The sequence below is a fragment of the Ammospiza nelsoni genome, chromosome 1 (assembly GCF_027579445.1).
Source record: "Ammospiza nelsoni isolate bAmmNel1 chromosome 1, bAmmNel1.pri, whole genome shotgun sequence".
Lineage (NCBI taxonomy): Eukaryota > Metazoa > Chordata > Aves > Passeriformes > Passerellidae > Ammospiza > Ammospiza nelsoni.
This window is the reverse complement of record NC_080633.1, coordinates 7,368,112-7,440,200: the sequence shown is the minus strand read 5'-3', so window position 1 is coordinate 7,440,200 and position 72,089 is coordinate 7,368,112. Positions and strand designations below refer to the sequence as shown.

The following is a 72,089-nucleotide window of genomic DNA, read 5'->3' as shown; positions in this document are numbered from 1 at the left end:
TGGTGATATTAAAATTACTGTTTTGAGGAGAAAAAGCAAGGCTGAAACAGCACATATCTTTGTCTAAGAGCTCCCTCTAGCTCATCAAATAGTGTTCAGTACCACAGAACCATCCCTTGCACCACAGAGCAATGCTGCACATATGCAAGTTGAATCTACAGAAAAGTATTGCAGTTTGGAGCACGCACAGCATGAAAATCCACTTCTCATCACTCCCATAGGATCAAGAACAACAATAAATACAACAGTAAGATATTAAAATCAGTTTCCCAAGACTTTCATTTTCCTTAATGTTAAATCCAACCGGGCTTTAGAAGAGTTTTTGCCCCTTCTGCAATTCTCTCAGGAGCTTACGAAAAAGCCAAAACAAAACAAAAAACCAAACAAACAAACAAAACAAAAAAAAAAAAAAGAAAGGAAAAAAACCCACAGCACTCAATATTATTTTGCCAATCTGTGTAATGCAGCTGATTTTGCTCTGCAGGTTCACCAGGAGGAAATAGGAGAACAGAAATTGCTCGATTTCCTTGAAACCCCTGCAGGCAGCACCTCTTGGAATGCACCTGGCAGCACCTGAGTTACTGTCCCTGGCTCCCCAACACCTCTGTGCCCAGCAGCAGCACCTCTGCACTGTCTGGTGAGCAGCGGCAGCCACCCCACCCTCCCCACTTTCTTCTCCCTGTCCCCAGGAAGGAATTTGGTGCCACAGAGGAGTCGCAGTGACTGCTGGAGAGGCACTGGAGGTGAAGGGGGAGATCAAAACAATTGATTTTCCAGAGGTAAAGAAGGTCACAGCCCTGGAGATCACAGGGATGGGGCCACACTCCCCACACCCAGCACTTGCAAAGGTTGGACCACACTGCTGCAAAGGCTGGAAGCTCATGCTGGGCTTTAATTCACCGCCAGGGGCCTCAGCACAGCTTGTGCAGAAAATAAAGTACAGCTGCCTTGCTCTGCTTTATTGAGCAACAGGGAAACTGGTTTCCCAGTCAGCTGCATCTGTCTGGGGTGATGTCTGAACAGAGAGCTGGGTCTGGATATCTGTCAGAGCTGGACAGAGCTGATAACAACTGGGAAGGGTCCAACAAAGGCAGCAGGAAGCCTCTTCCTCCTTCAGCATCATGGAGCACAGGCAGCACCCTGATGGCAGTGACTGGAGGTTCCCAATACCACAAATCCACATTTAGACAGAGCCAGGTATTCCAGTCTCTGCCAGTTTTCACCTTTTGTCAAGTTTCCTCAAACACTGATTCACAGAAATGATCATGGTTCTTCTCCTTGATTTATGAGCCTTGAATGAAGGACCGATAAAGAAAGAAAATGAAAGTAAGGCTTGGAGTAAAAGTCTTGAGACAGATCTGTTCCTGCCTCCTCCCAACCCTCCCCCCCATTAGCCTCAGTTCAGTATTCCTCTTCACTAAGCAATGTAATTAGAATCACCATAAAACTTTCATTTTTAGCTTTATACAACTTTCCCCTAGAAATAAGTCCTATCTGAACAGAAGAAAGTCAGAACAGGAAAAGCTGAATTTATTAACCATCCCAAGCTGGATCAATACACTTATTTTTAGTTAATAGCTCATCCTGTGTGTGAACATGCACAGTGCTTACACTCCAGCCTTGCCTCCAAACAAAATCCTGGTTAAATACCTACTCCCAGCCAAAGAGAGTACAGAACAGCAGTCAGACTTAGAGATTAACTGCAAAGAAGTTTCCTTCATCTAAACTTAATTAACGTGCATCCCTATCAGATTTTAGAAAATTGCTGAGAAATCATAAGCTCTGTGCAAAAAAAAAAAAAAAAAAAAAGTTTCTAGAAGTAGAAAGGTCTAGGGTTTCCTTTCTGGTAGAAAAAAGATAAAAAATTGTGTTCCTATATCATCTGTAATTGTCCAATAAATTGCAACTATCTGATTTTCTGTTAAAGGCCAAAAGGCAAGAATTCAAATGGAAATGTCTTCTATCACTGTGTTCTGTACATGAAGTAATGTATCAATGCAGTGAGGAAGTTAATTGGTTTCATGTTGCTTAGAGTGCACATGGAAAAAAAATTCAAAGAACCCAATTGCTATCTCTAATTAGAATTTCTGAGGAGCCACATCGTGGAGACAGATTGTCAGCTTCCTCAGGCATTTCCTACTCATGCCAGTCAAATTTATGCACTCCATTTCCAATTAGTACCCTAATTCCCTTTCCATAGCTAACAAACTAGGGCTGGCTGATAGTTTATTTTAATTCACACAGTCACAGAGATCTACCAGTGAGCATCTGGGCAACTGGGTAAACCCCTGTGTTGCAGTGAGGGACAAACACTGTTACATGGAGTATTTCTATTACAAAATTAAACCCATTACAATGGTCATCCAGGACAGTACTTTTAGAGGAGAAAAGAAGTAAGTAAAAATAGCAAAAATATTTTGAAAACAATATGGCTGGTGTAAGACATTCAAATAGATGAGAAGGCTTTCATGGTTTTACTCAGGGTCCTCACAAAATCTGGGCTGGTTCTGATTATTCAGTACAGTCTCCTTTGACTGCATCAAATCCACACAGGAGGCTCTCAAGTCAAGCACCCCAGAAGGGCAAAATCATCTATGGAAGATTTCCTACCCATTGCAGGTGGCTTGGACTAAATGACCTTTAAAAGTGCCAACCCAAACCAGTCAGGGATGCTACGGTCAGGTGTCCTTCCTGAGTACCCAACTATGAAAAAGTCAAGCAAGAAATTAGAAACTATCTAACACAAATTCACACTCACTGTTGTTTTTATTTCCTCCCACTCCTTCCCTGCACAGCCCAGCAAAGCAAATAGAAAACTCCTGCCACTCAGCAGCTTTCCCAAAGTTACCTGGTTTTATTGGAAGCCAGAGAGGATCCCAGAAGGGGCAGCACAATTCTGATGGTAATGGAGATCATTTTTGGGTCAGAAAAACCCTTGACCGGGGACCTGGATGCTGATGAGGTGTTAGGTGAGTGTGGCACAAGGTGACTGTAAGCACACCACAGCAGAGAGACTGTTCAACACAGGGGACAGTGTGTTCTGTCTGTGGCAAAACTGACACATTCCAGGGCAGGTGTAAATAAGAGCTGTTGGCTGGTAAATGCAGGCAGAACTAAAACATGTTGTTCTACAGATGTTCTGGGCTATTTCTCCCTGCTCATTTGGTGGTGCTCACTGCAAAATGTCTTGGCCTTGTGTCTTGGTTTGGAAAGACAGGTGTCTGCTAAGGAAGGCAGGAGCCTCCCCTGAAATGGCAAATGTAAACCTCCTCTCTCCAAACTGTTATAAATTTGAAATTAAGGGGGGCTCTGAGGCAAAAATATGGGAGCAGGAATAACAGTTCTTTATTGGGGAAGAAAATAAAAAGATAAAATAAACAATGCAGTACACTAGAACAACACTGACAGAGTCAGAACACAACCTGACACCCTGTGGGTCAGGGTGTTGGCAGCAGTGCCATTGGAATTGTGGCTGCAGCCCTCCTGCAGTGTCAGGGGTGGTTCTGTTGGAGCAGGGGTCCTGTAGAAAGGTGTATTCTTCCTCTGAAGATCCAGGGGCAGAGGCAGCTGCTGTTCCTCTGGGAAATCCAGTGGAGAAGCTGTGCTGGTGTTCCAGAATCTCCAGATTATATCCAGGTAGGAATGCTTGGCTCCTCCCTCTGGGCTCACATCTCCCAATGGGATGCTGTAGTTCTTATCAGTCATGCAGTGACATTCTATAGCTGTTACCAGCAGATGCCTCTGCTGGAAGGAGGATTGGGTGTGGAAGAGATAAGGAAATCTGCCCACTTAACAGAAGACAACTGCCATAAAGATAGCAAATTGAATACAATTTGCTTGGCAATCCAGGACATCTTGGGATGATGAATTTTTCTAAACACAGTTTTCTGGGAAAAAGCACAGCACACCACCCTGCTACCTCTAATCATTTGCTGGAGGTTTTTTTTACTAGGTGTGTTCTAACCAAAGACATAAATGTTAATTATAGAAAACAACAGCTCTGCGGTCATTCCTGTGGCTGGGAAAAGATGCAGTGGGCCATGTGCTCTGTAGCATTTCTATACATAGAGTAATAGTTATTGTACATGTAACCTAAATGGGATGTGAACTGTAGCTATGCATCAAACACTGGCTTGTGTTCCAGCTCTTCCTGATTGCACAGGCCAGAATCTGCTAATTAACACCTGCCAGGTTCAGGATTCTACAGAGGCAGAAAAGAACTGAGACCACTCTGTCCAGACAATCTGCAAGATCCCCTTGGATATTGGAATCCTCCTATCCCACCACTGCTCCTAAACCAGGCTCTTCTGAAGGTGACAGAATTACAAGATGAGGACCAAGCAACCCTCCCAGGCCCAGTTTAAATCACTACTGAACATTATGTTCTGCATTTGATCTCTAATAGGACAGGGAGCACTGGACAGTGACAGGAGGAATCATTACTGAGAGCTGGGGATCCTGCTCGGACTGATGAGCAACATATTTTGACTGTATAAGGGCATATAAAAATGGCAACATCTGTCCATCAGTTTCCCAATTACTGACATCTCCTGAAAGCTCTGCTCTTCTGATTCCCACTCACTTCTGTAATGGAGACAGAAAACCATGCCGAGGACTTGGGGCTGCCTCCACACTTCCATCGAGTGTCCCTGTTAAATTTCAGCCAAGATCACTGAGGTGCATGACAGCTTTTTTTTTACCATCTTCAAAAATCCCTGAAAAAGTGTACCTATTAATACCTGGACATTTCACTCTTCTGAGAAGTATTACTAAGGTATCCTTTCAAAATAAATTGTTACAACATATAGGGATTCCTAATTCAACTCAGGCACTGCTATAGCAGAATTAAGCACTATGATACATTTAATAGAAATGACCTTGGAGAAAAATGGTTGGCAATATACCAGAAGCACTTTACTTACACAAAAATCAGAGTAATGAAGGAAATTGCTGTTCAGTATCTATGACTTTTCATCTTGTAGGCTAACTGCAGTGGTGAAATTCCATTTGCTTATACAAATGTTAGGCGAGGAACAATAAATTTGCATCAGTTAAAACTTCATGTAATGAACTGGCCAAAAGCTTGGAATTTTTTTAAATTATCAAGTGTAATGTCAGGATCCTAACACTACAGTAGGATTTAAAACTGACCAGAAAGCAGGAGCCAACAGGTCAATGCAGACTGTTCATGATGGTAGTGGTGGATGGCTGTTGGGAAATTCTTCATACAAACTTTTTTTCATCAAGATTAGGAAAACCAAATGCTTTCACATTCTTATCCAAGTTAAGCACAACAACAAGTAAATCAGCTTTTTAAAAGCATTTGAACTTTTAGCAACTTCCCTAGAGAAAATTACAGTGCAATAAACAAACTTTCCCCATTGATCCCACAGAATAAATCAGTCTATCTTCTCCCACATTATGAACCTTCACAGCAGCTCAGGTTCTTGCTGAGGACCACCAGAAGTACTGCAGTGACCAGCAGGACACAAGGTAGTGCTGTGGTAAACTAGAATTCTCCAAAAGAAGATGAGCACAGAATTGGGCACAGCAGGACCTGTGGAGCAAAGGCATGAAACCAAAACAGCATCAGGTGCCATGGCCTTTAGATTAAATGTCAGTACAACCCTCCTCCCCATCCCTCTGTGCCTCACAACCCTTTGTGTTCATAAGTCAACTCAGTCCAGACTCATGCAGCCATTTGGAGTGAATTAACACTGATTTTGCCTCCCTGAGAAAGCCCTCACAGTTACACCTGACTGTTTATAACAGCCTGACTAACAGAATTATGCTGTGCTTCCAAGCAAGAGGATAAACTGAAATACCTTCCCCAGTACCAGTGAGGGACAGGACATCCTCTTTTCAGCCACTGTTGTTGCTCTTGTATTTTTGGGTTGGAGAAAACAAATTGCTTGATCCTGGCTGCTGCCTTCCCTGCAGTGCCTGCTTTCCATAGGTGGCTCCTTCCCAAACATCCCTTGCTGCCAGAACATTGTCAGGATCCTTCCCAAGGAGGTAAGAGACATTTGCCTCTGCATGCAGGCTGGTGTCTCACAAACTTTGCTCTAAAGCTGCCAACGAATAAACAAATAAATGATTATTCAGGAGCATTCACCTATGAAATATTGGTCTGCTTCAGCCACTGACATCCCATAGCCACTGTGGGACACCATTCAAAAGACACCATTAGAGCACATGGGAAATCCATGTGATGGATTTCCACATGTAAAAAATGGTGCCGTCCTGAAAAGAAACACTATAGTCCAAAAGGACCAATAGTTGAACTGCTTATGTTGACTCAGGAAAGGTCAGCCCAGACTGAGCTGCTGCATTTTCCCTGGTGTGTTCACAGGGAAAATTTTCCTGCAAAGAACCTAAAAGCCCTAAAGTGATGTGCCCAGCACTCCTAATCAATGCAGCAGAAAGACAGTGCAGGTAGCCCAGCAAATCACCTGTCTGTAAACAATTTAATTAGAAGGTTATTCTCAGAGTAATGTCCTAGGAAAGTGGCAGCCCAGAGCAAGAGAATATTGACAGCCCTGTGTATGAGCAGGGAAAATCTCTGGTGTGGGATTGGAGAGGTTACTTTGATACTTTACCACCACCACTGACCCTTTGTACTTCCTACAGCAAGTCATTTACTGTCCTCGGCTTTTGCTGCCCCACCTGAGGCCATCAAAGTTTAGTCACCTTGAACAATTCTTGACTTTAAAAATAAAACCCACATCTAAGAGGAGGGTGTCATTCCTGTGACACAGAATTTGTTCTCTGCCCTTTTTAACCTTACAGTTCATGATGTGGCTTGAAGAGCAGGTAGAATAACACAAATAATTGTAGGTAACAGCACCTGCCTTTTGCTTCTTTGGAGTCAATCCTAATGGGTTAATTTACCTTTACCAATCAAATCACATCTTTTTCATGAGGGACTTGGGGTGCACCTCAAAATGTTGAGGCAGTTGACACACAATGTCTGATGTCAAAGGCAATTGCTGTTGTTCACTGCAGAGGAGCAAACCTGGCTGAACAAACAGGACACTTGACAGTAATTTTCAATGTGCAAGACAAATAGCTGGATACTGTGCAGCTGAATGGCTGGAATGATAGATGGGCTCTGTATAATAACAGCCATCACACAGCACCTCAGAGCAGGGAACAGAAGCACCACATTCAGTTTTACAGCACCAATGAAAACACCACCAAGCTGGACTTGTCCAAATGTCCTGAACAGCAATGCTGGACTGACCACTGAGATGCTTCAGACTGGCTAAAAGGGATTATTTGAACTTCTGGCCAATGGATTGGGAACTCTTTATATGTGTGACCTTTATATGAAGGTAATGCTTGTGATTTCCAAGTTCTTTATTTCTCCTCCTGCCACACCAACAGCAGAGATCACACAGGGACTTTTAGCCCACACCACAGGAACCACAGCACAGCTTTTATACCAGAACCCTTGGCACCACATCACCCTTGTGGAAGGACAAGAGAAGGACCACTGAGCAATGGTCATTCAAAGCCCTGCCAATACTTGTCAGTTCCTCATCAATACCACAGCTAACCAGAGATGTCCAAAGGAGCAGGCCAGCTGTTCAAAAAGCTCCATGCAGCAAAGCCATGGTGTGGCTGTCTCAGGTCTAGGAATCCCCATCAAGATTATCATAAAAACAAAAGATCAGGTTCAAGGTAACAGTATCCCTTTGGCACCTCCTATGTTAACATCCATTCAGCAAATACTGATGGAAAAGGCTCCACTGCCTGCCCTCCTTCCTCCCAAGGAGTGGTCAGGATCCAGTCTCAATCTCCTTTCAGTGTGCTCACAGTTTAACCTACTGCTCTCCTCCTCCTCATGTGTCTGCTTCTTCTTAGAAGCTCTTATCCAAGGTTTGGAAAAGGTTAAAGCAATCCTAACTTATATGACAGGAATGCATAAAGCTATTTAGGAGTTTGTTTTTTGCTTTAAGTGAAAAGAAATGCAGACCCAGAAACAGGAATTACAGTCACTGATGAACTAACAGTTGCCTTTAGGATAAGAAGGCTGAATCCCTGTGTCTGAACTCCCTATTATTGAACTCCAAAGCTATAATAAATGCCTTATTTGATGTCCCCAGCCCTCGACAAATCACAGTATAGCAAGTCATTGCTGCCCTGTTTGTTAGAAGGAAGAGATGCTGACAGCTCAGTGAAGATAAGAAGCAAAATAACATTAAAAACAGATTCATGAAACAAAAATATGGAAGGACCCAAGAATAGCTACAGTCCAGGAGTAAAATGATTTCAAAGACATCAAAAGAAGATCTTTAAACATAAGCAGCACTGTCACAAACAACAACAATGTGAAATGAACCTTCTCAGCTCTGACGCTACACATCAACCCCACACCTTTGAAAAGATGCAATATTCACACACACACAAATTCCATGGGGCAGCTAAAGTACAGCATCACAAAGTACCACTGAATAATGGAGAAAGATGCATGGAAAGAATAAACACAGTTTATCTGATCGTGATGGTTACACTCAATTTAGTGCTACCACCAGCTGGTAATTGGTAAATGGATGTCTGAATCAACTCAAAATTCAGGGCAGCATGAAAACATTACCAGAAATTTCATTAGGAAATGCAGTTTCTTTCCCTGCTTCTAGGAGTAAACAGCTTTTCTCAGCCTCTCAGGTTTTAGTCCTGATCTGACCCTCTCAGGACTCAGAAAAAGCCTGCTGTTTCTGAAGGAGAGTGACCACATATCAGAGACTGGATATACCAGCAGAAGATTTAAGCCCAAGCTTGTGACACAGATTTGAGTTGAAGAAAACTCTTCTCACTCAGTTCCAGCTGCATGTCTTGACCTCACTGCATGGGAAGAACCAGGCAGTGCCATGGAGTCGTTGCTCTGACCTATTTCAGACCTGTGTGAATTGCACTCAGCAGCCAACACTTCCCTCCTTGGATCACAAAGAGAACCAAAACTGATGAGCTCAGGTTCAGGTACCTGAGTATCATAAAGTGGAACAGATGAACTCTGTCCTAAAACACAGCACATCATCTCAGGATTATAACCCTGTTTTCTCAGCACAAAACAGTGAGTTACCTGAATAGCCACTAAGGAATCAGGAATATCAAATGTGATGAATACCTTCCTCACAGAAGAGCTGACATCTTCAGGAGGAAAAGTGGTAAATTTTTCAAAATGCCCCTTGCTTCCAGGAGGATCTGCTCACATCTAGCTCCACTCTGCTGCTTTTCACAGAGCTGAAAAACCCAAAAGAATGGTCAACAAGGCCAAGAATCTGAGAGCTCTAGAGGAAAAATGCTCATGTGGAGCAGCTGTGCCAGGCTGCCATATGTTTGCCTTCCTAGTCAGCACTCACCATTCCCATGATGGTATCAGAGATCATCTGGATTGGAGAAAATTAGTATCTGTTGTTAATTACCACCGTGGAGGCCTGGTAGAGTGCTGAGTGCGTCTCGGGCAGTACACAATATGGTCAAAACATGAGATTTACTCAAGCTCACAAAACCAAAATAGCACTTTGAGCAAACTTTTGAGAGGATTCAAATGAAATGAAAACTTATTTTAAAAAAGGAGAAAAAAAAAGAAATCTAGAAAGCACTTGCCTGTAGTCCAAAAGGAAAGGAAAATCCCAACCAGAGCCAATCACAGCAGAAGTGCAGTTTAATCATAATTTGATGTGCAATACTTTTATTAGCACCATTTGGAAAAGAACTATTTCAGTTCAGGGACTGAAATGCTTTATTTTCCTCACAAAAAATAATGCCTGTTATTAAAAAGTGTTTTATCAAAACTGGTTTTTGGACTAACCTACTCTGGCTCAGCAGTTCATCATGAATCCATCCTTTAAACAAACAAAAATAAATCAAAACAAAAAACCCAAACCAAATCCAAATGACCCAACCAACCAAAAATAAACAACAAAAATATCAGTACCTAATTTTGGGTGTCTGGTTAGAGTGACAGCTACCTTCAGAAGCTACAGACCATCCCTCAGATGGGGGAGAAATCCTGAACAAGGAACTCCAACCTCCCTGGTCAGAAATAACTGAATTGTCTCAGAGAGCTGCTGCTCTGCCTGATGATTTCTGGTGGTGGCTGGAACAGGTAAAAAGTGCTTGCAAAGAGGCAGCAACTCTTCCATACAATTTATTATTCAAGTGTAAAAGTTTGATGTACCTATTTGAACAATTAAAGTGTGCTCTCTGGAGCAAAATTTTCTTTTTGCCTCTGAAAACACAATGCCTCATGAATCACTAAGTGCTACAGCCAGGACCCAAACACGCATTTAATTGCAAGTTGCTTGTTGCTCTGTACACATCCAGGAGCAAGAAATAGTTTTATTATTACAATAGACACAATTAAAGAAAGATAAAATCAGGAACCTCACACAAAACTCACTGGGCTTCTGCTCACAGCTGGAAGCCTAATATGTTTAAGGGTGGCTGATCCTTAATACAATTTTTATAAGATTTTTAGTGCTGCTATAAAAGCCTGTGGCACAAATCATGATTGGAACAAGCAAACCTTCCCTTCAGAAGGAACTGAGCTGGCTGTGCTGCAGTTTACTTCATTTCATGTTTCAGGTGTTTAAATCTTTGCAGTTTAACTGATGGTTGTCCTGAGCTGTTCCCCAGTTACATTCAGCACCAGGAGAGGAAAGGGGAATTCATTTCACTGTTACCTTCAGTTATTAAGACTTTGGAGTACTCATGACCCAGGGTCTCTAACTCACTGTATGGATTTCAATTACTATTCTGTGAAAGATTTGCTTTCTTTGGCTCTGTGAGCATACAGCCTAACCTGTGAAAAAGCAGGCAGTGCTTTGTTGTAGTAATAAGCAGACAGGACTCAGTTTCTTCATGCAGAAAAGCCAATCTTTAATGTTACAGCCCATTTTTATGCAATTTTCAAGACCTTGTGTAAAACTCTGATTCATAATTTTCTCGCCACTCAATTCATTGGTTAGAAAATGCTTGTTATGTCCATGCTAATATTCCCTCTTTCTCCAGGTGTTTACAGATTTTCTTTGTGGATTCTCATAGGACAGACTCCTTGTTTTTGCAGGTGCAAACAGTTCTCTTACCAGAATAGGTTGTTGTCCTAACTGCTTCTCATACCTCTGATTCTTTCTTATAGGAACTTACAGGCTAGCTGGTAATTCAGCAGAGCAAGGCCTGGTTTTGTAAGGCCTTTCTTTTATAAGATATTACCTGGATGCAACAATGATTTGAAAAGAATGACACCACTAAACTTGTCACCTGCTGATATTAACTGTAATGGTGTTTGCAGGGGTCTTAGGAAGAGGGAAGAGGCGAGAATGTTTCAGAAGGTTTGATTTATTATTTTATGATATATATGATATTAAAACTATACTAAAAGAATAGAAGAAAGGATTTCATCAGAAGGCTAGCTAAGAATAGCAAAAGCAAGAATGAATAACAAAGGCTTGTGGCCAGGACAGAGTCCAAGCCAGCTGACTGCAATTGGCCATTAATTAAAAACAACCACATGAGACCAATCTCAGATGCACCTGTTGCATTCCACAGCAGCAGATAACCATTGTTTTCATTTTGTTCCTGAGGCTTCTCAGGACAGAAAAAACCTAAGGAAAGGATTTTTCAGAAAATATTATGACTACAATTAACAGTTGATTTTTCACTGCTCTTCTGCTGCTACACAAACCACAATGGCAACTGCATCTAGCATTGTTATTTAACTCTGCTTTGCTATTTCATTAGTTGGATCCATTTGAGGAGGCACAGGTTCAAAAGACTGCATCATGCCAAATACTGAGGACTGTATTCCCTGTTCTCAAAAATTACTATTTGTAGCAGAGTTGCCCAAAAAGTCTTCTCCTTTCCACTGAAAAGTCACATTTTGTCACAGCTAATCTTTTTCATTAATCATTTAATCAAATCATCCACGCCAACTTCTTAGGATCAAGGCAGAAGAAAACTTTGGCAGAGGGAAGAGGGAAAATACCATACAGACACAAAAGGACAAAGGAGAATTTTTACTACAGTTTCAAAGCAGTTTCTGCTCGAAGAGAAAGACAGAAGAGCTTTAATGTTCATGCCATCCACACAGCAGGCTGGCTCCAGCTGCCAGGCCTTATTTGTAGCAATACTCCAAAACAAATTGTTCAATTGATAGTTCTGTAAAGCCATCCAGAGAAACGTGGAAGTCAGGGAGGATGGTTCTTCCTTTCTCACATGTTCCCATCAGGAGGAAAAACTCTCAAAGACAAATTAAATGCTAGATACATCTCTGTAATGACAGCTTTACTGAGGTTACACGATGGTAACTCATGCAAAACAGTGAAATGAAAAGACAAAGGAAAAAATCCTGTTAACCATGAAAAACTGCAAAAACTACAAAAAATCAGGAGTATAAGCTGACCTGTATTGTTACACATGTACAACTTAAATGTTTAAATCCTATTCTGACATTAAGAACTATCATGTCTTAAAACTGTAATGTCTTAAAAAGTATTATTTTGTTTGAAAATAAACCAAAGAGTCTTTTTTCACCACTGTTATCTGACAGTCCAAGGTTCACATTTCTTCAGCAACTACAGTAAAAGCACTCTCCTAAACCATAAATCAGATTCATGTAAAAACCAGCATGACAAAGATATGGGGTCTTAGGAAAATAAAACATCCTGTTTGAAATATTTAGCACCACTCTGCTACTCAAAAGACACGGGCTTGATTTATGCTGGCAAATTAAACACTGCCAAGGAACACTCCCAGGTGCTGGAGTGCCATCAACTACACCATTAAATTGCAATCATGATCCACAGCACCATTTTGGCCGTGGCAAACTGTCAGTAAGCCAAGAAATGGCAGAGCACAGCTCAGGAATCACCACAATGCAGAGAGCAGCCCAGATGTGGTCACTTCATTGGCACAGCCAGGGAGCTGAGGAAGAAGAGGCTGTGTCATCCAAGTGGGACTCAGTGCCACAGAAAGGCTCTGAGCATGTTTAGTTCACAAACATTGCTTCAACCACTCAGAACTGACATGGGAAGCAAGATGATGCACTTCAAAATTAATCTAAGGTTTGATGCTACACTTTAGGAAAGTCAGGCAAGTTCACAAAGTTAAATGGCATTTAGTTAATGTGCTGTAATTTGGCAAAAAGCAGCCTTAGCTTTCCAAACAACAGCTCAGCACTCTTCTGCTACTCCAAAGACAGTCCTTGGTTACATTCTCACCTATTTCAAATAGCACCAGCACTGGTCTATCTTCATTACAACTAAACAACTGCAGTTCTTCAGAGAAGTCTTGATTGCAGAGGTTCTTGGAGCACGTTATTTACAGATATACAGAATATTTCCAGATATACAGATATATCTTCATTAAAACTAAACAACTGCAGTTTTTCAGAGGAGTGTTGATCGCAGAGGTTCCTGGAGTACATTATTTCCAGATATACAGAAATAAAATGTTTATATCCCACTACTTGTGAAATATGTAACAATATATCATGAAATCTCCATTTTCCATTCCACAGCAAGGGGAATCCACAGCTTTTTGCTGAGGTGTGAAGGCAGAGTGCAAAAGAGAAGTGAGTTTAACAGTGCAGGGCTGGCTACTGAAGCTTGTCTGCTTTCACTTCCTTAATACTTCAATTTCAGGGTTGTCTACTCTGACCAGTCCCTGCACAATAAACTCAGGCTTAGGGAAGGAAACAAGCAAAACATAACACAAAACATTCTCCTGGACTGTATCCTTTAATAACATTCCCCAGGAGAGGTCAGCAGCTCCTTAAAGCCAGTGAGTTGTGAACAGTATATCCATGAACTGCATGTTACAGGAAAACAGCCTGTAATCCCCCCATTAATCCTTGGCACCAGGGCACACACAGTGTAATTACAGACTGCAGCAGAATCATTTGAAAACTTTATTCCACAGGGCCATAATTAGATCCTGGCTGTAATCCTTTAATTGCCAATATCATCTAATGCATTGCAGACATAGCACACAACCACACGAGCAAATGGGCTGAGAAGTTGTGCAAGAGCAAAAGCAACAGCAGAGCCAGGGATGCAGGCTGTTAACCAAGGAACAATTCATAAACACCACAATACACAACCTAGAAACACCAGGATTTCTACTCTCACTCTGCAGATTTGTTGCATCAGTAGTTGGTGTCCAAGAGCACCTGACTAGAAACACAACTATTGAAAAAAATCTGTGATAAATTGCCACTTATGTGACTCAACCACCAAGAAAAGGGCAGAAATAGATTTCTAGCAATTCTTTGGAAGAAGTTATGAGGAGTTACACTGCAGTAGATGCTGACTCAGTCCAAAAGGGAGTGAAACCACAACAGACCACACATTCTCACTGTCAGTTCTGTGCTCCTCTGTAGGCCAGGGAGGTGCCCACCACCTCAGCAACACATCTTTGTGTTTTAACTAATTCTTATGGCAACCAACCCAAGTACACCCTGCACCCTGCTGCAGAGTATCAGCAGCAATAGAATTACAAGCAATACAGGTTTACATTAAAAATATATTTCTCCTTCCTACCACCTGTCAAAGCCAGTGAACAACTTTCCTTTTGTAAAAGTGGCTGCAACTCCTGTCATTACCCCACAGGGTGCTGGAAAAAAACAATAGCACAGCAAACTGCTGAAAAATTACTTGAGAGGAACACAGCCTCCCAGTTAAACCATTCTGCTCCTTTATTTACTGATAGAACACACATAACAGCACCACTTCTTTAAAAGAATCACAAACTCAAGATATATGGAGGCAATAATTCTCATAAATACCCTCTATTTACTGACTTTTCAAATCCACATCCACTCACTTTGTTTCCTATGCAGAGAAACACCTCCCCTGACTGGCAGCTCTATCACTTCCTTGCCTGGATTAAACTGGAAGATAAATTGAAAGTGAGGGGGGAAATTCCTTAATGATTTTCCATATACTCATTAATAACACAAGATACCATGGTTGTTGGGAAATGTAAAGTCTCTAATTTTAGAATAGTCTAAGCAACTGGGGAGATGTAACAGGTTCCTGGAATCAGAAGTAAAGCAGCACCCACCCTCAAACTAGGCCTAAGTGAGAAACAATTACTACTAATAAAACTTTATTATATTCACTAGCTGAACTCAAGAGGATTTAAAGGGAAATAGCACTAGAAAAGCAGGAGAGGTGAGAAGTTTGTTTATTTACAGGTAACCATATGAACTCCATGCCTCTCCACAGTATGAAACGCTTTTATTGCAATATATTTGTAAAACATTAATCTCATTTAAACCCCTAAGAGTTACTGAATTCTCCTCCTTCTTCCCAATTTTACTCAATGGAAAGTTGAAAAATAATCCAAATGTCCTGATTTTGCTTGACCTGTATCTCAGCAATAGCTGAAGGCAGCAGATGGGTTCTCAGGCTCCTCCAGAGCCTTTCACGTGCCCAGCAGGAGAGAGCTGCAAGGCACAAATGCTGCTTCTACAAGCACTGACTGCCTAGAGGGGACAAAACCTCCTTCCTGAACAATGTGACAAGTGCTGGCACAGCTGAGAAAGCTGCTGGGAGCTCTGTGCTCTGGCAGCTCTGTGTCCCCAGGCACAGGGGAACAGCTGTGCCAGCTCACCCTTACCTTGCACCAGGTTTATGCTGGCAAATTAAACACTGCTGCAGCTCACAGGAGTTCATCTTCCTAAAAACAGGCAGGAAGTGTAACAGGTTGGCACAGGGAGAGCCAAGCTGTGAACACACAAGCAGGACCATACAAGTAGTCCGTTTAAACAACATCAAGGTAAAAATTCTCAGGTTGTTTGGAAGCCACAGCAGTAGAGCAGCATCCTTAAGCATTTTTCTTGGGTGTAGTGCAGGGAAGTGCAGCAGCCCCTCCTCAGCTCACTCAGCCACACTGCCTCAGTCTGCTCCACCAACAGTGCCCGGAGACCAAAATCAGGGTGGACTGGTTTTTTTTTTTCTCAAACTTTGAGCCTTTAAGAATTAAAATCATATCATAGAATTTTATTAACTGCAAAAAAAGCACTGCCAAAGGATGAATGAACCAACTGCTTTTAGATACATACATGCTACGATGAGATGATTCGTCCTCAGAATGTAATTATACTACTTTTGAAGCCCAAGTGACTATGTCAGACATCTGCATCTAAGGATTTGTCACTTATGTCACAGCACACACACTGGTGCTGAGGTATTGTCTAAGAGGCATACCTTAGGAAAAGGTCAGGAAAAAGCACACAGGAATGAAGCCACTTGCCTGAAGTGGTGCAGCATGGGCAAGACTGACATGGCAAGCGGCTCTAATAAATGGAAAATAATACAGAATAGTATCAATATATATACAGGATCAATAATGCCAAAGAGAAATCTTTTCCACTGACTTCGGATCAGGCCCTGGATATTGACAGAGGAATCATCAGAGGTGAAACAGCAAGAACAGAAGTGACCACAAAAGCAAGACATGAATACATACCCTTTTGATTCTTTCTTCCATCACATAGGTTTAGCCTGCAGAAAAGAAACCTAAGAAGCTGGAAAGTTACAAACACTCCCCTTCACTACTTTTTCTTTACCTTTTGTAAAATGCTTTTGCTGGAGACCAGTGTATCAAAGTGAGGAGAGTGGCTATTTCACAGTTTTACCTGAGCTTCCATCTTCTGTAACTATCTGAAGGTACCACACAGAACTTCTTAATATCAAGCAACACATTTTCCAATTAGGCTGGAGGCTGCATATCTCTGCTCAGTATCCCTGGTGGTTTTTAATAAGGTTTTTGCTTGTTCCATCTCCAACACGTGTTTGACACAACAGCAATTTTTCCAGATGAGAGAAAACCCAGCAATCATAAAGAATGAATTATTTACAGAAAGATCAGTACTCCAATATATGTCAAGACTTCACTAATTGTAGTTAATTGAAAATACCACACTGAACATATGCACAGTGCTCTTCAGGTTCATAAAAGCTTCAAGTGTTTTTAAATACTACTGAAAAAGAAAGGGAAAGGCTCAGAAGATTGATAGCAGAAAACAACACCTTCCAGTTCTAGAGCACTGACTCAAATCAAATCCAAGTTAATCCAAGGTAGAACACATCATCTGCTAACTGGCTGAGGGGAGGCAGGTAATCAGAAATCTTCAACAAAGCCAAAAGCCTCAATTACAGCTCTCCAGATCAGTCTGAACTTCTTGTGGCAGTTTGGCTTACCTGAGCTCTGCCTCCATGCAGGCTCTCCACCCAAGCCATGCTGATCTACATCTTTGAAGAGCTTCTAAAAACACTTTCAGGGCATGCTACAAACCAATTAAAAAACCCAAAAAACCAAACAAACCAGAGGACCCAACCTCACAAGACTCATTTAGAAAGCAGCAGCAAAACTCAAGACCAATTTAGATCTCAGGTTCATTGTTCTATTCATAAACTTGCAGTTTCCACAAGCATAGTGGAGCACTCTAACAGATCATTGTGTTCAGGGAAACAGGGGTGGGGTGAAGTTGCCTGCAAGGTTAACACTTCAAATGACCTCACAGAAGTGTCCTGTGATCACCAGGGTCAAAGCAGGATCACAAACCCTTCAACAACAGCTGTAAGAGCAGCAAACCTTTACTCTCACCGAGCTCCAGAAATGTATTATGTTTACAGAGAGCACTCCTTAGGAAACCATGCTAGTGTGTAAGTGCCTGGAACTGGACTAGGAACCTGCTGGCCCTTCTTGTTTATCAGTCTTGGGTTCAATTCCTTCCTCTGTCCAAAATAATTCAAAGCCAAAGTGCTCCCTCTTAGGTTAGCACACAACATACAAGATGAGGGATCATTTTCAGTGTCACTATGGCAATTCATTAACTATTTGCAACAAATCCATAAAATGTACCTGAAAAGGCTGAGCTCAAATTATCCCAACAGCAGGAAGAGAGGGGCTAATAACTCACTTTTGCATTGGTCCCCTGACTAATCTCACCTTGGATTTTTTTTCAGCCCAATGACTGTTATAGACTCACAGGGTCTGTAGTGTAGCAGGTAGTTCAGCCTTCCAAAAACTTGAAGAACAGGGAAATTCAGCTTCAGATCACTTAAACATCCTGAACATTCTTACTATCTATATATTTTTCATGAAGAGCAAACATGAGCACATCTCCTGGTTTGTTTTCAATGTAAGTCTTGCTCACTTTCTGAAAGCTTTTTTTTCCCCAAGACAAAATGGGTTCCCATGTGTTGTGTCAGAAGCTTTTATCAAAAATTACCTGCCTCCTGCAAATTTCAAGATGCCTTAATGCTTGGCTAGAGCTGTTGGCAAGCCACATGTAACTTCCCAGGCTACTTACCCAGCATTCCTTATTTTGTAGCACCATGTGAGTGTGCTGGTGCCTCAGCAGCCACTTTCTCAGTGCACAAAATGTGTAACTCTTCCTCTGAAGCCTGACTTCAGCCATGCTGTGCTCATGGCTCCGGATTCTGCTGTACAGGCCAAAATCCTAAGTAGGCAGCGGTGCACTGACAAACTTGAAATGCAGATTTAAACACAGACAAACTGATGTGACACTGGAGCAAGCTGAAACAGTACACATTGCAATAGAATATCCATGTCTTTCTTAGTGAGAGGATGGAGCAAATTATGCTTCACTGTTCTTCCCCTGAGTGCTGGGCTTTAAGTTCAAAAGCATTCAGAAGCAGCTTTGAGTCCTGCAGTCTCATTTTGCCTAATTTCTAACTTATGCTGAAGAAATAATTGCTTGGCCTAAATCCCTCCATGCATGCTAAAATCAAATTGATTTGTCTTACAAAATTCTTATTGGGCTACACAAACTGTATGAAACCTCTGCTGACAGATAGGATAAATATCAGCAAGGACAGGGCAAGCAGGATTTTCTACTCTAATAGATTTAAACCACAGAAGAACAAAAGCTTTGTCCCTAACACAAGAACAAGTACCCATAACAGAATAGTTAAGCCCAGGAACAGCTTGCCCAGGTGTTCAGGAACCTCCATTCACAGAAACTTGAGTGGCCTTGAGCAAACAGAGAGGATTTTGAAGTGAGCCCTGCACTAAACAATTCTGGAGCAGAAATCTCCAGAGGTCCCTCTACATTCAGGGTATGTGATCCCACACAGATGACACACAAATGCAAAGCCAACCCCATGAGATGAAGTGGGGGAGTAAATCAGGACTACCACAAACATTCATAAAGATGTTAACAGCTTTTATTTCACTGGTGCAAGGCCCATGTGTCACCCACCACTCACCAACAGCAAAACAAAACATCATCTCCTAAAAAACAGTTTCAGAAAATTCAAAACAAAGGAACAGTGGCTATAATAAACTTCATACAATACTGTAAATCACTTTGCATCATCCAAACATGAACAGATCCATTTCTATCATACATGGCTTTTTTTTTTCCCAAAAAAATATACCAGCACTGATCCAATACATGCCTCACACCTGGAAATGCAGAACACCATTCCAATGACATTGACAGCTGTTCATGCTTAGAACTAGTCATCAATTCACCCTACCAATATCATAAAATACAAAATGGTATGAAAACCTACATTTACAAAGTACTGTCCCAAATCCTGCAATCTATTCCACTTGGGTAGGTACCTGTATCCATTCCAGCTCCCCTAAAGGCAATGTGGTATTTAGTGCTCCATTGCTAAAGGATTGATTGCAAACTCAGGGCACAGGTGGGAAAGGTTTAGATCTTTCCACAAGCAGTAAAACACTGCCTTATTCTTCAAGATTCAGTTTCAGTAGTATTTGCACAACCTCCTAAACCAAGACTTACCTATTTTCAATTACCTCACATTTAGGAAGAAAGAAGGAAAGGCTCTGAGTAGTCAGCAGAGAAATGGCTGGTACTGAAATGACTTGGGGCTGTAAGCTGTGCTTTAGTGCACAATGGTGATCCAAATGCCTCAGAGTTAACCACATCTTGTTTCAGTATTTACAGTATCTGCTGCCTTCCTCTGCACTGCAAGAGCTTCTTCACCAGCACAGTATCAGAGATCTTATTTCCACTGGATGAGCATTATGACATGACTCCAAAAACGGGATTATGACGACAAATACTAGGGCCATACTCTTCATAGTCCTTCTTGGTGTGACATACTTGGAAAAACTCTGGCTATAAAAATACAAAAAGGATCCCCCCAAAAGCATAAGAATGTAAGCAGAAAAAACCAACAAATAAATAGCATCTTGCTATTTCTTTAGATTGCAGCTTTACGACATTGTATTACATTTTGAAATATAATAAAATGAGAAATATTAGGATATGAATACAACTAATCAAGAAAAGTTAGGTCATAAGACTGCTTTTAAACACAACAGTAAGAAATCCCACTTGGCAGACAGTAATTGCTCCCATTTTCCTGTATTTGCTTCTCTCTTGCAATTCTTCTCTCAATTTAAGACCATTGATTTGGATTCTATATTCCTGAAGTCCTAACTAATCTCTAGTGCTGATTTAAAGAATAAAGAAAGGCATTATTTTGGAACTATCATATCAAAGCTACTTAAGAATTATGTCAACTCCTGATATCCTTACTTGAGCTAAGCTCCCATTTGCCCTGTACAAATTTTACTGAGATAAAACTTGGGTAAAGATTCCAGAATGTGACACAGTTTAGGCTGTCACAATGAGAAGTTTAGAACTTAGTACTCAGATCAAATACACTCAGAATTCAACGTGCAATAAAAATTAAGAATAACTTTGATGAAGACTTACTGTTGAAGCCAGCATGGAACCTCCAAACCAAACTGCATAACGCTGCATGTGATGTGTTATCACTTGAACTTCCACTGGTTTGGGCTAAGGAAAACAGTTCATATTTAGTTGGTTTTCAGACTTAACATGGTCAGAACCAGACACCTTCAACCCTCCATTCACATCCCTTATTATCCAGATATGCTCCCCCTAGGAGATCAAGTCATAAAACTCTTCATGATAACTATCATGAAGGACACAAAGTTAAATTCCTCTTGCCTACTGCTCACATGTCTGCTAGAAGGAAAATCAGAACTGCTCACAGTAATTTTAAAAAGAGATGTGATCACTGCAAGGCTACCAGTGCTTTCAACAACACATAAACAAATCCTACTGACTTTACAGCATATTTTCACTAGTGAGGTGAGAACTTTGAACTTGATTCCTGTCATTAGCCATGTAATAAATGCACTTGGAACACACACTCACTTTTATCCGACCACCACTGAGCTCCTCGCTGAGCCGCAGCCTCGCATCCACCACTCTCTTCAAATCCCTCTGCAGTCGTCGTCCAAAGTCCCTGAACATGGTGGAGCCTCCTGAAAGGACCACATTCTGTGCAGAAATTAGAGACACATTCTGTAAATCCATCTTCAAGCAAGTTTCCCAACAGCCAGCACTGCAGAGGTGGCTGTTTGAATTTCAGCATCATTAGGAAGCTGACAAGGTAGGTAGAACACTTTCAGCAAAATCACAGGAAGCTCATGGCTCCCCTACTTTTCTCTTTTGAATATAGTTATGTAGAATGGGTTATTACAAAGGAGGATTCCATTAAAAACATGAGCTTGTACTCTACATACACAAAGCAACAGAAATAAGATACTACATCAAGAAGTTTCTCTAGGGATGTTCACAGTAAGCAGTTTTAGCCCTGACACTAAGTAAGGTTCAAGTCTCATAGTACATAGCTACAAATCTACAAAATCATCTAGAACTCTATTTTTTTTTTTTTAATTTCCAGAGTTCTTGAAAAAGGCACCACACCTTCACAGAGAACTGAAGCACAGAGGAAGGCATGATGCCTCTTCCCTTGCTTGTCTGGTATTACTCAGTTTTCAGAGCAGAACCAAATGCCTCTCAGCCTGGACTTGAACTTGGATTCTAAAGAGACATTTTAGAATTTCCCAGACCTAATTCTGATCATGTTGCAGCATCCCAGACTAACACAGGAGTAATTTCAAAGGTGGGGGACTCAAACAGGATGCCTAGAACATAACAAAAATGCATTTTATGATCAGAAAAAAGAACTCAACATGACAAAACTGTACACGTGCCTTTGCACTGTGCTAAACCCTTTGACACATGTCCACAAGGAGTTCACTGTACATAGGTCCAAGGATTATCTCTCAGTACCATATTTTGACATTGCAGACCAACACTGTGCACATAACGAAAGAATCCCTGACCCACTGTTTTCAGCCTGCACATGGATCTAAAAAGTCAAAGATATGCATAATAAGTGTTCAGACTTGCAGGGTGCAGAAATGCTTGGATTTTAAGCAACAAATTATCAGGGAAATCTTGTTTGTACCTTGTAAAGTGAGAAGAAAGCTGTTTGTTTTTCATCAGAAAAAAAAAAAATCCCTGCACATCATAAAACCATTACAGTAGGAAAAAGTCATTTCTTCACAGCTTATCTACAGTATAAAATAATGCATAACAAGGCAGGTGTGCTTTAAATAAAAAAAGCACAAGTCTCAATAACATGATTCCCCCTAGTCTCCCCCCATACACAAGAACATCTCTTCCCCTGCATCAAAGTGGTCATGCACTCCACTTGGGAAAAGGAAATTGCTAATGGGCAAAAAAAGACAACAACCAACCTGAGTGATGAAATAGCAATTAAAAAGATGTCATCAGAAAATATTACCTGGAGATAATGAAGTTGGCAAAGAATGTGAAAGCAATAATTCTATTCTAAGCAAATTAAACTTCAAGCATAATCCACAAAGTGGACAATGCTATCACTAAAAATAGATTCCAGAATAAACCAAACAATAATTTTTTTTAATACATCCAAGACCAATTCGTGTAACTACAGAGTTAGAAGCATCACTGAGAGGATCCTTCCACCAAGTTATCATTCCAGAGTTAGAGGCTAAGTTACATCTTCTTCAAATTATGATTATTCAAGTACTTCTACACACCAAAATCAGTTCAACAATAACACTGCCCAAGGAGACCAGAAGCATCAAGGTGCAAATGTTGAAAAGATGAGTCACCTCATTATCATGTATCTGGACCAGCCAGGCTAAGCAAAATTCTGCATATATGTAACTAGGTGAACCAACTGCATTTAGAAGATGTTTAATTATACAGTTACAGTTCCCCTGCTCCCTGCACTGCTGTCAGTGCCAGACCAAATCCATGCTAACTCTTTAGCAGAAGACTTGTCATGCAGCCTTCAGCAAGTTCTCAACTCAGCAAGCCAGGTCAGAAGCCAGGTACTCCCCACTAACAATGAAAGCAGAATCCATATCCATTCCAAACCTCTCAAACACCACCTTGCAAAGGACACAATAAAGGTAAGAGAAGATAGTCAGATTAAAATAAACAAAAATAAACCCCAAAAAACACTGACCTCCACCCTGACCTCTTAAATATCTTCTCCAGAATAAATCTGAATAATTCCAACAACTACTTAAAAGTCATAAAAATAAAACATACTAAATACATCTGTGGAGAAAGCTCACTAGTGATGTTTGGGTTTTCAGCCTGTCAGAGAATCCTCTGGCCTCCCAGAGAAAGACATCAAAGAAGTTAAGCTTTAAGTATCTGTTTCCAGCTGATTCCTTTAAAGAAGACTTCTTCTGATCTTACTCTGCTCAAACACACTTCAGCTGGTTTAAGAGCTCCAAGCAGCCCACATGTTTCTCAGCTAACACCAATTATCATACCTGCTGATGGAAAGAACCTCCAGCTGGTCTCACTTTTATAGCTAACTGGCTGAACATTTAAGTTGTTTTGAAATAATGTGTTCCCTCAGCAGAGAGGGACAAAGCCCTTCCACACACCTGAAAAATTAACAAGCAAATAAATGGAAGTTGGCTATTTCTGGAAGGAGACCAGGGAGTGGATATTATTCACAGAATCATTAAGGACCTCTAAGATCATCAAGATCAATTCAGAGGGCTGGCAAGAAATTTCTCCCTTCTCATCTGTACCTTTTGCTTTTCTTATGAACTCTGTGGTACTGAGTTTCTCCTTGCACCATTTCTGATATTGTGCCTGTACAATGTAACACTGCGGAGATATGAAATTACCCAACAAAGCAACCCAGCTCCTGCAACAGAAATCTCTCACTAAATCAAGCTCACATAAGAATTCCAAAGAGTGAAATTAGCTCCTGAAGAACTCAGCACTACCAAACACAAGGTGCTGAACTGGTTTGTGCATCTTCCCACTGGACTGTGGTGTGAGCACACTCTCAGCTGCACACAGCAGACTTTGCAGCACCAAACTGAAAAGCATCCCCTGCTTTTCTGGCAAGTAAGAAAAACACATCCCATTTTCCCTTCTTTCCAGCTGACAGCCTAAATTAAAGTTAACATGACGTGACCAGACCACCAGAGACATGTAATGAGATCAATATATGACTGTTAATAAAAATTATTATGGGTAAAACCAGGAAGGTTCACAAGCTGAAGCCAAGCACTTCATTAGCAAGTGAATCAATTAAGCTACATGTCTCTGTTAATTTGGTTAAAACAGGGCACTTTTTGCCAACACAGTATGGAAAGTATAAGGATAAATATTGTTAATACCAAACAATAAATATAGCACAAAAAAGTAAATTTATTGTGAGAAATACTATTTTAAAAATACATTTACTTCTAATAATAAAGAAATCATTTCTTTTTCCTTAAAATCATGAATTTAACGTTCATTTCACATTTCAAGTCACAGCAAGAGATTCCAGCATGACTTATGGTGGTTCCATTCTGCAGAAATATGCCTCAGACACAAAAGGAACCAGAAAATCCTGCAGATGCACTGAGCTATTGTTAAATCAACTAGCAGGAGTAATCTTACAAATTTATTTACAGCTGTGATGGGAATAAACAGGGGTTCTCCTCAGTACTCCTGTGCTACAATGACAGAGTTAATCTCTGGGGGGGTTTCATTTAAATACTGCAGGAATACTGCATTATTCAGCAGGAATGCTCTTCCTGTCCCATGTCCTGTCACGGAGCCAGCAGATGCCATGGCCTGGCAGTGTCTCCACCCTTCGCTCACCCCAGAGCCTCCCCACTCTGCTCTGGGTCAGTAACAGGGAATTTCTGTGGTGCTGGAGCAGACAGCAAAGCCAGTCCTACAGTGCCATCTACCCACTGTGCTGTGCAGCTGGAGCTGCTCTCACACCAAGGGTTTCTATTTACCAGCAAATGAAGTCAGAAGTGACATCAGGGGGTTTTTACCACCCAGTTTGTCCCTGCACCCAGGACCTGTCCAGTGTTTGAGGATGAGCTCTTGTGAGCTCAGCAGTTTAACTTGCTGAATGAACACTGACACAACAAGGGCAGCCCAAGTCTCAAATGTAGCAACGAGCTTGACTTTGTAATTTCACTGAGTTTTCATTTTGAGAGAGACTAATCTGAGTCCACAACAGCTGCACACCCAGCTAGGGAGTCACCTTCTCTAAGGAAAAGAGCCCATTTGTCAAAATCTTCTCCCCATGCACCTGTGTTTCCATGGAAAACCTGGATAATTCATCTCCAATAAAATACACTTAGCAATATCCTACAGTCCCCCACTTCATGCAGAATTTTCAACTTAAGAAGTTGGCTTAGAAGTTTGAGGTCAAGGATGTTGTCATTTCATTCAGCATGATCTGAATCATGAATGCTTAGGCATGCTTGGCTAGGACCTTTCAGAGGTATTTCTGACAGAATTTACCTGACTTCAGATGTCATTCATCTTATATTCTCTCTTTCAGGTATTTGTGCTAAAACACAGCAGAGAAAAGCAGAAAAAAATCAATTGCTGGGACAGTCAGTGACCCTACACTTCTGTTCTTTATACTGGGAGAAGGCAAGGACCTCTGAACTGTTAATACAGTTCTCATTTAACTCAGGAAGTACCTGGGGAGAGACTCTGGATAAGAAAAAATAAAGATCAAGTAGAGCATGGAATAAAAGTTTCTGAATCTATTACAAACAAAAAATCTTGTTTATTAGGATAGCAGCCAGCTTTTAAAACTTTTCAAAGCCCTTTGTCCACCTCTGAAGTTATTATAACTCAATTCAGGAGGAGACTGTTTTTGACATTAAGTGCCAAAATCTCATGTTTTAATCTCATTAACAAATGTTAGGACAAGTTTCAGAGTACTTCCAGGTTGAAAAGAGACTTTTAAATACCAGCTAGTGCTGAAAACATTCCACACCAGCATCTGCTGTGGCTGTACCAAAGGAGCAGATGCTCATCACTGATCCAAGCTGGGTGTGCAGTAGTTATTCAGAATTTACTGGTGTGCTCACAGGAACCTGAAAACTGGGGATCTCATTTTTGTGCAGACCACAGCCCCCATCATGCTACTGCACTCTCCTTGTAATTTCTCTCCATTTCTGAGATATCAGTTATACTATGTATTCATATAATTATAAGTCAAGGAAAGGTTGTGGAACAATATTTTAAGAAAAAAGGAAGCTAAAAAAAAAAACAGAACTAGATGAACTATACACCATTCTTTCCAGAGAACACTAAGGGTGATGGAATGTCTCACTGAGCACCACAAATGCAGGATTTTTAGCTGCATGCAGGATGGGTCATTTTTCAGTGGAATTCAACACACAGGAATGATCAACGTAGCCAGGATGCCAAATTGTTTCATCCATATGGTAAGATCCAAAAATTATCTCCTCTGTCATTTCTCATTTCAATTGAGCACTCATTTTAAATTTCAGTTTGCTTCCTGAAGCTTTGGGTTTGCAAAAATAAAAAAATTAAATAATAAACCCACCAAAACCCAACTCATTTCTTCAAATTTCAATTCAAGTCCCCTAGTTTCAAACCCATATCTATATTTTTCTGTTTTAGCAGAAAGCAATTCATCCCAAGCAATCCAGATCTCCAATTCTGTGTTAGAGAATACAAATCAGTTTTTCCAAGTAATCACATTAAGATGATGTAATCATGGGAATTAGAGAGTGCATTGCTGGCAATCATTATACAATTAAAAAAGGCTTCATCATGTGTGAAAGGATGTTTGTGCCTGGTATTGAACAGCTGCAGGTTATGGGATCTTGTGGAGGCACAGAGAAGCTGACTTGAGTTGTGGGATGGATTTCTAAGGGTGCATCTCCCCCATTCCAGGCCCCAGTGGGATCTGAGAAATGCTCATCAGGCCTCAGCCCTGACAAACTGCACTTGGACCAAGCCCTTCTTGAGCTTAACAGAAACACTGTCTGTTCCCAGAACTAACAGGTGTTAAGTGAGAACCTGTCTTTTAACAGCCTTGGAAACTTTTTTCTTGCCCAAATAACGAGTCAAGTGAAATAATATTTCTGCAATTAAACTTTCAAAGAAACTTACCAACTCAAATTGTGGCCAGGATGGGAAAGTACTATGATTAAAGCCCACTCTCTACAGGTCCTGTAAACAGCAGTTCAAAGTGGAATTCTTCTGAGCTCTCAATTCCCAGAAAATAAGGGGCTCATGTGTATGTCTCAAACACCAGTGTGGTGGTTTGACCAGAAAGAAGGGGGAATTCTGGGATGTTGTGGTCAAACCAATGGGTGCTTGGATTTTGATATTGGCACCTGGGGTAGCCAGTGGGCTTTAGGACACACCTCCGAGAACACCCAGGGGTTAAAAGCAGAGCTTCGGCCCTGGGAGGCTCTCTTGGGACTTCGAGGGACCGAGGTCGGAGCTCTCCCCTGTCCAGCCGCTGCCGCTGGGCGGGGCAGGGACAGCCATGTGGTAGGCCTGGGCCTGGACAGACATGGGAGTGAGGAGGCCTTGGATGATGGAAGGGTGGAGGAGCCCCAAGAGACATCGGACAGCCATCCTTCCCCCCCCCCCCCCGGAGACAGATAGAGAGAGAGAGAGAGAGAGTGCAGCCTGTGTCGTTACCTTGAAATTCAGTAAATATGTGCTGGCAGCAGGAGTCCAGCCACCTGGAGGAGTTTTTAACCCCTTTTGGACAATGAAAACCCTACAGAACATTAACCCTTCCTAGACGTGTGATAAGAGTGGAGGAGGACGAAGGAAATGAACCAGTGATGGGGGTCTGGACCAGAGAGAGAGAGAGTGAGAGATGTTGAAAGAAGGGAGAAGATGGAGTGGCATTTTATGCTGGACTCTTTCGTGTAGCCATGGACAGAGCTATGTTTCCGTGAGATACAGAGACTGAGTCCAGGGGGAGAAATGTCCCAGTGCCAGAGAAGATTCAGTGTGGGTACCCCTCGGCCCCAGGGGGTATATAAAATATGGGGGGGACGGATGTCCCAAAGGTGAGAAGGTGAGATACTGTGTTTTTCTGGAACTGGACAAAGCATCCTTAAAAAGACAACCCTGGAAGCAGCCCTGATCCCTGTTCGGTGGTGAGAGCACCGGAACAAGGACGGAAGAGGCCACCATGACACATGGAAGGACTCCCTCTCCTCTTGAGGAACTGAAAGTCTGAGCAATCTGAAGGGTGGTGTTGGACCTAGAATTGGTGATTTTGGAGGATGTATTGTATTGGGAATTTAGGGGGGAGGAGAAGAGAGTGTTTTTGTGAGGTTTTAATTTTCCTTGTTTTTTTTCTTTTGTGTTTGTGTGTAGCTTAGTTAATAAAATTTTCTTTATGTTAAGTTTGGAGCCTGCTTTGCTTATTCCTGGTCACATCTCACCGGGGAGAAGGTGTACCCATGGGGCTCTGGCTTTGCCAGGCCCAAACCTTAACAACCAGTAACTAAATGGCTGTGGAGCCAACCAAGGACTGTTGGTAACAGCAGACAAGAGTTACTGGTAATAACCAGGGAGTATTGGTATTAACATACTGTGAGTAAGAACAGGATTTGGCTGGAGAAGAGGGGCCAGGCACACATAAGGCTTTCATCCATGAGAACAAGCCACAGCAGAGTACAAGGAATGAGTGGGAGGAAGTTGGCATGCACTACAGGGTGGCATTACTGCCACCAAGAGTCCCCAAAGCCCTCCAACCCATTTCTAGAAAGGCCTGATAGAACAGACTGCACATGGCAACTAATTTACCTGGAAAGCAAGAAATCTGTGTTTGGGGCAGAGAAACCTCTCCATAAAAAGGTACCCCCACCCCAGGGGTGCCCCCAGGACCCTGGACATGTCATTGGCCAGACTGATGCAGTTGGATCAACACTGAAACCAGGACTGGTGTTTCCTTTTTCTCTTTTTTTCTTTAGTTCATCTCTCCCTCTTTAATTCCTCTCTTTCCTTTCACCCTACCCCTTTACCCAAAACCTACTGCTGTGTGCTTAGACAGTAGGTCAGGGACTAACAGACCAATTCCTATGCCAAGTGTGTAATTTATTAATAAAACTTTCAGACTCTCTGACTTTTGTAATTTCTTTTGACCAATGAGCATTTACAAATCTTAGATGCTTTCTTCCCTTTAGGCTGGGTTGTCACGGATCTGGCTGAAGTCTTATCAAGGTTCTGCTGGTCCAAACATCAACAAAAAGTAAGATAACTGGCTTTGTGAGAGAGATGTTGATCAGATTAGGAAACAGGGATGCTGGCAGTAAAACTCAGAAATACAACAGGACATCAAAAGATGGGTTGTGGAGCAATGATTCAAAGGCTACATCCCAGATAAAACCTGCAATAAGGATACTTTTGTGTATTTTCTGCAGGAACACTGAGGAAAAATCCAAATTCATTTGATGGAAACTCAGCTCCAAAGCACAGGCCCTTGGCTGGCCACCACCCAGCACCATGGGCAAGTGAAACTGATAAACCTCAGAGAGAAAGTATGAGTGGAATATTTCTGCATCCATACACTGTTTTATCATTGATAACAAGGGATGCTCATCCCTTTGAAGTGACCTTGCTTCAAGAAGATAGCAGCTATTATCATTAATAACTACTGACATCTCTCAGTACGGTGCATTGGTAATTGTGAAACATTATTTTAATTCAGCAAGTATAATGAAAAACAGAAAAGAGGAAAAACAAAGCCTCAATCAGGGGCAAGCCAAGGGAAAGTTATTTGTCTACTGATTATGATGAGATAGAAATAACTTAACCTCAAACTTCAAACACCACTTTCTAATCAGTACCAAACCCTACCGTACCAAGCAACGAAACTGCTCAGAGGAAGCTTTGGTGTTTCAGATAAAAAGCAGAGACCCCTAAGCACAACCACACATTAAGGGGCTCCTAAACCCTGCTGCCACCTAAGCCTGAAGTCATTGAAGACATCTACTGCAGAACTGACATATTAATCTGTTAAGAAGTTCAACTTCCCCTTTTGTCCTGCCCCACAGACCTGCTCTGCAGTGCTACATCTCATTCTAGATTACAGAGAGTTTACCAGGCAAGGAGAAGAGACTGTAAAAATTTAATAGTTACAAATTATCCAGAGACATGACTTAGTTGGAACTTAGAGTTCATTCTACCAGGTGAGGAACACTACCACCTTTCACAAGAGCAGACATATCTCTGCATGCTATAGCTTTATGCTGTTATTTCCAAAATTGTGCTGCTCCTGCACAAGCTGAAAAAAGGGAACCATGGGATGTGCTGCCAATACAGACAAAGCTTGCCATGGACTCTGCATTCAGTACCTTACTCTTCACTCCTTAAACAATCAGGAACTGAAAGTACTCTCTGGACTACACCCTGGGTTTAAGCAGGTTTAAGCTGGCCTAATTGTTCTCTCCTTAAATATTTTCAGTTTTCATGTACTTTATAAGTGATGCAGTACTGACTGAACTGCAGACAATGAGCAGATACAAGATAAGACTATGAAAAAAAATATTGGAAACCACCACTTGATAAAGCAGGGGAAGGAGGGTATTGAGAGACCACAGTATAACCCTTGAAATGGGCAAAACTAAAAGTCCTTCATGCACAAACATCCACACTACAAATGTCAGATACAAATAACATCCCTCTGCCACAGCTCCTCAAGGACAATACTTACCTATGCATTGAGCCTTTGCACAAACTTCTCTTTCAAAAGTAAAAAGCAGCAAATATCTAGTGGCATTTAGAAGTGGCACTTTGTTTAATTTCTATCCAAAGTTGACATTTCTCATTGTGGAGGAAGTGGCAGCCATTCACATGCTTCTGACTTTGATGCTGGTATTTATTCCTTATAGGAATGTGTTGGAATGACAAATTTCTTTTTTTGGTTTTTTTTTTTTTAAAGGAAATAAGTTTAGAAGCTTTTTTTAATTAGATGAAAAGACATTTTATAGGATTTGGGGGATTTTATTTCAAACTTAAGGATAGTTAATTGGATAGGAGCTAAAAAGTTTTGTTTGAGTAATTTAGAAAAAGAAGAGAACAAAGAAACTAATTGTTTTTGTGAGGTGTTTCATCACGGGCAAGGAACTCTTGCAGCTCGTTTGATTTTTCTTTATGAAGAGTTTTGTTATTTTGCCTTTTATTAAAACCTTTTTGTTTCCAACACTACTGTCACTGACATATTTTATGAAAAATTATTTTGCCAGAATTTCTTTTCCTGGGAAGCTTCAGCTTCTCCATGTTTTGCTCCTCTGGAATGTGATTTGGAAAACTGTTTACCCAGCATGTGAATTGTTTTTAATTAATGGCCAATCACAGCCAGCTGTGTCAGACTCTCTGAGTCCGTCACGAGATTTTATTATTCATTCCTTTGTAGCTTTCTGATGTCTCCTTTCTCTTTCTTTAGTATAGTTTTAATATATTATTTCTTTTAATTTAATATAAAATCATAAAATAATATATCAGCCTTTTGAAACATGGAGTCAAGATTCTCATCTCTCGCCTCATCCTGGGGACCTTCAAACACCACCACACATAATCACAAAAGCCATCCTGGTAATTTTTATGCTGTCTAAAGTAGCTGAGCTATCTTGAGTGTGAAATATACCTCCAAAAGCTTATGAGATCTGTCTTGAAGAGACTCCTATTTCAATTCCTTAAACAAATGACATGAATCCCACCAGGGAAAGGCCATACCTTGTACAGCGGCCGCCGGACGTCGATGGGACAGTTCTGTATCACCTCATCCACTACATCTGAAATGGACTCCATGAAATCAGGGTTGGCAAACTAAAATGAAACAGAACAGGCATTAGATTTTTTCATCCAAAGAACAGAGAAATTAAAAAGGCAGAAATAAGACTGTGGAGAGACCTTATAATAGGGGATGAGTGGGAGTTTCAAGTCTTGCTCACAATTTATTCTACATTAAAACAAACACTTCTCTGCAAAGGAAATGAGAATTTCTTTTTTCTGCTAAGAAAATCAGATTCTCTTCCTTGGTCAGAAATTCACTGTTTACAATTTAGGCACTATGCACTTTTATTGCCTGCAAGATGAGTTTGAGTTTTCCTGCAATATTAAACACACTGTTACCACTCACTGTTGTCCTGCCTTTCCTTTCAAGCAAGATTAGAAACACCAGTGGACAAATCAGAATGCTTCTCTGCAAAAAAAATTTAATGCTATTAAAATACTTCAGTTAAATTCCCACCAAAAAATCAGATTTTTTTCCCAAGCCCAGGAAGTATCCAATGTTCAAGAAAGTATATATAGTCTAAGATTTTGAGTGAAAGCCTCCATCAATGCAAACAATGCTAATCTACAATGAACACAATGCTGATGTAAATTTCTGCATTTATAAAACTAGAGAGTTAAGAGTTGCTAATGCTAGAAAACAGTCTAGTGGAAATCTTCCACTTAAGCTTTCAAGTAAAGAACTGGTAAAAGCCCATTTTTTTTTTCCTTTCAGAGGGTAAACTCTAAAAATTATATTAATTCCTAATATATAATACTATATTATTGTAGATATAATATAAGCTTTTGTGTTGAAGTATGTGGGATTTAAATTCAAAACAAGATGAGGTATCTACATGGATGAACAAATAACAACAGTCAAGCATAACAAGTATACACTGAACTGAGAAAAAATTAGTAAAGGAAGTTGGTGGCACTTCCCAAGAATTCAAACTAACTTCCACAGTAAGAATGAATCATGCAAGAAGCAAAAAAATGAAGCCACATAAACCAAAAAGAGAAACTGCTGCATACTGAGCTTTCATCTGAATGAACTACAGAATATGAACTACATGAGAATGAAAACTCCTGAGCTCTCCATAAAGATATTGATAAAACAGCAGGCAAAAAGGAATAAATAGGAATGAGAGTTAGGGTATAACATCATCCCAGAACAGAGACAACAGAACTGAATGTAAAATTGCAGTCTGCCAGCCAATACGATATGGTTGGAGACTGGCAAATAAAATCTCTAATTTAAAAAGCAGAGAAATAATCTGGATAGCCACAAACCCCAAGACCTAACTCCAGGAGTATTAAAGACTTCAGAACAAATTCTGTAAACTGAAAATAGGAAAAGATTACAAGACAGCTTTACCAAAGGCAGCTTTTACCTAGCTAAGCTGCTACCCTTTCAAGTAAGGAGTTAATGAAACACAACCAGAAATTCTCTTTGGATGCAGTACACATCATCCATTATATTTTTCTTGTCTAGGAAGTCAGTTCAGGTTTGGGTGGTTTTTTCAATACAGCATCAAGAAACTACCAAGAAATGAAAAAATGGAAATTGGTCCTTTATCCCATTCCCAACAGTCTTTTTAGAGACTATGGAATGAGAAACTCTTGAAATGATGTCTGACATGGGATTCAGTGCTTCTCTGTTAAATCACATTGGTAAACAGCAGGGAAGAAAAACTACTTAGCCCAGAGATTTAATACTGGCAGAAGATCAGATGGCTACAAACTGACCAAAGAAGATTACAGCTGGAATTCAGACAAAAGGTAGCAGAACGAAGCTTTTTAATATTCTTCCAATGAGGAGGGTAGAAAAAGGGAAACTTCACCAGTATTGATGTGGATTTTAATAAAACTTTTTAACAGTATTACAGACTATGGGTGCCTGAATAAGTCCAACTAAGTGTGCAGGAATGGAAAAGACATGTATTAAATCCTGACTCCTTCCTCTCAACAATATCCTGACTCCTTCCTCTCACCAATATCCTGAAACTCACTCAAACTGAACTATCAAAAATCAGAGTGACGAGGTACAGTAATGTTTCCCAGAATTGTACATACTACTTATGACCACACCAAGAGAGATTTCAAGAGATTTCCTTCAAGGATAAATTTATCATCCATGCCTTACAGACTGATTCAGTATCTAAAGTCTGTACCCAATATTTAGAATATCATGAAGGCCATGCTTAGTAGTGCCCAAATCATTGGCAGCATACAAAGTATAAAGACAGACTTAGTGACTGGGGTCTGAGGATGAGGGAAGAGACAAGGATCTGACTCCATGTTTCAGATTATTGATTTATTATTTTATTATATATATTATATTAAAACTATACTAAAAGAATAGAAGAAAGGATTTCATCAGAAGGCTAGCTAAGAATAGAAAAATAAAGAATGATAACAAAGGCTTGTGGCCAGGACAGAGAGTCTGAGCCAGCTGGGCTGTGATTGGCCATTAATTAGAAACAACCACATGAGACCAATCACAGATGCACCTGTTGCATTCCACAGCAGCAGATAATCATTGTTTACATTTTTTTTACATCCTCAGCTTCTCAGGAGGAAAAATCCTAAAGAAAGGATTTTTCACAGAAGATGTCTGTGACAAGACTTGTTTAAAGTGATGCTGAAAGGGGAAAATTATATACAAACACTGTGAAATGAAACAATTACTTCTCAAGTTCAGATTGAAACAGGAACAGAACAAGATGTTTTAACCGTTAGACTGTACACCACAAAACCCCTTTTCTGCTGTGGGGACGTTACCTGTGAGTGCACCAGGCCCGTGTTCAGGAGACTCACTGGCCCCTCACTGCCACGGGATGGCGCCCAGGCACCGGGAATGGCAAACTGAGCACAGATATTCCCTGCTCTTACCTCGGGATGGAAAAAGATTTCTGGCCCGAGGAACCTCTCATAGCCAACATCGATAACAAACTTGGATTTGTTGATGGCGTTGATGCCCGTGTATTGTTTGATCCACCTGCGAGAGTCCCCATCGTACTTGGCAAATTCCTTCACTATGTCAGGGCAAATGTAACAGTATTTCTCCTGGTAAGAAACACCAGGTGTTAAAAATAGCTGAAATCATTAGTACATCAGTGAATTTAAGTGCAACACAACCAGAAAAGAAAAATGTGAGCATTTTTACAGATGGAGCTGTTGAAGGAACTTTCCCACCCAAATCACTACTGAAGCCTCAGCCCCACAAGGCACGAGGCCCATTTGCTTCCAAAGGGCTGCACACGCTGACTCAGCTACATCTGCCTCTCCCAAAATGAAAACATCACCAACAAGAAAGAATTTCAAGGGCAAGCTTGCACTGCAAGAGCAGGCCTACACCATCATCCTACCTTTTTCTTTTTTTTTTTTTAAGTTGTATTACAAAGCATATTTTAACAACTCCAAAGCTGAAATGCTGATTTAAGCTGCGGAACATACTCACTCCAAACAGCCCAGCATGAATATTTTCTTTATTTTCTTCCTCTTTCTCCTTCCCCCACACTTGATTGGATAAACCACCAGAAGCTGGTGTAATTGTAATACACTGCCTACATCTGCATTTTTAAGAGAGCCACTGGAAACTTGCTAGAGCCAAAAAATCAGCTCACAGAGATTTACTATGTATTTATTAAGAGATAAAGGAGGATGTACCTTTATGGCTTTTGCTGTCTCCAGAGATTGTTCAGGAGGAATTCCTACCTCCCTTTCCCTTAGAAGCTGTTGAATAAAGTAAGTAATATCTCTACCTGCAATAGGAATATGTTTGATGCAACTTCCAATAACATAGCCTTCTGCCTATGTAGGAGGAGAGGAAAAGACATATTTAAGAGGAAAACTTACTGTGTATCAATAACTAACATTCATTTTTATAATACTCTGGCTTCTATTAAAAGTAAAATCTTGAAACTATGAAATCATTCTAAAAATGTGCACCCCACTGAAAAGTGAATATAATTTTTATTTAAAGACCTTGATTACCACATGTAAACAGATATTGACTATCTTATAGATACACAAGTGATAAACATATCAGTCAGATCTGATGGTCCCTTTATGGTACCATCAGAAAAGTAGACATAATATAAATGAACTACCTGTGTTCTGTTTGAGAGTGAAAAATTAATAGAAAAAAAAATTTCCAAGACAAGAAAAATCACATAGTAATAGAAAACTCCAATAGAAATAGGATCTTACAATAAGCACAATAAAAATAAGAAATCTACTTGCTGAATTTTTTTAGGATGCATTTACTGAAAACATTGGTATTGCTGAGCCACATTATTTCTTCCCTTGCCTTTTTTTTACACTTTTCAGAGTTTCACACAGTACATGCTATTTGTTCTCAGCACTGCCCATATGACAAAACACTGAGAAGATCAAGTTAACACCAAAATGCCAAGATGAAGTTTAAGGAAATCAAATTTTCATTTCTAATATACCTGATCATTCAAGGACACAGTATGGTTCAAAAATACACAAAATGACATCAGCAGATATCAGTATGCACAGATAACTCTGTATTTTTAACATCCTCACATAAACTGATGAGATTGATCATGTATAAGAACAGATACTTATATAAATTTGTAGTTGTTTCCACATAAGCAGAGTGGAAACAATAAAGTACAATAAATCATATAAAAAGCACACATTACCAGATATATTAAACAGTCGAAATGCAGGGTATTATAAAGCTAGGACATTTCTTGTCAGACACTCTTGACATGCAGGGGACATAAACCCATGATAACCATTGATATTTAAGAGAGCTGAGGCATCACAGTAACAGAAGGTAAAGCTTTACACAGAAATAGCCTTTTAAAAGCTGGATTGATGGTTCCTTACTGTGACTTTCCTGTGGTGTTCAAGCTAAACTAACACATAATGGAATACATACTTTTGCAAGGAAAGAAGTCCCACCAACACTAAAAATTTAAAAATAAGGTTTTCTTTGGTGCTTCTTATTAAAATGTACAGTAAACAAACCCTGTCCAAAGCAGTGCTGATTTCAGAGTGCATCCTGCTCCTTACCACGGGGATGACGTGGGTCACTCCGTCACCACTGTCGATGACAATCCCAGTCAGAGTCCTCTCCCCAACCTGCCGTGACGTCCAGGAGGCAGCTAAGGCCAACACTGCCTACAGCACAGAGAGTTTGTATTTAGAAGCAGGCAGAGTGCTCTAATTTACACTCCCAAAAAGTACAGTTTCAGACATTTTACACACATGCCTACAAAAGACCAAAATGCTGCAGTCGTTTTCTACTTCAGAAGAACGCATTCACTTTGTTCACCTGCACAGCAATGTAGAGTCCTGGGATGTTAAATGATTCAAACATGATTTCTGCAAGATATTCTCTGTTTTCTGGTGTGTTCAGTGGAGGCTCTGTCTGCAAAAACAAAGAGTTTTGAAAAAACACCTCGATACGATCCTGCCTTGATTAGTTCGGTATCAAGCTAATCAAACTTTTGGTAATCAAGCTTTTTAAATCCTCAGTGCACTCAAAATAAAAAATTTCAAATAGAATTTAAACAGCATTTGAAGCTTTTCAAAAGCAACAGTTGACCTGCAGTAGCCTGCAACACAAAATTTACAGAATATAGTTATAATGCAGCTTTAAAGATTAGTTTTCTCCTCCCAACACAAACCCCATCATTGCTAGAGAAATAAGACATACTGAGAAAAATCCTCCAGCAGAGCTAATTGTGCTTGGAGTGGTATTTGGTTTTCCTCTTACAAAACTATTTCCTTACCAGGCCTCATTAACTCACCATTAAAAAATAGTGATCCTCAGGCTCAGCTCGAAGGTACTTGAAGATGACTTGTTCCATGAACCTCTCCATGAGGTCCCAGTCCTCAACAATCCCATGTCGGATAGGCCACTGCAAGAGCAGAACTTGTCAGCACTGGATCATGCAAGGACAAAGAAACTCAGCAGCAGGAACAGTCTGACACCTCATCTCACAGCAATCTCACAAACCCATCCTGACTTGAATTCAGAGGCACAATTCAAATTTACCTCCTGCTCCCAAGTACTTCCAAGCCCATCTCTAACTTGCAGGACCAGCAACCAGAATCCAGGCTCCACTCCTGTTAGTCTGTAGCAGAACTGTGTTTTAACCTCTTTTTTGTATAAATTTTATCACTTAAAAAATTGAGAAGCATACTTGGCTTCAATATGCTTTTCCATATTATAAAAGGAAATAAAGACCATATAGGCTATATATTTTTCACCTAAAATTTCTGGCAGGGATGATGTTTACATTTTGTTCAACATTAAGAACATAGCTGACATTTAAGTAACACAGAAGGATGTATAAAATATGATATTTTTCCACATAGTTCATAAGCCAGTAACGTTTTGTAAGTACAAGAAGTCCTTTACTAGGGTATGGAAAATATGATTCACAGAAAAGCTGCATTGAAGACAGCCCTTCACAAAACAATTGTGACTTTCCCTGAAGCAAAAGTATCCAACACATTTCCCAGTTTGTGTGCCATGTTAAAAGGGTACACTTTTAGCAAGAATTTAAATATTCAGTGTATATGACTATTTTAATAACTCAGAATTTTGAAAACTGAACAGCTGCACTGTATCAATGAATATTTACACAAACACCAACCATACAAGACAGAACTAGGAAAACAGATATCTAAAAAAGGGTAAAGTCATGAACCAAAATCATGCAGCTTTTTTAAAAGCAATAAAAATACTTTACAAAAAATGCAAACGTGTTTTGAATGGCAATCCAGAAGTCCTAGAACATTTTATCATAAAAATTTGAGACTTGGAAAAAGCTGTCAAAGTCTCCTGAATGCTCACCTTTGTAGCATAGGTAGGTTTATCTATGGCTTCATCTCCTATGAAAAAGTCCAGATCATCAACACCTTTCATTACCCTCCTCTGAGCCTGGTCCCCCACTTTGGCTGACTCTCGGATTGCAATACCTTAAAATAAACCCAAAAAACAAATCAAAACAAAATGAAAACAGTTAAATACCAAGTGATGAATGTTTATTTACTTAAGGATTCTTTTCCAGAAATAAAAATTGGGATATAAAAAGCAGAAATCATGTAAGTGATCTACTGGCAAGCCAACAGAGCCAAGTTCATTCTCACTGCATGCTGCATCTCTCATTATTGCACCTAATAAATCACTGAAAATACTGAAAATGCACTTTGTTACAGACTACAGCAGTCACTGAACCTGTACAAGTGCAGCACTCCAGTAAGCAACATGATTTTCTGAGTTCCAACTCTAGAATAAAGACAAAGAGCACAGGAGAAGAAGAAAATAAACTGTGTATTCAAAAATAAGTGTTGGAGTCATTATCCTGGTTGGTGAGAAAGAGGAAAGAGGGAGGGGAGAAATCAATTTGCAGGGCTACAGAGAAATCTCTGGAGACACTTATGCTTCCCATTAGCAGCCTTCAACTATCACTAAAATTATTAGATGATGGCTGCTGTAGGCAAGAAGATGAGACAGCAAAAATCAAATCTGGGGCAAGCTAAAAATAAAAATGGAATGAAGTACTGCTAAAATGTAACCTTGTTTATATAGTTTTCTTTTAATAGGTCATAATCAGGGTCTAAATAACATATAGCAGAAAATGCAGAGCAGGCAGACATCATCCACAAACACACCAAATACTACTAGCACCAAAAAATGACTCACAGGCAAACAATTCTTTTGGAAAAACATCTATCCCCTAACAGGTTTATAGTTGTATAAAACAGGATTTATATCAAAATCACAGGAAATCCCTGCTATCCCATTTCTTTAACATAGGACATTTAAATCTTTACCAGTGGTTTAGGTTTCACATTTTACAATAGTTAAAATAGTGAGACTGTAAGCAGTACTGCAGCTACACCTGGTGAAGAACTGTGTCCCCTTCACTTAATTGGCCACCAATTACCTTTATAACCTCCTTATCTTTATATTTTTCCCATGAGTAGCTACAAGGTTGTATAGATGCATTAATAAGTAGTTAATTGGCAAAGTTTACAAAAAGTAAAAAGCAGTGTTCAACATAAATGGAGGTAACAGATGCCATTATAGATGTAAATATATAGTTAATACTACTATTTATATATATGTATTATACATATATATACAGCATTTCAGAAAAACTATTAAGATGTCAATCAAAATCAAGAACACCAGAAAAGTATAACATTTTAAACAAGTTTAACACACACAAAAAAATTAAAGAGTAAATCTGTTCAACAAAAGCATGTTAAATGTGCAAGAACATTTTAATTGGTAAACACACACCCAAAAGGAACATTTTCTAACAGGAAAAACTTTTTTGAATATTAAACTGTCTACAGTCCCAGACAATGTAAATAAGGCAGACACCACCTGCACTTTAGTACTTAATTTGATTGGGAGCCTTCCCCCAGATTATCCAGGCTGTAACCATGGTGTCAGGTAGACAGGAGGTAAATTGCATTCTGTCTACTCAAGAGTCCTAGCCAAAAAATAATGGAGATAAAAAGGAAATTGGACTGGAGCTCTCTTCATCTTTGTCATAGCAACCAAGAGCTGGTTTAATGAGCAACAGTCCCAGGTAACTGCAGACAAGGAGCTCTGTTTAGCTACACTCCAGCCAAGGATGCTACCAGGGTGAATATCACTTCCCAGATGGACACAGCACTATGAGGGCTGAGTTGGGAGTTGGAAGCATGTAATTTAATCCTCAAAGTGCTCAGTGACAGCAGTGGATGTTACAATTTGGAGACAAAAAAAATCAACTCACATGATGGGATAATGAACTGAGGTTCTGTATTTCCTGCATAGCCAAGCTTGGTATACCTAGGGGGAAAAAAAAATATCACCAGGTCATTAGATGCAAAAACATGAGGAAAAAATAGTTTCAATTCACTCCTTTTCTTAAAGTGAAGGTAAAACATGCATCACATGCCATGTCCATATTTTCTGGATTATGCTTTCAACTATCACCCTGCTGAAAACTCAAAGCAGTAAATATTTTAAGTGTTATTTTTCAGACAACTTCAGCTTATGGATTTTGCTGGTGATATTCAGAACTATCAAGTCTGAAAACTCAACTCTTCCTTTTTCAATCTTATTGACCAGCTGTGACAAAGGACAGGCAGGTCACATTGCACCCTTTGGGAAAAATCAGGGCCATGCAGATTTTACCCTTCAGTTACCATGACCAAAGAGAACCTTACACTTTACATATTTGTTTAATATTCTCAAATAGAGGAAAAAAGAAATAATACAGTATCATAAGTATAAACCACAGGAAAGAACTCTTGTTACAATCCTGATACAATTCCCTTCCAGGCCTTGAACAAACCACTCACTTTGTCACAGGATATTATCTGTGTGTGATAAAAGACAAATACCACACCAAAGCAAGCCTGCACTGATGAAATGCTCTAGAAATGGGCAGCAGATGGTACAAAACATTGATCATTTCTTTCAATATACATATAAGATCTATTTTAACAATTAAAGGCTTGAGAGGAAAGAAGGGGGAACAAAAAAAGTAAAGAGATTTTCACATAAAACCTAAAAATTTCTACAGGTGTTAGTGGCTGCAAGCTACTCCAGGTCTTCAGAAATAATTAACATCCTAGACTGTGAAAAACAGCTCTATTTCCTAGGGGAAAAAAAAAGAAAAAAACCCACAATGACAACAAAACCCACATCAGAAACTGTTAAAAGAAAAACCAACCCAACTAAATTGATTGAATGCTTGCAGAGACTGATGTCATTCTTGAGTACTGCCTTTAGCTTGAAACAGAAGTACAGCAGCAGCAGGATTTGAGGGAAATCAGCACTGTTCACATAATTTTTACACAAAAAACATAAAGCCATGATATTCTTAAATGAGACCAATCCCAGTCTAAGTCTTAAAGTGAATTTAAAGTCTTTGTCTGCATCCTACTCTCAATATTTGCAAATAATATTATGCCATGGCCAAAGAAGAGGTTTGCAGCTTCATTAGCAGCTTGAAAAGTAGGTTCCTCTTTACAGAGTATTTGGTATAAAAATACTCATTAAGGATCACAGTTTTCTTAGATAAAGGAATTAATCTAAATTGAATTATCAATGACCTTGGACTTAAATATTTATATTTCAACTTCTCTTCAAAGCTATAGCTTCAATAGACTTCAAACAATAGTTAAAAAGCCATTCCCCCAAGGCTAAGAAGACAAGGACTGTGTTTTGGAGGCAAGGGTTTGTTGGGTTTTTAATCATCATTATAGACATATGCTTTTAGTATAATCCAAATTGTTTATGCACACTTGCTGTGGCTCTCAGAAAAACATAATCAGGATGTTAAATTAGACTGACTGTAAAGGAGGACATTACTAGCAGAAGTTCTTTTTGTGATTATTATTGCATAGATTCCTCACATTTTAGAACGAGCCCTACCTAGGGAATATTGTTAAAACATAACAAGCAACAACAGGAGTTCCACTGGGATTTAAGACCAGTACAGGCCACTTCCTCTTATTTCTCTCTCTGAAATGAATCATGACTAAATGAACATAATGAAAACCAGGGAAAACATTTTTATTTGTTTAAAAGACCTAGTTTCAAGACTTAGAAATGACAACTAGGCAGAAACATAATGAAAAAAAGCCTTTCAAGCCTCAGGGACAAAACCCAAGGACAATACATATATATACTTTTCATACAATTTTTATATGTCTGTGTGCATGAATAAACTAAAAGGTTCCTGCAGTCTAACCAGAACTCATTTCTTAAAGTAAAGTTTGGCCAAGAGGTGAGTTCAGTTTGCCATCTTTTCCCCCTCAACACAGATGCTAAACTCACACCCACTCACAGTATTAAAAAAAGAAAACACTCTCTAAAAGTCAATTTGGGCTACCAGTCTGCAGGAGCTTCACCTTCCCTCTCCAGAATGGATCAGATCCTCCTACCAGGGTAACTTGTAAAGTTACCAAACCCCTACAGCTCAGTATTTTACAGACTCATTTTTAACCTGGGTTAATTCTCCTACTAAAAAACTACCAAATAAGTTTATTTCTCAGTATCATGAAAAAAATTATCTTCAAAGAATTAATCTCACAGAAGGTAACATATGGGAGATTTCTATTGCATGTCATTAATCCATGAAAGACTAATACTAAAACAAAGAGATAACTAAATTCTCAGTTCAGTGGTGAAGCAAATAAGCAGAAAAAAAAATCTGTTAAAAAAGAAAATCCACTTAGGATCAAACAAGAGACAGACTGGAACAAGCAGCCACATTTCAGGCATTTTTCACAAAACCAAATGGAAGGGAAACTCAAATTTCTCCCAAGACCACTCAGGAAGAGAAGGAAAACAGATAAAGCAGTTGTGCAGCTTTTTGCTCTCCAGAAGCCTCAGGATATGGTCCCAGATCTCTGCTGTGCCCAGCAGGACCCAAACTCATTCCACCTCTCAAGGGTACATTAAAATGTTTGGGTGACCCATTTCCAGCACCTCCTACAGAAAATACTCCCTTTCCCACATGATATTTAAATATTTACTGAACAGAAAGGCTCTGGACTTGAACAGTTGCAGAGGGTACCTGGTCTCCAGCCCCTTCTCCAATGAATATTTAAGCATCTAAAACACAGTTTTCTTTCTCCTGGGTTACAGCCTAGCAGACTAATGGTAATGCAACATCTTGTGATCTGTAAAATTACAGAGACAGCTGTAGTGGAATGTGTAGATAATCAGTATTCCAACTTAATTTCATTAAAAGCAGCAATTTGTTGCCAGTGAGAGAGGAACCTACTGGAAACAGGCCAAAATATAGGATACTGCACTAAAAATTAGCAAAAAACTGATCCAATAGACTAAGGCTTTTTCATGCAAGGAGATTTGGAGGACTACACATTTGGTTTTAAATCTCTGGAAATTACATGCTGTTGAAACAAGCAATTTCTAAAAATAGTGTGGTCTCTTTCATACTGTTTTGACCAGGTGAAGAGTTCATACACAAAACAGTTTCACAAACCTTTGCATGAGGATTGGTCATCCTAACCCTGTTCCCTTCTGAGGTCCCACCAAGAGGAAAGATGGAAGAACTTACATCAAGAATTGACTCCAAAGATACAGAAATGGACTGCACTTGGAAGCAGATGCTGCACCCTCAACCACTTTAGAGAGAAATGTTTAGGAAAATTCTTCCCAAAGCATGAGAACAAATCACAAACTCAAACAGTTGCTTTATCCATCTGAAAACACAAAACATCCAATTTTTTCTCTGTATAAATATGCAAAAGAGCAAAGCCCAAATGCAACCATTTTAGCATTTGATCACTCTCTATTGCTTTTTTGGTCCACATCTTTAAAACTATGTGTTACATTCACACAAAAAAAAAAAAAAAAACTCTGAAAAGATAAATATGAAGTGACTAAAAATAGCAGGATGCTTTGAGAAAGTCCTGTAAACAAACAAATAGCCTCTGTAAATAGAACACTTTCCCTGACAGCTAAGAGGCTGAATAACCAGGCTGCTGCTGCCAGAACACCTGTGATGCCAGGCTGCCACAGCAGACTCCATTATCATCAGTGCAAGCATGTCTGAGGAACTTGCAACACGAGTTCTTCATGAAGATTTGGAAAAGCACTTTTGAAAACAAGGGATGGGAATGAAGAAGACATGAAGGAGAAAATATCAAATAGGGAAAAAAATAATCTATTTTGTCTGCACAAAAGCAGCCACTGTAAGAATAAAGAGTACAGCAGAGCCATTGGGTTCCTTGAGAATGTCTAGCACTTTGCAGGACTGAAGCCTGTGATTATAAACAACAGTTAATTAACTCAAACTCCTTAGTCCCAGAACAGCAATTACAATAATGCCTGTTCAGAAATATAGTAAGAGAGGGGAAACATAGCATATTCTGAGGCTTCAGCAATCTTTAATGGTAACATCATGAAAAAACACCTTGAGCTTCAAGTTTTAAGACCCAGCGCAGCTCACTTCTCCCAGAAATCAAGTATTTACCTCTAAACTCATGAGTAAGACTTTGCCAAAGTACCCTCTCTTTACTAAAAAGGAATGGCTTCAATAAAATACACCCAACCAGAAGCACTCATCAACATCTACAAATACACTGAAGAGGAGTATTTTAAGATACCTTTGTTTTGCTCACCCACCTACTACTGTTCTGATGTCCCACAGCTAAATGCCAATTAATAAAACTGGTTATGAAGTCTAAAGCTATTTAAAACAGCAACACAGAAAGGCCTGGTAGTCCTAAGAAACTAAAAATAGCATGCCCTTCTCCACAAAAAGAGTGACAGCAATGTGTAAACTGATCACGAGGAGAATCTCACACAGAGAAAATCAAGATGTGGTGCATCAAAACTGCCCCATGTCAAGTCATTTACAAATACTAATGGAAAAGAGTATAGCAAATTATTACTATTTCTGCAAGACTTGTGAATAAAGACTGAGCAGTTTATGGCAAAGGAAATTCAAGTCATCTGCATCCATTACACTAAAGGAACATTATCCTGTCCTGCTTTAAAAATAAGTTTCTCACTGAAGGTCTGTTATTTTTTGTACACCTGTTCTTACTTTTTTTTGAGGAATTCTGGCATTTACAGGACTGAGGCATGTAGCTGCAAATTACAGTAAATTAAGCCAGCCTCCTTATGCCCAAAACAACAACAAAACCATTCTTTTAACAATTTTCTTAAAACCCCTTACATGAAAAAAAAAAGGTGGATTAGTGGCTGGACAGAATACCTCATTCAGTACCAGAGATTTAAGTAGAAAAGTGCATTTTATATACACAATGTCCCACAGTGCATATACCTTTCCCTTTCTGCTATGCTCTTCTCAATTTTTCATCTGAAAGCCCTTTCATGAATAATTTGAATGAATTGTTTGAAGCTTGTAACCCAAAGTAGACTCATTCTAACAATAAGAAGGTTTTCAGCCCACACAGAGGAAAATTCCAGAGACTGTGTATCAATGAGTCAAGCTATTTCTTCTGGCTGCTTTTGTTCAGACTCGTTTCATCCTGAATTCTGCAAGACAACTTATTTCACATTCAGTAGTCTCTTTGCTGAAAAGTCTGCCATTTTTGAGTGCCCTACAACACATTCAAGCACAAGTCCCACCAGCAGAGATATCATGTTGTCTCCTGTGAATCAAGATCACTTGAAGGCATTGAAAAAGAAATGTGCATCACTTGGGGACTATCCAAACTCTTCCTGAAACAAAACAATATACATGTCCCTCCCCCACAAAACCCATCGGATTTACCCATACAAGCTCTAAATAGATTTTAGAAATTTTACTTCAATTATTATTTCTTTGAAAGGGCACAGTAAGCAATATCCTATCCTCATTTATTTTGTGTAACTGTTGGCCAGCAATATCTACTGCTAGTGCAACACTGGAATTACTCCACAAACAGAAAGCCAAGGGGGTCTCCTGCAAAAGGCAGTTTTGGCATTTAATGTATTTTCTCAATTTTACAGTTTATACTGTACTCTTTTTAAAGGATCCACCCAGACCTCCCATTTCTCTCTAAACTATCAAGTAGTAATCCTGTAATATCAACAGATCTGTGGAGAACAGATATTTACAATATCTTCAGCAAATATATAGAAGAAACCTGGGAAACTACCAAGAAGTATCTAAAGAGCAAGCAGAATTAGACACAAGGTAGAATCTGGTCTCTATTCTACTTCCAAAGTCTCCAGCTGTGAACTCCAGTATTCCCCACTGAGGGAGCAGAGCTGGTTTCTGGTAAGCTAAAGTATAAGCAGAAACAGGCAAAGATTTCTAAAACTTTCATGACAGTTTAACACAGACATATTTCAAAATGTGACACACTTTTACAGGAGAAGGCAATGTGGCACCACAGCACTGGAAAGTGCTTCCTGTGGTTACCTGGGGACTGGGGTTTCTTGATTTGGTTGGATTAGTCTGGGGTTTGGTTTTGTAAAGATTGTTCCGTTCAGGAAATTTTAAAGATAACTTTCCAAGTATTAAAGAAATTAAAATAGTGTTGCAAATTCCCTGCAGAGGAAAGGCTGAATTAATGCAATCAGAGAGACCGAGTCTGACAAGTAAAGCTACTGCACGAATAGTTACTCATAGTCCGGGGCTTCATTTCCTCTCCTCAGAGCTGTCTGTAACTGTTGGGCCAAAGGAAAGGTATTAATTAGCAAAAGCACACCACAGATTCAGAATTACAGCTGAATTACAGCTCCCTCTGACACCTCCCCCGCTAAGGCACAGCAGGACTGGATGCTCAATATCCATTCAGGTCTTCTCTAGCACAGAGAGGTAGGACAGAGCCGCTCCTGAAACGCCTCCCAAGCACAGCCTCTGCAATTCAGAGTCACTCCTGCCCTCCAAGACTTGAGTTACAAAACTCAAAACTCTGGTCTAGTTAAGTACGGAATAAATCTCACACTGATCAGAGAAAGGTGAAGGGATGACCCAATGACCGAGCGCATCACTGGAGCAAGGCAGCGCGCTCCCACCTCAGCCTCAGAAAATGCTAAAATTAAGGATGGCTGGTTTCAAACGGGGACAGGAGGCAGGAGCCCGCTCTGAGAGCGGCCCGGGGCAGGGAGCTGGGCTGGCTGGGCTCCGTGTCCAGGCACGGCACGGCACGGCCAGGATTGCCCCCGGCTCGGGCACCTCCGTGAGCCTCCCCAGGCATCGCCTTCCCAGGCATCGCCTCTGGACCGCTCAGAGCGGGCTCCTGGCTCCTCTCCCCTTCTGAAACCAGCCGTCCCCAATTTTAGCACTTGCATCATGCAATACTTCACAGCCAGAGGACACAAACGAAAGCGGGTCCCGAGAGAGAGGCGAAGAGGGCACACAGAAACACGCACGGCGGGGACACGGCAGGGCTGCCCCGCTCCGCGCTCCGGCGGGATGGAAGGGCAGAGAGAGGACGAGAGCGATGGGCACCAGCCCGCTGAAGGCCGGAGGGGAGAAAAACCCTCAGCAAGCCGAGAGGCCACCGAGACACACGGCAGCAGCGCGGCCCCGTGCGAGGAGCGCTCACCGGCAGCGGGAGGCAGCGGAGGGGCGCGACGCGGAGACACCCCCCCAGTCCTCAGCACGGGCACCGGCAGCCGGTCTCCCCTGCCCGCACTCACCCGGTGCCGCCGTCGATCACGCAGGGCGGCAGGCAGCTCGCCATGCTGCGGGGCCGGCACTGCGGGCCCTACGCCACCATCCGGGCGGCCGCCGGCTCCCCCGGCGCGGGCTCCATGCGGGCGGGCCCGCAGCGGCCGCCACCAGCGCCGCCCCCCGCGCCTGCGCCGCCGCCCGCGCCCGGGCCGCCATGTCGGGTCAGGGCCCTGCCGCGGGCGCGGCGTGAGGGAGAAGCCGGTGCGGGGCTGTGTCTGTGGCGGAAAGCCGTGCTCGGGGCTGGGTGATGGATTCGGCACTGCATAGTCAGTGTAGTTGGGAAGGAGCTCAGACGTCCTCGAGTCCAGCCTACCTCCCAGCACGAGCAGAGCACGTCCAGTCTTTTCTAAAACACCTTCAGGGATGGTGGCTCCGCCACCTGCCTGGGTTGCTCATTGCGAACTGAACTCCCATTCCCCAAAATGGACATCTCTGTATTATGAACACTGTGCTCAGCACAAATCCCAACCAGCCACTGGACACTGTAAAGAAAATAACCCCAGCTAAAGCCGGTACTTTCCACTCGTTACTGCACACCACTGACATAGTGCACAGCTCCCACGCTCACTCTCCTGCTTGTGAGAACACTCCTTCATCCATGACAACCAGGGCCCCTGATGGATTTCATGAGCTTAAAATCTTCTTAAGTTAGATATTAAAAAATTTAGGTTGGATACTAGGTATTAATATTAGAGTGTTCTTCACCCAGTGGGTGGTTGGGTGCTGAACATGGTGCCCAGGAAAGCGGTCACAGCACCAGCCTGACAGAGCTCAAGAAATGTTTGGGAAACGCTCTCAGGCATGTGGTGTGTCTCTTGGGTATGTCCGGTACAAATCCAGGAGTTTGACTTGATGATTCTTGTGAATCCCTTCCAACTCAGGATAGTCTGTGGTTCTTCCAAACCACACATGATGGCAAAGGCTACAGCACATGTTGCCGGAAGAATAAAAGGCTCACCACGCTCCAGCAAATGCTGCAGATGCTGCTGCCCCTCAGAGCAAGACCTGCCTCGGTTCACGTCTCAGTGGAGGTGGGGTTTGCCCCCGGAAAAAAAACCAATGTGGAACCATTCACTTGTAAAAACACAAAACACTCTTTCTTTGGGTGCAGGTGGCTGCCCTTCAGCCCACAGATCCTCCAGGTCAGCCCACAATACCATGTAGTGGTGCACTTGGGCACTTCAAACAAAAAAACCAAAAAAAATAGGCTGCAACAAACATCACCTGCAAAGTTGTTGACATCTAATTTGCGTATGGGATAATGATGTGTGACTCAGCCCTGGTCACACTGCGAGTGCGTGGTGATGCCAGAAATAGCTCCTCCAGATGCCTTGGCCTGAGCATGAACTACAGGGCAAGCGTGTTTCCCATGAGGGGGCAGTTTCCTATCCCCCACTCCCAGCTCCATGTTACTTTACCAGCAGCTCGTGCTGACTGAAGGCATGTGGAAGAAAATTAATGAGATGCATGCTCTGGTCCTCATACCCAGTGTTGGTGTGATGGCTATAGACTGTGCATATGTCCTGGGGGGGTTGTTCTGCTGTTTGCCACAAACTGAGCACACTCGCTCAACATATTTGTTCGCTCTGTTCCCCTTGGAGATTTTGGAAGATACAGAGCATGATGGAAGGGAGCCCAATTTGCTTGTTGGATGGGCTCCCTTATCGGTGGGTTGAAACAGTGAATGTTCAGACTCTAATAAGTAACTCCTGAGCTGGGGATTGGAGCGTGATGGAAATTGTCTGGCCCCCCCTCGTCTGGCCAGTGAAATCAAACAGCACATGGAAGGCGCTGCTTTAGCATCCAACAGATAAAAGAAAGAATATGCTTTGACTTTCCTGGCCAAAATTTCCCCTCTCCCATGCTGTTGCACAATATGCTGCACTGGGCTAAGAGAATATTTGCTCGTATGCTATATGGGCACATCACCATAAACTTTCTTATACTTCTCAACTTTCATTTCATTTTATTTTTTTTAAAGAAGCTGCTAGCTGTTACAGCTGAGGAGAGAGAGCACCTCATCTGGAAAGGGGTATTGCAATAGCTCACATGCAGCTCACAGGCTCTCTGTAGACATTCAATTTGCAAACAGCTGCAGAGGTTTCAAACATTTGTGTCCTGCTGTTCTCTTTTCAAGCTGTTTATAGAGTCCCTTGGGCATTGATTACTACCCGGGTAGCTCTCCCAGCTGTTTGAGTGCTCCCTAACCCACTTCAAGCAGAATCAGCTGAGTTCAAACGATTTAAATAGGAGCCATACACTAACTGTGTTGATTGTGCCTGAAGTGGGTTAGGGAGCACTCAAGCAAGTTGCTTTGTTAACAGAAGTGATGGGAGGGGTTAAAACATTGTAACATCTTAAGCTGTTTCAGCAGAGGACATCTGTCTGTAGTTTAAATAACATAGAGACAAGTCCATGGAGTACCTGGAACAGAAACTGTGCCATGAAAGTGTGATGACAAATGCCAGCTGATGGTCTTAGAGCAGTGGGAAGTGTGAAAACATTCATTCATCCTGGTGGTGTATTAGAAACCCAGTGTGTAATGATTATTTGAATGGAAATAACTACTAGTTTCTCAGGTAGAATAGGAAGAATGAGACACCTGATCTAAGACATAGGGAATGATAGATTCTTCCAAATCCATCACCATGCAGTGTTTGGAGGATACCCTGGCCTCTCCCTTGGAACACAGCCCTTGTAATTGTCATTTCATGCTTTAAGCCCATCATCTCCTTCTGCTCTCAACACTGTATAGGTCACTGCAGTTGCTGGGTTTAAGCTGTGCTGGAAGTGAAATGGACACCCAAGGAGGTCTCAGTTTGGATCTCTGCAGTGCCTGCCACAAGTTACATAATTTAAGCTTTGTTGTCTTATGTTGGTTTGTCTACACCCCTTTTCACCACAGCATCCAAATGCCTTCCAGGAATGTGTTAAGTGATGTGGCTAAATATCTGCCACTCTTTCATTTCAGGCTCAAAGGCAGAACTGTGTAGGCAGCAGAGGGTTGGGGGTTTACTTTTTATTTTAGGGGTTTTATCTTAAAGTGTTGATGTTACTGTATGTTTACAACAAAGAAAGTAACCTAAGGGAGTAGAAGGTGGTGTAGCTTTGATAAGCCTTTACTCCCATGAGAATTTATTCAGCACTGACAGAGCAGGTCCCAAGAAACTCAGATAACTTTGAAAATGCACATCTGCACTCAGCTGGGAGAAGGGAGTGCTTGTGGTGCTTTGTGTGAAGATGAACTGCACTTTGTGTTCTAGATGTGCATCTCCAAAGGTAATAGTGCCATACCCAGCTACATCATGTGGCTGTTTCAGGGAAGGGCTAATGGAAACCCAGCTTTGGTTACATCTGTAATCTGCCAGGAGGAGACAGGGGATCTTAAACAAAGCAGATGCACAAGATTAGTGGCAGCTCAGAGTCCAGGGCCATCACCAAATGAATTAGCAGGTTAACCCATAGTGTTTGCATACCCTCAAAGAAATGAGACTACAAAAAAGGTTTTCTTTGTTTACATAACCTCTCCCCTGCTTGAGATCGCTTCAGTCAGCTTTTCCTCCTTGCTGAGCTGCTCTGTGAAAGGACTCTGCTGTCTCACTGGTACTGATAACACCTAAGATCTGCTGAAGGACTGTGCTGCTGGCACTGTTGGTCTTCACATTGCCCAAACAAAGTCCCTGCATGTTCCTGGTAAATTCTAGTTGAAAGGATTAGTTGTCAGGGTGTATATCTTCTTGTTTGGTGGCCACTTTTATAGCGGCCCTGAGAACATTCTCCTGCACTTCTACCTCCTCACAGAGAGGTCACCAATGTCTTGAATTGTGTAACTTGAGAATGAGGAAACATTACCACACATCCCCTGAAGTTTCTGTGTTGTCCATGCTTCATCCAAAATTATATGTTTTGGGGTATTTTTAAAATTACTTTCAAATCTAAAATTTCAATCTTTAGATACATGTCCAGTCAGCATTCTTTCTTTAAACTTTGATTTTTGATGTGGAGAACTGCTATCATATAATATTCAGTGAATTACTTTTGAGTTAGATAAGCTGTCCCCTCTGATTTTGTTCATCGTACCAGCCAAAACCAGTGCTGACATCTCAGTCACAAATACAGGATTGAATTCCCACCTTGTTCTCTAACTATCAGAAGTGATGACAACAAAAAAGACTCACTTCAGAAGCTCAGCAAGCAGCAGCACAAAAACCAGGTCTTTAATCCCTTGATCTTCATAAACTTGAGGCTGGTTTAAGAGCAGCTGTTGTGCAGTTGTCATCGTACAATCACTTAGGAAAGGTCACCAAGTAATGATGTTCATACACCAGCAATCACAGTGTTGCTCCATCACTAGAAAGTAAATGGATGGAGAAGCTAAACCTTCCCCTTGGCTGCAAAGCCCCCCAAAAAGAGCAGTAACACAGTGTGAACTATTCATTCAAAGATGTATCTCTAAAGCACACTTTAGCTTATTGCATATTAATACCTGTGCACAGCTATTTCTAGGACCATTCTTCAGCAGGGTACTTCAGTCCACCTGCAATTTAAAGTACATGAAAACACTGAAAACAACAGAACCATCCATGTCCCTGAAGTTATATGTCCTTTAAATAAGTCTGCAAATCAAGGCCTTTAATTCCTACCAACCAGACCTTAATATACTGTGGCAAAAAACTACAAGCTGCTTGAGCAAACAGTCTAAAAAAGAACCTGCAGTCTTCAAATTATATCAGGGTCTTATGATACAAGACAAGTTAAAGAGGGTTTGGTTGATGGGGGGACAGAGATGCATTTTGCAGAATAAGTGTCTTATTTCTGATTGTCTTTCCTAGCTGTGTATCCCTTGTGTGCTTCATAGATCCATGGGGGAATATTGCCATTGCTGGCACCTGTCTGTACAAAAGACATTTTTGTCTCCCAGCTAAAAATTTTTCAGTACTTCTCAGGTTTCTAAAACATCTCCTGTGTCTGCTTTTTCTGTGCAAGGGTTGAACAGAATCAGAATCCAATACTCCTGTTGATATTGTACTACCAGCCATGATATAATCAACTACTTCCTACCTTCCTCTTTCTATAAGCCACTCTAGATTTACTATTGGTGTGTATTTTCTTAAATTTTGCACAGTGACTTTCTGCCTCCCTTTCCTGAATGGCCACTGTTAATTTAGATCTACTCAGAAACGTTTTGGATTCTATCTAATCTATTTTCTATTTATACCACATTCATCACCATGGTAGCTGAATGCCTTAGAAAGTGCCTTTGAGGTAGAGACTATGCAAAGCTTATTTTAAACCATTCTGATTCTTTGCCTTTAAAATTGAATTCTCTCAACTTCATCTTACCCCAGCTAAGAAATTGCCCTTTTGCACTTTGCAAGGAGCTGTCGGTAATTTGAAGCCAGTCCAACACTTGGGACCCAGTGTTAGCTGAGAATATCAGCTGCAGCAACTCTCAGCTAGGTAAATAAAACACTTATATTTCTCATATTCAAAGAGAAATATTATAGAACATATAGAACATTCATAATTAATTAAAGCAGCAGTTCCTCAAATGTGAGCAAAACCAGGAGACTTGCAATAAACTCATGATCACTTTCACCTATGTTAACTTGTCCATCTACCTCAAAATCTGATTATTGCCTGCACAGTCTAAGTCTGCATATTGAGGTGTATATGTATATATAATGACATAACTGTGTCACATGGTTTTAAAACAGAACACCTAATTTTGTTCCATATACTCAGTTCTGTGTAATTTGTGATGTTGCACCATGAAATTTGCAAAAAATTGCAGCTCTGATTTTAAAAAGAGTACACCAGAATCCATATTTTACATCAGAGATTTTACACCTGCACTACTGAAGAATTCTGGCAAACAACAGAAGGTCTAGCCAGTACCTAGGGAAGGTCTGAACTACTCCATTCATCCTATCTTGCTTAACATTCCCAGCAATACACTTGTGAATTGTAAATTTAAGAAAAAATAAGTCTGCCATATTGAACATGGAAATAGCACAGAGTCAGTTGTGTTTGTCAAGTTTTTATAGTAATTGTAGTGTTCACTTTCAAATTTCTCATTTGGGTTTTCAGTTTGGTTTTCTTAGGAAAAAAGTTTATATTACCTGATAGTTTCTTCCCTCCCTCCAACAAACTCACTGGGCAATTTCAACCAAACTTGAGTCAGGGGTAGAGGCCTGAAAGATTTTCAGGAGCTGTGTGAAGAAAATTGATGAGAATCTTACAGGGAAAGGCCAATATCACCCTCACAGAAAGATTTTAGCATCAGCACAGCTCTATTATTAGACAACAACAAAATAACAAATTACCCTGGCAGAGGCAACTTCCCAGGTGCCACTGTCTAAAGGACAATTTGCTTATTTTGCCTGAAATAGCTACAGAAACCCAGCAGAAAGGCACAGAACACAGCAACACAGCGACGAATTTGTCACGGTTGGAGCATGTATGGCCACTCAAATAAAAACCACCAAGACAGAGAGAGATTTAAGTTCATGCAGGGGTATTCCAGGATGCAGACAATAACCCTTTGAAATAGAATATACTATTATATTCTGTAACAATATAGAAGCCCCCCTGCTCTGAGAAGTGTGTCACCCATATGTGTGTGCTGAACCTCCTGTCCAATGGTTCCATCCTTAAATAAAATCTCCTGCAAGCTGAACTGAGCCTCTGTTACTCTAGATTGACAGCTGCACGTCTTGTCTCTTGTGCACTGAACGGAATATTTTCTCCTATTACTGGCTGAGTCATTAAAATACCATTCAGATAACTTTTATGCAATGTGGTTTTTATCAATATCAAACCTGCTCAAGTTTCATGGTTTGCTAAGTTTCCCATGACATGTTCATAAAGCGTAGATGTGTTTGTCACAACGATGCCATCTGAAACCTCCTCTGAGGCCCAGAAGACCTGGTGGTAATAGAGAAGTGATTTCTTCATCCAGCCCATGAAGCAAACAAGAGATCACAATAATCTGATGAGACGATATCCTCCAGCCCAGCCTACCTCTGCAGACATGTCAGTAGACTCGTTTGGACAAGCAGTTTGTTGTTTGTTTTCCTTTAAAATACATCAAATGAGTCCACACATCAACAAAGCAACAACATATTTTTCCAGTTACTAAATGCATTTGTTAATCAGCCAAACCAAAGATAGAGTGAAGCCTCTTTGTGATGAAGTCTTTGGTTCTCGAAGTCACCGCAGCACTGTCACACACAACACAAACATAATTTTGATCTAATCAGGCTTTAAGAAAACATTTATTGTAGCTGAATACAGCTGTTCAAAAATCACAGACATCCAAACTGCATGTGACAGGATCAGCCCCAGAGGCACAAAACGGAGCCTGACCAAGCTTTGCTGCAGGAGTAGGGCAATAGCTGGTCTGAAGCACCATTAAAAGCAACATGCCATTCCTCATCTCCTAAACCCCTGCTATTTAGACCAACTATCTCTCTGAGTCTGTGTGTAACTTTCCTAAGCAGCAGAACTATTTTTAAAAAAGCTTTTGAGGAAAAACTTGTGAATTTTTCAGGTTGCAACAAGTCACACACCAGAAGGGCTCTGAGACTGGTACTGACATACATGATTGGAGATGGAAACCCAGCCTTCCACAGAGGCCAGGAGCTAATTCTCTTCAGTTACATGAAAATCCTGGGATATTCATTCTGTCAACAGTGAAATGGGCTGCTTCATTCTCCAAGGCCTTCCCACAAAAATCTCAAAAACTGGAGCTAGACCTTACTGCTAACTCCATACTCAATCTTCATTGAGCATTTGCATATTAAAATTCCCCTGAATCTCTAGTTGGACTTAACTCACTGACAGTATTCATCCATTTAGCAGTAAAAATGCTGAGTGCGAGGTCTTGTTTTGATTCTAAGTTCACAGGTCCGATATCCAACATCTGTCACTCACTGCAGAGTACTCAAACCTGTGGTAATTGTCCATTGATTTACACCTTTTTTTCCTTTTCTACCTCAAGCACCATGAAGGTTTGTGCAAGCCTCAGCCTTTTAAAGTTATATAAGCTCAGTCACTTTCAAAACTTATTATTTCCCTATATAATATATCAAGGGAAACCCATCTTCCCTAAGCAGCATTTTCATCTTCTCCTATATGGACAAAGATAATTTTCTTCAAATATTTTGCTGCTGCTTCCCCCTCAGCTCCTGTATCTCCACTCATACCTCCCTGCACCCAGCTCCACTTGTTTTGGGGGCACTGAATTATCTATCAACTAGCAGATAAACTAGGCTTTTTCCACAAAGCATAGAATTTTGCTAATGCATAACAAAATGTTTTGATACTACTGCTGTACAGAGGCAACCACCGTGTCCTGAGTCTCCCTATCATGGCATCAGCGTTTGCGAAAACAAAGACTTGCAAGTCTGTGGACACCTGGTTTCACACACCACCTTCACGTACACCATAGTGCAACAGGTCTGTTCTGCAACTGGAAATAAAAATACAATTGCAGCACCTGTAAACGTATGCAAAGCATTGCTAATCTTTGTATCTCGGCCACGGGCAGCAGTGACGGCGCGGAGGGGGCTGGGGGTGATTAACAGAGTGGGTGGTGCTTGCATTGATCTCACCCTGCCTGTGGCCCAAGCAAAGTAGATCAAAGTTAAATTAAATGTTCTTACCCACACTACAAGCAGACCTCCAGCTGAGGCAGACATGCATGGCCACCATGCCATAAATCCTTGCATATCAGATTTCCCCTTGCCTGTACTCCCACTCTGAGAAAGGCTTGTAGCAACTCTTCAGAGCAGCTAAGGAAGAGGTAGTTCTTTGGGACATGTGTGGGTGCCATGCCTTTCCTCAGCTGGCTTTGTTTTGTTGTTTGTGGGGAGGTTTTTTTGCATAAAAAACTGTCATTACAGCAGCTCAGGCTATCATACCATGAGGTTCAAAGTAAGAAAGACTATCAGCAGATGCAAGCAGTGAGGTAAAGATTCAGTACTAACAATCTCAAAGCCTGACAAGAGGAAAGTGGGAATCACATACTGACAAAATAAGCAGATGCAATCAAGCAGCTGCACCCTTTACAATAGAGCAAGTTTTTATCTTATCTATTCATTGCAGATGCACTATTACTTTTCCACTTAGCCAGACACTGTGGCTCCCTCAGGAAAGGCCTGAAAAAAATAGGAAAGAAAAATGTTCATACTGTTTGAAAAATGTACCTGCTTCACAGTTTTGTAGATGAAATATGAGATTCTAACATAATTCAGGAGCTGAGAGTTCCATAGACTGAGGCAATAAAGATTATCCAGTAATCCAGTAGTCACAGTCTGCCGGGCACACTGCAGGGACGCAGTCACTGCATCATCACTTTGTGAACCCTTACTTACTTTTTAATGACAATGTCATGGGTCATCTCTCTGTACCACACCCCAGACACCAGCATTTCTGCTGGGATTTGAAAAAAGCAAAATACAAAGGGCTTGATAGCCAGAAGGTCAGATCCTCCCCATTTACATTACCAGCAAATCAGCCAGTTTGGAGAACTCCAAATAGTGATTCTGGCCATTTATTGCAGTACCAAATAACTCCCAGAGGAACTTATTGTACACATAAACGTGTGTGTGTGTGTGTGTGTGTGTGTGTGTGTGTTTATACATCAATATCAACTTTTGTCATCACTTTGGAATAAACCTGACCTGAGGTCTGAAAAAGAAGAAACATAGTGAGCCCTTAAAGGCTGCCTCATAATTTTGCTTTCTGCAAAGCTCCCTGGAAAAAAGCAAAATAAAACATGATCTCAGTATATCCAAGTGAGCCTTACACAGGAGTTCACTGCTGAACACAGGTGGAGATCACAGCTGAGCCTCTGCAGCACACTCCCAGAGTATAAAAAATCTGGGTCTTTTGCTCTTCTTTCCCACAGCTCCCACTACTCTAGCAAGATCTTCCAGCCATTGGAATAGAAACTGCTCAGCCCCACTCCTGTGCATCTCCCATGACAGCTGGCTCACTGAACTGCAAGGAAGACAACTTTCACTGGGCCACTGAGAAGCTAAGCATCAATCTGACTCCTTAATTATGGGCAGCTCCAGAAGGCAGGAATCTTGTTCCCACTCAGTGACTGCTTGTATTTTTCCATTTCAGAGTCCACCTATCATTACCTACCTTCTTAGAACTCAGTATTCTTGATCTGCAAGGGACAGAGACACCCCCAGGCAGTCCCAAGTCAGGCATCTGGTCTCAGACACATCTTCATCTCATCATCTATCCTAGGAGCTTCTTCCTCAGCCCACAGGCTTCATCATCCCATAGATTCATTACAAACAAAAGGAGAGTTACTGCCTCCAGCACACTGACATGGCCTCTGAGCTATCTGTCTTCACTTGGAATCACTGCCTGATGGCCAGGAATTAGTTTTGAAGCATTATTTCACTTTAACCTAATGCCTGAAGCTACTGGGTATATCAAGTGTTTGGTTGTGTTTTCAAAAGCACTTGTGCAACCTCAGATCCCCAGAGTCACTTTCAAACTGACTCATTGAAAACACTCTACAGCCTCCAGTTATCTCCAGAGGACAAGAGGTGAGTAAGACTGAAAAACAAAGGAGGTAAGAAGATATATATAAATAGATATACACAATGATAATGTGTACACAATGATAACATTTAACATCACAAGAAAAATTCATAGAAAGATATTTTACAAATTACATAACCTGTTAAGTTTTGGAGTACAGATGCAAAACTCCTTGATATAACCAAGGATGTATTTCCCTTTCAGTAGAGGATTCTCTAATGGTCCAGTGGTTTCTCTTATCAGTGCTTTGAACTAAGTGATAGTTCCTCTGTTTGGAGGTAGGGAGATTCAAACCATGAAGAGCTTCACTAGTTAAAAACTTTTATTTTAAACTGAAATATATGTCAAAGTAGAATATAGATCTTGACTGTCACCTGACAGTTTCTTCTGAATTCCCCTTTGAAGCCCAGTTTGGCACCCAGCACTTGTGAACAGGTTATTTCCTCCCCATCCTCATCAAGCAAACTGCCACAGGGCTGTCTTGTCTCCTTGCAGGTGGCAGGAAGAAGTCATCACAAAAAGGAAATCCTATCACAGCCTGATGAGCAATATTTTGAGCAGCTTTGTCTGCTAAAGGCGTCCCTGCTCCTACATTGTTTCTCCTTGTACCTCCTAGGTTGCTGCAAATAAACTAGAGCAGGGAGCTGAGCTAGATAACCCCCCACCTCTTCTTTTTCAGCCAGAGTTTTTTTAAGTCAGATTAGCTCTCCCTTTGCACTTCACCACATGCCCAAATGCTTGTGCCAGAGTAGCAGAAGGAGGAGTAAGAGAGTGGGAAGAAGTGGCTGGAAGTAGGAGGAGGTGAGGGAGCAGAAGGGACTTCTTCAGCTCTGAGGCCTGCAGCCTGAAAAAAATAACTCCCTCACTGGGATCAAGTACGCCTGGGGTGCCCTTGGGAGGATGGATGTGCTCAGTCCCTGAAGTGCTTCACTTGATGAATCTTCATGTACTGGCAAACACCTAATTTACTGTAATGGAGATCTGTCACTGAACACATATTCCAGTGGGGACATTACTTGTGACACACACAGGGTTTCAGGCAACCACTGCCAACATCTCCCTTAGTGTGTTGGCCTTTGGGCTTTTGTGTCTCCAGCCTTGTCTGAGGGCACAGAACAGATTCCCACCTAGAGCAATGCCGTAAGCAGGCGTTCTGCTGCCTCGGATTTCACACAGCCCACAGCGCAGTCACAGAACCTGCAAGCAGCTCGATTATTTTTAGAATCCCACATTGTCATTACTTTCATCCTTCAAAACGGAGGTGGGGGGAAATAAAGAGCAGAGGCAGATGAGGAATGCACAGCTGGAGAACGTCAGCAGGCATGGAGGCACTGGCAGGGCCTGGTTCACCTCCTGTTTAACTGAGAGGGAGTGGGCAAGCCTGAGAAAAGGAAAATGGGCATTTATTTCTCCTGTGGTCAACACCTGGCTGCCCCTGCAAAGACAGTGCTCTGGTAATCCTCCAAGCATCATTTTCTGTGCCAAGTCACTGAGGGATGAGTGGGTGGTAGGAAAGGACACAAGTGAAAGAGCTGCCAGTGAGGAGGGGAGCACATGGCAACTACCTGGACTGAAATATCCCACAGGCAAAGCACAACTTGCCTTAAGGACAAAAGGGACTGAAAATAAAAGGTGATAAAATGAAGAAAAAAAAAGTGGTGGCACAGTTCATTTAGCCATATAGAGGTCAGTGCATGGTCATATGTAAGCAGAGATGCTTATAATTAATGATTCTTTTTTTTCCCTTGGATGTGAAGTGGAATTTTTTTCCAAGACAGGATCCCAAGAGAAAGAGGGCAATATTGAAGATACAGATAAAGTTTGAATTCTACCTCCAAAAGATACTTCCACAATCGCTCAAACTTATCAACAGTGTTTCCTGTTCATTTTCCAGGCCCCTCATTTATGTCTGTGTTAAAGCATGAGCAGAGTTGCTTCCAAAGGAAGCAAACTGACCTATTTGTGTTCCCTTTTACTGCTCTTAGGGCAGCTTTATTTAACTTCTCAGAGGCACCTCATCTCTTGATAGCATGGAGAACACTTGCTCCTGCAGCTGTAATATCAACCAAATTATGCCTTTTTTTTTTATCTCCATGCTACTCTTTACATTAATTTGTGGGGTTGGGGATTACTTTAGTGAAGGCTTTGGCCTGTTGAGGCTTTGCCAATGGTAAGAGGGAAAAGAGAATAGAGAGAATGATTCTGGCTGTTTTATTTTATTTTTGAAGGAACTATTAGGTTCACTTTAGAAGAGCAGACAAACACAATAGTCTGCTGAAGCCTCCAGATTATGGGGTAAGAAGAGTTTTTCTTGGCTCCCACAGCTCTGTTACTCTGTTACTGTTATCCTTAATTTCAGAAAAAAACCCAGCAATATTAGGGGCTGTCGTGTTCAATTAGAAGCTGTGGTATTAATTTCAGAGTCCTAACCACATCAGCCCCCATCTCCCCTCTTTTGCAAACCAGCCCCATTCTTTCCTATTCCTTTGCTCTCAGCATCCTCAGTACCTGTCAGACCAGTGATTCCACACAAATTTTGCAGATGTTTCCATGTCCCATTCTCCTTCTACAAATGCATCCTGAGAAACAGATTTTCCAGTTACCATAGACACAGACAAGTCTCTTAGAAATCCAAGACCTTTTTTTTTTCCTGGTGTGAGTTGTCAGAAAGCCTGCTCTTATTGCTCTTATTGTAGTAATTTTTAATATTTCAGTTAACTTCTGAAATACCTGCTGGACATGGAGAGGTTCTCAGAAATTCATGGTCAAGGGCTGTGCAGCTCCCACAAGCCTGCTGCCACTTCCAAACTTTCCAAGTTGTCCTAGATCATCTTCTTTGTTATTGAGCATCTGTTTAATCAGTCCAAGCAAGTGTCTGCATGCAGGTCTTTGGGGGAAGCACTGTAACACTTGTTGCTGCTGTAGCTATGTGTGAAATAATTCTTGTTGAAATTCTGCTGCCATCAGAGGATTTATTCAGAAATCATTTTAGCCTATGGATCTATCACAGTTCCCTCACAAATCAAAGGGTAGAAATGCCCTGTGTTGGGTCAGGCACACAAACAATTTTGGATCACTTCCAGGTGCTCTGGCATTAGGATATTTTCTTCTGGACACTTCATTGCATGCTTCAGAATTTCAGACTTTGTTTTTGAGACTAAATCTCACAAAGGATAAATTAATTTCTGAGATTTAACAGTGCTTTGAGGTATCCCTACAACTGCAGTCACTTTTTGTCAGCTTAAATAGAGAAGCCTGGCCTGGCCTCTCTCACTTCTGGTTTCATGATGCCATCTCTGCACCAGGGAATTGAGCACCAAAACTGGGGTACCATTCTTCCTCTCAGCTCCATCAGGTCCCAGCAGCATTGCAAGGCTGACCTGGTTCAGTGCACGACCACCAGCACAGCCCAAAGGACACAGCAAGGACCTGCAGACCTGGGAGGGTTCACATCTTCCAGGAGCAGCTTGAGTTTCTGTTGTTTTAAAGCCTTCAGGCAATTGTAACCTCAGCCTGCACACTGAAAATTTCAAATTACTCAGCTAATTTAAGATTTAGTGAAGTGCTTAATGTTTCAAATGAACACTGTTCACTGCTGCACTGATTGTCACAGGTTGTGGCAGCGAAAGAGGCGATCATGTTTTCATGATGTACATAGGCTGAGAAAGTATGTCAGAAAACCCCATTTGAAGAGAAAGGAGATTATCACACACTTTTCCCTCCAGAGACTATTGTTACCAAATAGCAGATTTAACTTTTTTTCCAAATGTTTCTATAAGAGGAACTCTTTTTGTAACCTATCCCTCAGCAAGTTTGTTGCAAAATGCATCATCAGAAGACTCAGGCCATCACTACTTATGTGAGTACACAACATACAGTTCATGGGAAAAAATGTGATTTATATATATTTTTAACATACTTAATTAGAATTATTTAACATATTTAGAATTATTTAATATATTTATTTAGAATTATTTATTGCAGCTATATTTGAATGTTGCCTTACAAATTTGCTGCTTCAGTGAATGTTCCTGTCCGCAGTTTATTGTGAGAGCATGTGCAGAAAATCAAGCATTGAAATAGGTATGATCACAAGCCAAGTGAATACATTTAAAAATTAGAGAAATGCTACTTATCCCAAAGTGAAGTTTTGCAGTGGTGTCAGGACACAATGAATATAGGAAAACAAAACACAGGATAATGTTCCCAGGCCACAACAAGCTGTTTAACCTAACAGAATATTAGATGGCTATTTTCTTTAACAACCAGTAGGAGGAGGTTTCCCATCCTAGGGGAATTTCAGTATTTCAAAACCCAAAGAGCAAAGTCTTGTACTCTAATTCACCAGTGAGCTGAGCTAACAAGAACATTTTTTAAATCCTTCACTTTAACTATGGCTTCCTTTCTTTCAAATATCTTACTGTATTTAATGTTAAGATCAGAAAACATGTTTCATGGGGCAGCTTTCACACTCGAATTGTTAACCTATAATATCTCAGCACTTCCAAAACACTTCTACCTGGAGATTTTGAAGATGAGATATCCCTTCATCCCGTTTTTATTCAGCCAAGAGAGTCCACAAGAGAATTTTTGTTTTCTGCCAGACTTTATTCTCTGATAGAACTACAGATTGTTAAACTGTTGGCTGACTCAATTCCATGTTGCTGTTGCTTCCATGACCATCTTCCATCCTTGTGACAGAAGAGCTACAAGCATGCCAGGGTGCAGGATGGCCTCTGTAACTCTCCACATGTGCAACTTCACAGCAGGTAATCCCAGCTGCCTTGCACAAGAGACTCTCTGAGGCTGATGTAACATCCATCATGGATAATGCAGCTTTCCTCAGTACCGGGAGACTGAAAAGGCTCTGAAAAAGCCATTGCAAAGCCATCTTTGATCCATAGCCAAGGTCAAAGATGTCCAGTATGCACAGACTGGAACTTCTGAGAAACATCTAAGCAAGGAAAACCCTACAGACCCAGGCAGGTCACAGGCAAACTCACCTGAGACTCCTCAGGCTGCTGTGTGGAAACAAGCATTGCAGAGTCAGAGAAACAGGAATAAGCTGCTGAAGGCCATTTGAACGAACCTCCCACTCAAAGCTAGACTGTCACCAACTATAAATCAAACCAGACATGGATTTCTTTGGCTGAATCTTGAAAACCTTCAAGGACCAAGATTTCACCACTCTTCCAAAAAATGTATTCCAGCGCTGTACTGTCCTCCTACTGAAGAAATTCTGCTAATGTCCAGTTTCAGTCTCCCAAGATGAAAACTGTAGCACTTGCCCTCAAATTTGCTCTGAGTTTCCACATTTCACAGTAAGTTTCCAGTTTGTGTTGCTGCATGAGGTTATTCTGCTCAGGTACCAGGCTTCACACACCTTACTGAATGTCTTAAGGTCCCACCCACAGATGTTTTCAGTCCCTCTGAAACCTCTGTTATTCAGGGTGCTGATCATTTCCCTTAGGTTAGCATCATACACAGGTTTTTAGAATTTGCCTTCTCACTGATCATAATGAAAATATTGAACACCACCAGTCTTGGGGTACATAATTACTGAGTTTTGGGCTGTTGATAACTGTTCTTCAAACGTCATGATCCAATCAGTTTTCAACTGATCTAACAGTGTGTTCATCCAAGCTGTACTTCCTCATCTTCCAGATAAGGATCCTATAGAAGACTTACTGAAGAGGTAATGTATTACATCCATTTTCTCATCTTTTTAGCCAGTCATTTCACCATAAAAAGCAACCAGGCTGGTCAAGAACAATTTACCTTTGGTAAATAAATCCATCCTCACTCTTCCTTGTCATTACCATCAACACACATCTTATTTGTTTGTTTCCAAGTGGATTCCCAAAGGATGTGCTCCATGAAGAGCAGAGCTTCAAGGGTAGTGGCAAGGCCAACATCACACAACACTTAAATTTATTCACAGATATCCAGATATTGGGGTATGATCCTGCTGCAAGCACAGCAGTGCAGATGTAGTGAGATTAGCTCAGACCCTACAAAGAGTTTACCCACAGTAGGACAGACTTGGTCACTTTACTGAGCAGCCTTCTGTGGGGGCTTGGAGCCATGGTGAAATCAGAGTGCCGCAGAAAACCTGTGTGCAGTGCCAAAGATGGGCAGTCACTGCAGGAAATGTACCCAGGTCTCTCTGACAGATGGAGCACACAGGCTGTGCAGGCTCAGCTTTAGGTATCTCTGGGATGAGAGCACTGTCAAGTCCAAGTTTAAAGACAACAGTCAAAAACAAGGCATTGCCTGAACAGGGTCTGGAGTGAGGTAAAAGTCTGGTGCGGCTTGAACAACAGTTTTTAGCCTTCCATAAAAACATACCTTTTTCTATTACTACTGGCAGCAGATCTGACAGTGTTATCTCTCTACTTACATTTTATGCTTCCTAATTCCAACATATGATGGCACTTCACTTCCCAATATCCATTGACATTCTTTTGATGTATCTTTTGGACTAGTGCCTAAGCACATTTGCAAATAGTTTAGTGCTCAATTTAAGGCTGAATATATTCCCAGAATTCCTTGGGCAATCAATTATTTATTACTTACAAGTGTTAAGATCAAAAAGAAAAGAAATAGATGTATATTCCACGCTGACAGGAGGTCCATGGGGATTAGAGAAAACAGAAACTTTAATGCTAAATTTGTGTAAAAAGGATAAAATGGGGATTCCCTAGTCAGTTAAAAAAAGAAAAGAAAAAAAAATAAAATAAAATAAATGGCCTGGATTATACAGTTATTTTTCTTGCACAATTGAAATATACCATTAGTTCTCTGTACCACATGGGCAAATTGTGGTTTGTCTTCACCAAGAAATACCAGTCAGCTTGAACTCAGTGCCAGCTACCCTACTAGAGGATGCCCTTTTAGCAGTGTGCCTAGGGGAGCATAAATAGCTAATTAATTAAGATACTGATTCACTCCTATTGACAGGCCTAGGATTTGTGTGAATTCTTCAGCAGGGTCAGAGTGCCTGCATGGATTCTATGGAAAACCTGGCGCTTGTAAGGGCATCAGCACTCAAGCAAAGGGTAACCCACAGGAGCAGAATTTAGAAAGATCATTAATACTTCATTGAACAGCACTGTAGAAGGCAGAGGATATTTTCACAAGCATGTTTGACTGAGGCAAAATTTGTTTTATTTCCATCAGTGGGGTTTGAGCAGAGAGGAAGGTTCACAAGGTCAAACACAAGACCTCTCCCTCCATGGGCTGCAGGTCAGAGCTCAAGTACTCAAAGAGAAACTTCATCTGCAGTCACTGCTGGCTATGAAAGTGGCTTTACAAACTACATGTTCTTCTCTGAAAATCTTGCTTACTTATTGCTAACCTGAAACTGTGGCCATAGACAGACAAGAAATTACCCCTGGTTGGGTCACCAACACAAACCCAGTCCAAGCAAGGAGGATCTGGCAACTTTGCAGTGAGCCAGTGCAGAATCATTCAGGCAGGACAGAAGTAGCTGTGGTACTGTCAGTACAATGTGGTAAAAAACAAACATGAAGGAATTTCAGCTCAGGAATACAAGCTGATGAAAGGCAAATAAGAAACCTAGACATAAATACAGGTGAATGGCTACACAGAGCAAGTTTATTCTGCAAGTATGTCTCCAAGCTGAAAGATAGTCTCAGAAATATCCAGCAAAACAGAATATCCAGCAACTGGCCATGAAACTATTCCAGGCCAGGTGGGATTGTGCTCTGAGCAGCATGGTCTAGTGAAAGGTTCCCTGTCCATGGCAAGGGGATGGGAATATATGAGCTTTAAGGTCTCTTCCAACCCAAACCATGTTATGATTCCATGATCACAGATGCCAGAACTAATAAAGACCTGGACTTGCTGTTTCGTGGCTAGCAGTCCAGCTACCAGTGGATTAAATTATTTTCTCTTTGTGGGGTTGTTTTTATTTTTTCAACAAAATTCAGGAACTCTATCAGCTTTTCTGAGGTCAGTGAAATTATAACACATTTGCAATTTAGGTTACTTATTTCTCAAATAAACAGATAAATGAGACTACCAAAAAGCCCAAATGCATCTAAAGAAAGTGGCAGCTCTCCAGGTAAAAAGAATCAGCCATCTGCTCTAAAAAATAAAAGCAAAAATCTAATAAAACCCAGTGACACATCACTGCACTCATTGAGAGAAACTTGGAACAGTAAGGCTGAAATCAGCTCCATGAAACTGGAGGAGTCACACAACAGAGAGGCTGCAACTAATCTGATGGCATTCACTACATGGAGACTCAACACATCTTTAAGTCTTAATTCTTACTACCACTACTACTTCTGTTACTATTATTAATCTTTTTTAGGTCTGCTTACAACTTTGAGATAGTCTTTAGTTGATAAACATTTTGGGGTTTGAGCACTACTACACAAAGGAGGAGATAAGACTCAACTCAAAACCTTTCTGGTTTATTTCTAGGAGTGATTCTTTAGCACTACTACACAAAGGAGGAGATAAGACTCAACTCAAAACCTTTCTGGTTTATTTCTAGGAGTGATTCTTTTGTGCAATGACTTTTGGAAGAGTCATTTTGTCACCTTTGGAATGAAGGTATTTAAGAGTCTGGACATTAATGAGGAAAACAACAACTGACTTTACTGAAAGAGTTTAGTTCAACTATATGAACAAACTGTTTTCAAGCTAGAAGATCTGTTTGGAGCTGGTTTGTGCTGGAATGTCACCCACACAAATCTTGTGAGGGAACATTAAGTGACAATACACTTATGATGAAGCTTATGTTGGAGCAAAATCTGTGTGGCTGGGAAAAAAACCCAATCGCTCAAAGGAGGAAGCATTTACATCCCAGTTTCTAAATTAGCTATTACTTAATTAAATATAAAAATTTGATGTGTTCTTTTGCAAACATCCTCACACAATCTAACTTTCTTGTCAACATATTGGTTTTCTTCATTCATTTCCCCTTTTGTTTAAGCTCTTACCTCAGGCCTTGTTCCAGGACAGGGTGTTAGTTCTTTAGACTGCCATCTAAAGTCTAATAATTGAATTCTTGAGGCTATTGTAGACCAACTGGCAATTTAAATTTAGGACTTTGCATTTTAAAAATAAATTAAATGTTTATATATACAGTAGACTCTCAACATCCCTGGGGCACCTGAGCTAGTCCTTCCTCCTCCAGAACCCATCCCAGTTTCCTTCTGCTGGCTGAAATTAATGATAGTGAATGTATAAAGAAGCAAAAAAAATTTTAAAACTACAATAAAAAATAATTTTGCTAATCCACTTCAAATGCCTTCCTCTCTTGCACTGTCATTTTTCCTCGCAACAATGCAGGTCTTAAACACATGCAGTAGAAAATACAGGATCCCAGCATGGGAGATGCTGGCATCCTGTATTTAATCTTCAAAATCAAGGTTAAGAAATAGGAATTTTCTCTGGAATACACATTTCATAAAGACAGAGATGTTCACCCCTAGAGTGTGATCTTTCTACTCCTCGGATGAAAGTCCTTGTTCCTGCTGCTCGATGGCTACACCAGCAGTGCTGTGGCTCCTGGGGCCCCCCTCAGGCTCCCCTCATGCCAAACAAAGGAACACTCATTTTCTGCCTGTAGAAACAGGAGTGCTGGGGCATGGAGACCCTGGATACTACGAGCTACTTAGAGCTGTGCTGCTTTAAGGGGGAATCTGCTGTTTGAGAAGGAAGAGTAAGGGGTGGGTGGGATCCTGTACTCCTGGATCGCCCACTATCACTCAGAAATGCTACAGAAAAATATGAAAGAATGAATCATAAATAAATAAATAAATAGAAACATATAAATAGATAAATAAACCCACCAGCAGCCCAAAAAATAGAGGGTACAATTAAAATCATTGCTCTTTACCAATGGTAAAGAATTTCTCTCCTTACCCATGTTACTGTTTTTCTCCTAAGAAGCGAGGTCAATGAAGAGGTTTGCCATTCAGGGAGAAAAATAAACAAAAACAAACAAACAAACAAACAAAAAGATTAACTATTAAAACTACATTGACACCTTTGATAAAATATTACAAAACGTGGTAAGATGCCAGCAGTGCTGACTGCTGATGTGCAATCTGCCCATCAGGGTGACCGGTGTGTTTGATTTACACATTTCTAATTGCGATGTACTATTTCAAGCTATTAAATATCCTTAATATCTTTTTTTTTTCTGCTCATATGAGTTCTGTGTTTTTAACCTCTCTCTCAAATATTTGCTGCTTAATCTCCATTGAACTGTGATACTTCATTTTGCATTAGATTGTAATGCCAAAGCTGTGTTCAGCTGTGCAGTGGAAGAGCTCCCACAGAACCCTACTGGGACTCTCACAATGGTGAGTGATGAGCTGGGAGTGGGCTTCAGTCGACTGGTATTTATCTGTGCTGTATATTTATGGCTCTGAATTCAACTAGCAATCACTTTTTAAAAATTAGTACAACATCTTTAATTAGAGGACAAGAGCAACAAAGAACCTATAATTACCAAAAAAAAAAAAAATCATGTGGTTGATGCAGTGAGTAATGTCTTTGTCATCACTCTGCTCTTGGGTTAGGTCACTCCTCAGTCAGCTTCAAGGACAATCACTACTAATTAACAAAGCTTTTAAACTCTTCCAGGTGGCCCAGACCACTGAGGTACTGTAAGAATACTCAGATACACGGCTCTTAAAGTTGTCTGTCCCTTATGTAGACTTCTTCCAAAACACAGAAGAAATACAAGGAAGGAACAAATACGAAGAAGAAACTTCCTTCAATACAATGAAACCAAAAGTATTGTAGTTGCATTTTTGTGCCCTCCCCATGGCCATCCAAGTCTTTCTCACCATGCCTCTGAAAATTTGGCACATGTATCCATACAAGAAAAAGACAAAGACTACTTTGGCTGTGCAGAGCAACCATCTCCCTTCTGTACTTTAATGAGCAGAATTAGGACTGGGCACCAAAACTAGAGGTTTGAGTTGGGTTAAATCTATCTGGTGCCATCCATCTGGAGTTAGTCAAGTGGCAGCAGCAGTGTGTTTTGCATTGGAGCTCTGTATTTTGGGCTGAAAAAGGGTTGAAAGAGTAAACAAAGCTAATGCCTTGCATCTGAGGTTAGATTTTTTTGTTGTGGTACATGCTAGTAGAAAGACTTTTGTATAGACAAACATGATTTCTTTGAAGAAGCAGAGAACTCCACCACCAGTTTCTCCTCCTGACTGTAAGGACGTGCAGTATCACCGATAACCTCCTAGACCTGAAGGGATGGTATCACTGCTGCTCTTTGATATGCAGATACTGGGAGCTGCTATTCTTATCCTGCTGGTTTTGCATTTAGCCTATGGAAAAAACAAACAGGTTCTCCTGTGTTCTCCCTGTGCCCATCCCTCTTGCCTGCCCAGGTTGCACAACTGCAGTGGATGGGCCGTGGCGCGGGAGGAGCAGGTCCTGCTGCTGACCACGGGCTGCTGGTGTGACCAAGCTGCTGACCATCAGCTCCTGCCTCAGAGCATCACACACCACACAAGCCCCGTTCATTCCAGGGACTTCTCAAAAATGCTCTAAACCCCTTTTAATTTAAGCCATAATTGAGAGCTGGCTTTGGCAAAGAGCAATTTCGCAGGCGTCAAGAGTTTAATCGCAGCCACGCGAACGAGCTTCCCTTGAGTCACAGCTGCCCAGTGCCACCAAGGAGCATCCCCTGAGTCACACCAGCCCAGCCTCCTGCTGCTTTCCAGCAGGAGCAGAAAAAACCCAGACACATCTGGAGAAAGAAAAGTCCTTAAAAATAAATAAACAACTTGTCTTTGGGTGGGAGTCAGGTTCTTCCCTCAGGTAACTCAGGATATGATGAGAAGATGTGGTTGTAAGTTGTGCCAGAGGAGGTTTAGGTTGGACAGCAGGAAGAATTTATTCTTGGAAGGAATTATTAGACACTGGAATGACAGTCCAGGGAGGCGGCGGAGTCACCGTCCCTGGAGCTGTTTAAGATTGATCTCTGGTTTAGTGCAATACAACATTTAAGGAAAGACTGGACATGGCACTCAGTGCCATGATCTGCTTGGCATGGTGGTGTTCAGTCACAAGTTGTACTCGATGACTCCAGAGCTCTTTTCCAACCTATTTGACTCTGTGATTCTCCCGGCCGTGCCCAAGGAATCCTAAACCGCGTAGGAAGGTCGGGCGGGTGGGCAGGGTGAATCGAGCCGGAGGCGGGACTCGAACCTGCGACTCCACAGCCTTCAGGCTCCTCCCCGCGCTCCCGGGGGGCCGAGCCGCGCAGGCGCAGAGGGCGCGGCCGGGCGGGGGCGCTGCGGGGCGGCGGCGGGCGCGGGGCCGCGGGGCCGCCATGGGTGACGCGCTCGGCGGGGCGGAGTCGGGCACGCAGGTGAGGCGCGGCCCCCGCCCCGCTCCCCGCAGCCCCGGGCCCGGGTACACGGGCGGGGAGAGCGGGGCGAGGCTGTAGCCAGGGGAAAAGGGGAGCGCTGAGCCTCCTCCCCTCACCGCCACGGGCGGGCGCGGGGGAGCCCCCGCGGGGCCTCCTGAGGGGGCGGTGCGTGAGGGAGGGAAGGAGGGAGGGAGTTCCGCCCCCGGGAGGCCGCGGGGGCTTCCCGCTGGATTTCCCGCTGGATTTCCCGCGGATCCCGGAGGGATCGGGGTTCCCTGGGGCCATGTTCTGCCTTTATGTCGGATGCGGTGGATTCCTGCCGCGGGCGCTTCTTGGTTCGGGTGTCTCGATAATTCTTTTATAAATATTCCCTTCGCGCTCCCCTCCCAGGCATTGGAGGGGATGCCTAAGGAAGGAGACCTGTAAGGAAGGTTTCCTTTAAAGGTTCGGACTTGATGGTCTTAAAGGTCTCTTCCAGCGTTATGATTCTGTAAATAAACATTTTGTAAGGTGGAATTGCTTTCCTCCTCTTTAGGAGAAAAGAGGTTTGAGTTTTGGGATTTTGTGTTGTTTTATTAGGTTTTTTCCCATCTCTCGATGTTTTATTTGTTAGAAACTTCCACTTTCGATCAGCAACTTAATTGCTTGGAGATTTGTGTGTAACTATACCGGAACATGCTGAATAGTTCACATAAAACAGAAAAGTGTGATAATATTTATTGTTAAAGCTCTGTGTGGTTTTTAGTGGGACTTGAGCTTTTAAGCCCTTTTGACACTTAAAAAAAAATTAGTATCAGATGTCCACTATTGGCAAATAGATGTGAATTAAGGATATGAGGTGTGCTCTTTGTCCAAGGGATAAATGCATTTGTTTGTACACATGAGTGGTGCTGACAGGGAATGCTCATGGCATCAACTGCCGGCAATGGATGGATGGATGGATATCCAACCTGGAACAAGGGAGGAGTTGAAGACCAATGGGTTAAGAAAAGTCAATGTATGAATACAGAATGTCCAGACAAAAAATGGTAAAAGCACTTGA

The 72,089-nt window shown here is 41.2% G+C and overlaps 2 protein-coding genes across 4 annotated transcripts in view; one reads left to right on the top strand and one right to left on the bottom strand.

The window, feature by feature from the left end:
* Window positions 1–19,187: 19,187 nt before the first annotated feature.
* ACTR3B (actin related protein 3B) lies at window positions 19,188–48,201 on the bottom strand. The gene is made up of 12 exons (XM_059485605.1): window positions 48,072–48,201; window positions 40,723–40,778; window positions 38,784–38,908; window positions 37,732–37,842; window positions 37,254–37,349; window positions 36,992–37,099; window positions 35,612–35,755; window positions 34,835–35,008; window positions 31,901–31,993; window positions 21,203–21,328; window positions 20,735–20,818; window positions 19,188–20,131 (listed from the first exon to the last, which is right to left on the bottom strand). The coding sequence occupies exons 1-12, from the start codon at window positions 48,113–48,115 to the stop codon at window positions 20,036–20,038; spliced, it is 1,257 nt and encodes a 418-aa protein (XP_059341588.1). The 5' UTR covers window positions 48,116–48,201; the 3' UTR covers window positions 19,188–20,035.
* A 22,797-nt stretch (window positions 48,202–70,998) lies between these two features.
* Window positions 70,999–72,089, top strand: part of XRCC2 (X-ray repair cross complementing 2) — a 14,199-nt gene continuing 13,108 nt past the window's right edge. For all 3 annotated transcript variants that reach the window (XR_009420082.1, XR_009420081.1, XM_059489768.1), the window contains exon 1: window positions 70,999–71,047. Coding sequence is in view for 1 of the 3 variants with exons in the window: in XM_059489768.1 (XP_059345751.1) it covers window positions 71,009–71,047 (39 nt within the window). In the remaining 2 variants the exon portion in view is untranslated. The remainder of the gene's footprint in view (window positions 71,048–72,089) is intronic.

What these genes read in the sequence shown, in the direction of transcription:
- ACTR3B (XM_059485605.1), bottom strand. Translation starts at nt 48,115, where the DNA reads ATGGCGAGCTGCCTGCCGCCCTGCGTGATCGACGGCGGCACCGG. An exon ending in GTGATCGACGGCGGCACCGG is followed by an intron (nt 40,779 to 48,071) that starts GTGAGTGCGGGC and finishes TTTTCCCCCTAG; the next exon opens with GTATACCAAGCTTGGCTATG. An exon ending in AACCTACCTATGCTACAAAG is followed by an intron (nt 37,843 to 38,783) that starts GTGAGCATTCAG and finishes CTGCTCTTGCAG; the next exon opens with TGGCCTATCCGACATGGGAT.